Source organism: Thamnophis sirtalis, unplaced genomic scaffold (assembly GCF_051295495.1).
Source record: "Thamnophis sirtalis isolate CommonGarterSnake01/CBP01778 unplaced genomic scaffold, rThaSir2_p1.2 scaffold_4, whole genome shotgun sequence".
NCBI lineage: Eukaryota > Metazoa > Chordata > Lepidosauria > Squamata > Natricidae > Thamnophis > Thamnophis sirtalis.
Window position 1 is genome coordinate 110,812,253 of NW_028261384.1, and position 72,089 is coordinate 110,884,341.

Here is a 72,089-nt window from a genome sequence, read left to right on the forward strand (position 1 = left end):
CTACCAATAGCCAATATGGTACCATGAGAACTCTGAGGTAGGAAGTTGATAACAGATCATCCTCAGGGTGCCTTGGGTAACAGGTTGGAACTGGCTGGAGGGAATGCATCCTGATGGATCGGTCCTCGACCCTAATTCCCATGCAGTTACAACAAATGTGAAGGCATTCAAAACATTCAACTCCAAGAAGCATACCCACAAGAAGCATCCCTCCTCATTTTCAATATGGCAGCATTCCAGCAGAAACCAGATATTGATCTTGGCTAGGTATGTCCACATATCTAGAAGTGGATAATAATATTGCCAATTACATGGAGAAAAGAAATATCATAAAACCTACAGAAACCAAGTGGAATGCCTGTAGTTACACAAAAAATATTGTACTTTTGGAGTATAAGACACACCGTTTTTCCTCAAAAAAGAGGCTGAAAACCTTGGTGTGTCTTAGACACTGGGAAGCCACCCAATGCCTTCACCAAAATGGCCATGCATACCCTTATGGAGGCTTTAAGAGAGCTCCTGGGATTGGGGAGGGCAGAAATGAGCAAAAAGTGGGCCATTCCCCCCCCCACAACCTCCAACAGCACTCTATGAGCCTTCATAAGACTATGCATGTATTTTATTTGACAAAAACAGTGCTGTTTCATAAAAACAGGCCATTTTTTCTCGTTTTTACCCCCCCCCCCAATGATTTTATCAACCCAAATAGGCACTGGTGAGTTTCAAAAATTTTTGGAACTTACTCTGTGGGTGTGGCCTCCTTTGTGGGAGTGGCTTTTGGCCATGTGACCAGGTGGGAGTGGCTTGCCAGCCATGTGGTCAGGCGGATGTGGCTTGCTGGTCATGTGATTGGGTGGGAGTGGCCAAGATGATGTCACTAAATTCTTTGCCCCAATGGATGAACTCCTATAAGATTAAAATAAGTACAAAAACAATAAAAGAGCTACTTACAGAAGGAAGATGACTGTTCTTTCCAGTCGTCAGTATCACTGACTCCAATGAATGGGCTGCACAAAGAAGAGACACATAAATGACTCTTTCATTGCATACACTGCATTGTGATGAAACCAGCACACAAAATAATAGTAAAGGAAAATTACTGTCCCTTTTGTGTCTTCTGCACCACCACCACCACCACCACCACCACCACCACCACCACCACCACCACCACCACCACCACCTTGCTCCAATAACCTGCACAAAGGAGAGACACAGAAAGCAAGACTTTAATTGCTTGCACTTCACTATCTCAAGGATGAACACGGCACAGAGCATACCCAGCAATAAAGACAGCTACTTACAGAGGAAGGATCACTGGCTTGCCGGTCTTCTGCACACCACCTTATCACTTTGCTCAAACAACCTGCACAAAGGACAGACACAGAAATCAAGACTTTAATTGCTTGCACTTGCACCTTACATAAGAATAACACAATGAAAGAGATACACTCAAGTTTTTACTTGTGTTATTGCTTTCCTGGATGTTGATATTTCCACACTGTTCTTACGCTTCCAGATTCCTCTATTGCAGCTTTCCTGGTCTTTACTCATGGATCATCAGCAGTGTGATGCTTTGTTCTGATCCAAACTTTCACTGCAGTAATTGGGTCCCATCTCTCAACTGGTATGCCAACAACACTAATCACCATCAGATTACTTATGTTTGGAACAATTAGGTGTGTTCTTTGCACTGAACATATGAGGTTCATTTTTGAGAACCCCTTTTCTGCCTCTGCTGAACTAAGAGCAATTGTCCTGACAATATCTCTACTTTTTCTGATACTGTCAGGAATTTTGTACTTCTCTGGTTTTTCAGCACATTTCCCCCAAAAAATCTCTGTAGTTGTTCAAATTAATTGCATAATTAAAAATACTGCCAAATGCAACCAATGCTTCCTCTGCCTCAGTCCATGGAATGACTATATCTTCAATGTTCCAGTAATCTGGCTCCAAATATGTGATGAAGTGTAACTTGTTTGTGGCTGGCAATAGGCCACTGCCCACCTGCTTTTGGCCATGTGGCGGTTGCCAGCCCACAGCTTTGGTGAAACTAGGCCACCACTGCCCTCCTGCTTTCGGCTGCGTGGCATACGCCAGCCCATGGTTTTCGCTAGGGAAGGCCTAAAGGCCTTCCATCACAAAAGCTAGGCCACCACCACTGCCGCTGCCCCGCTTTCGCCCGTGTGGCATAAACCAGCCTGTGGCTTTTGCTATAGAAGGCCTGAAGGCCTTCTCTCACAAAAGCTAGGCCGCCACTGCCACCTCCACCACCGCCCACCCACTTTTGGCCACACTGTGTATGCCAGCTAGTAGCTTTTGCAAGCTGGCATAAGCTAGCCTCCTGAGTCCCTCTGCCCCCCCCTCCTCATGCTTAGTTGCTTACCGGAGGGAAGCAGCAAGTTCCTGGAAGGCGAAGGGAGTTGAAATGGAGGACCCAGTCAGCAAGCGAGATGCGACAGCTGCTCCAGAATGAAAGACTCTTTTGAAACGAGAAGTCTTCAAAAGAGAAAGACTCTTTTCAAAAGAGGAATGTTGTCCATGGTCACTACACTTTTAAACAGGCTGCCTCCAGCCCGCTCAATGATCTTCTGTACTCAAGGCAATCAGTGAGCGGTGGGCTAGGCTAGCCTAGTTTAGTGTGGACAGGCAGGGTAACGAGTGAGCTGCGATGGGACAGCAAAGGCAATCGAGTGACAGGGCCGGTGCATGCGTTCCCGGAAGTTACTTCTGGGTCCACCGGTTGAACCTCCTCTCACCGGCTTGCTGAATTTCACAACCCGGTTCGCCCGAACTGGTGCGAGCTGGCAGAAACCCACCACTGCTATCAACCTACCTACTCTCTCTCTCTCTCTCCCTACCTATCTACTGTATTTCTCCCCCCCTCTCTCTCTCCCCTACCTACCCACTGTATTTCTTTATCTATCTGTTTCTCTTTCTAGCTCTCTCTCTCTCTCTCTCTCTCCCTTTATCGATCTACCTTTTTTCACACTTATGACCATTGCAGCATCCCTACAGTCATGAGGGGCCATGGGAGGCAAAATGCCCCTTGAAGTGAGTGACATCAAGTTAGCCATTCCCACCCAGTCACATGCCCACACAGCCATGCCTACCCAGTCAGACATTAGGTCACAGAACCAGTTGTTAAATTATTTGAATATTATCACAGTCTGAATCCATGTTTCAATGTTTCATTTATAATAAAAAGAAATGTTACACTAGTAAGTAGCAGAAGTGGGAAATCAAATTAAATACAATTTGGGACACTGTAATTTTAGACTTAGTGAAAGCAGAAAGCAAAAGAGAGAGGGAAGTGCAGACAGAGACAGAAAGAGAGGAAAAGAGAGAATTATGGTAAAACATCATACCTTGTCTTTTGGTATGAAATGTGATAAATAATCCTAAAGCTAAATAATTTGGCACGCTAGTGGGAGATCTCAGATATGCAAACAAGCCATTTTAAGTAGTAGGCAAATTACTATAAGGTAGGGAACTGACTCCCATGTAAGATGGATTATTGTAATATTTGCAATATGGATTTTATAGTACTGTTGCACTGGGTAACTAACATGGGTTTTGTTGTATATTCAATTTGCCTTTTAAAATTTATCTTTAATAGAATGCTGACTTTTGATTTGATCTTGGGATTAGTATTCTGTTGTGAATGTAGTTAATAACTTTTATAATTGTGATTCATGACTTTGTTTTGAAATTCCAACTGATTATAGATATTTTCCACAGTAAAACCATTGATCCTTATTTAATGTGATATGGGAACTGTGTCTAATAATAAAACATCCCAAGCAATTTCTCCTATTATCTCTTCATGACTTCGACAATCTGGTGAAGACATAGGGAAAATTGTTCATAAACAGATTTGCAGAAATCTAATATCTGCTTTATCTTTACCCTTGATACAATGCTGGCTTTTTTACAAAACCAAGGCTTACACAGACAAACATCCTCAGATGCAAGTGGCATTACAAATTAGGAAGATACTTAAAGAGATATGGAATCATTCCTTTTCTCCACACAAAAGAAAAATAGGAGGTTCATGGATTAGAATGAAATAATCACATCCTCCTAAAAAGTTGAGTTCATTTAGCAAAGCAGTGCAAAATCATAACTAGAACAGTTGTATAATGTAGAGGAGAAATATCCACAGATAAAGCAAGAGAACAAGACTGCAAAATCCAATAGAGCACTATCAATGTATAAGAAATTTTTACATCCCTTTAGCTGAAAGCCCCTCATTTTCCTCTAAGTAAGTTACATATGTCACCTAGGATTCAAAAAGTACCTACAAATGCATTTATAATGAGCCCCAAAGTACATGGTGAATAGTATATTGTAAGTGTAGTGGCAGAGATGTTTGGATGAAATTCAGTATTTCTCAAGGACATTTCAATAAGATATCATCCTTGGTTTCCTTGTTCCCTTCCACAACTATTGAACCAGAGAACATGCCCTATCTTTTCCATTTTGTATTAAACTGTAAAACTCTTGAAAGCTTTTTTGATATTCTAGTAGAATCATGCGTCTTCTTAATGGCAGTCCCTTTCTGCCAGACTTTGAAATGAGTCAATGGCAAACCCCTTCTGAAAAAAAAATGTTGCCAGGAAAAATATAGTGATTTATCCAAGCAGTTGCCAGACTTGAGGCTGGCAGAAAGGAACAAAATATCAAAATTTCTGAGGAAATGACCATTCCAGGAGGGAAGTCTTATAGAGGACTATCTATTTTAGAAACCCTGAAATTTTAGCTAGCCATATTAAGGACAAATCAATCAATCAGAATAGAGTTGGCAGGGACCTTGAAGGTCTTCTAGTTCAACCCCCTGTTCAAGCAGGAGTCCAGTCTCTTCTTAAAGCATTAGAGGGACCAGCATTAGAGGGGAGCCATTTCATACAGGAAATCACATGAAAAATATAACCTATTTAAACCTCCTCGGCATTTTGCTTCTGCATTTTACTATGAGCTGCAGTTGCACAGTGAATAGAATGCATTACTGCAGGCTACTTCTGCTGATGACTGGCTGCCAGCATTTTGGCAGTTCGGATCTCACTGGCTCAAGGTTGACTCAGCCTTCCATATTTCTGAGGTGGGTAAAATGAAGATTCAGTTTGTTAGCGTCAATATGCTGACTGTCTAAAAACCTTAGAGAGGACTGTAAAGCACTGAAAAGGCAGTATATAAATATTAGTGATATTGCTATTGTTACCTGTTTCCCTCAGTCACATTACACTTTGATATTCACTTCACTAAACATAAAGAATGATTAATGTGTAGGATGCCAGAGCTGCCAAACATCCATATTTAGCATCTGTAAAGTACATTAGCAGTAATTATATAAGCAGGACATTGGCTAAATGTTGCCTCCATTCCAAGTAGCACATTATATCATATTTTCACATGAGTAAATGAAAAGAGAGGAAAAAATAAAAAAAATATAATGAATAGAATATAAAAAATATCAAAATAAATTGTCAGAATCTCCACAGTTTAGAAAGGACATGCTTGATATTCTTATTTCTCATGCTATAGATGATTGGATTGAACAGGGGTGGAAGAAGGGCATACAGAACAGTCAATCCAATATCTAAGTAAGATGGAGTGTTAGAAGAAGGTCTCAGATAGGCAATGCATCCACTACATACTAACATAAACACTACAGTAAGATGGGGAATACAAGTAGATAAAGCTTTTTGCCTTCCTTTTTCAGAAGGGATTCTTAACACTGTCTTGAATACCACAGCATAAGATACAACTATAAAAGTAAAACAGCCTAGTGAAGCAATGACATTGGCCACAAGAATTCCAAACTCAAGTCGATTTATGCCAGAGCAGGATAGATTCAGCAATTGTGGAATTTCACAGAAGAATTGGTTGACCACATTAGAACAAAAAAGGATGGAAAAAGTGCCAGTGGTATGCAGCATTCCACAGAGGAGACCTGAAACCCACACTAGAATTATTATTTCAGTACAGTATTTCCAATTCATCACCAACTCATAGTGCAGAGGATGGCAAATGGCAACATACCGATCATATGCCATAACTGTCAGTAGAAAGAAATCACAAATTTCAAAGAAGAGAAAGAGAAAGTATTGAGTAACACAACCAAAGTATGTGATGTGTCTTGTGTTCATGAGAGAATTGATCATGGATTTGGGGACAATGACAGAAACAATACCCAGATCCTGCAGACTCAAATTCATGAGAAAGAAGTACATGGGGCTATGTAGTCGATGGTCAATGGCAACTGCTGAGATGATGAGAAGATTTGCTATAACAGTTGCCACATATAACAGAAAGAAGAAGAAAAAATGCAAAATCTGCAGATGTCGATTGTTTGAGAATTCCAGAAGCAGAAAATAAGGCACTGTGGTTTGGTTCTCCATGCTTTATTTATGACCAGCTGGCATAACTGCAAAGAAAGGAGGGGAATTCCGTTAGATAAAATTTTGGAGGTGGCATTTTGATATTTGTTGAGATATGAAAACATTAGGAAACATAAACCATGGAGAGAATGAAAAGAGAATCAGAACTCAGAAAACAGGGATATAAAATGAGGATAAAAATAATTTTTCAATTTTTGCCCACCTGAGCTATAGGACCAACTACCAACCTCACATTTTTCCTTCCATCCTCTTTTCAGTTGTATTATCTCATGTAGTTATCAAAAGCATTGGCTAGGAAGTAGAACAACACTGGTTCAAGTCTATTTTCATAAATGAAAGTTTACTCAGAATAATTTGGCCCATTGTAATGTCTCTGCACACCAGGACTGTGGTAGTGTTGGAAAATGGGAAAAATATCTATGGCGCTTCGTGCTTCTAGAAGAAAGGCAATGTAAATTTTACCAATAAATGTAAACATAATTTGCTATGTATGTTACTTGGAAAGAGCAGACATTGCTCCTTGTAAAATTATAATTTCACAAATGAGCATTTATGTAAGTGGTGGTGGTGGGCTTTTTTGGGGGGCGGGGGGTATTCTCTCTAACACATATTGGGCTAAAATAACAGAATAAAAACGAGGGGTGAAATCCAGCAGGTTCTGGCAGGTCCTGGAGAACCAATAGTGGAAATTTTGAGTAGAGAACTGGCAAATGCCACCTCTGGCTAGCCCCAGAGTGGGGTTGGAATGGTGATTTTGCAGTATCCTCCCCCTGCCATGCTCACCAAGGAAACCCACAGAACCAGTAATAAAAAAATAATTTCACCACTTGATAAAAACCCTTGAAAGTAATATATAAAATTAATACACATTTGTTTAATGACATATTGCTAAATAAAAATGTTGGTATTCACTTGGTGATAAAGAGACAATTGTACTATTTTGAAATATAATCAAAAGCATCAAATATTGGTACAATAAATTAATAATTCCCCATATCCAGCAATCAGAAGGAAATGAACATTCCACTTGAAAAGGCAGTATCGCACTCAATACAAAACAATGAAGTCCATAGTGGAGTTTTGACAGAAAATGAGACACAACCTATTATACCTTTGAACTTTGACATCTCAGCATTTTTTTTTCAAATGTCAAATGCCAAACACATTTTCAGTGATAATATTTAACTTGTTTAAAACCAGAGAAATAAAAAGAGATATAGGAATCTTACCATGCATTTTTTTTACTGATATACAGATAGATGATGAGATAACTTTGTCAACACTGATACTTTTATTAGTGATCAGTTCATGCCTGAAGGTTTTCTCCAAATTTCTGCTGATTATAACAATTTTTTATTCCTCATAATTATCATAGAGAAATGGTACCAATGTTAAATATGTAGTTAACTCATTTTTTAAAGTCTACACAGAAATCTCTACAAATTTCTCTCGACCACTGTCAATGCTGTCCTACTTATTTTCATGTAGTGAAACATCTCTCTGTAGTCATAGATATTTCTCTTTGAATGTTTATTAATTTTGTTTTATTTCTCTCAAGAGACTTGTGCACCAAAATAAAAATGACTTCTGTGTGTTTATTTACACAATTAGCAAATATAAATAAAACAGACATGTATGCTCATTAATATAATTGGCCATTAAGAACCCAATAGCTTCCTCCAGGACCAGTTATCATATCACATGCAATAATATTTCAGATTATTAACAGAATGAGGGCAGCAGTGTAAATTGTGAGAGGTGAAAGACTGTCAAATGAGAAGAAATCTCTGACACATATTTAATCCTTTGTGATTCTCTATCTTTTAAAATATCTAACCTTCTATTCTGCATGCCACAACCAGGGGAAGAGCCTGACCTTGTCTAGGTCTCTCTTTCTCTCTCTCTCTCTCTCTCTCTCTCTCTTTCTCTGTCTCTCTCTCTCTCCGCTATGTGCATGCCCAAGATGGTGTCCTGTCATGTTTGAGGAGAGCTTCGGGGAGATGATTATCCTTCTCGGGGGCTTGCAGGGGTACCCTATTCCATCGTTGGTTCCAGGTCTAGCTATGAGAACTTCCTGGGACCTCGGGGATACCCTTGAGCTGAGATTTGCTGCTTCATAGCCGGAACATTGTGAGTGAAAGGGGGCAGCTGGCGGTGAGAGGAGAAGGAAGAGCGTCAGTGGCTGCCGATGTGGGTGTGTTCACTGGTGGCGGAGGGACGCCAAGCTTGGGATCTCTGCAGCCGGCGTGGATGGGCTTAGCACCAGCTTCCCCACTACCCCCCTTGAACACAGCTGGCATATGTGTGGTCATCGGAACGCCCAGCGTGGGGTCTCTGAAGCTGGTGTGGTATGCTCAGTGGCAGCGGCGGCAGATCGCCCAGCTTGGGATCTCTGCAGCCGGCGTGGGTGTGCCCAGCAGCAGTTTCCCGCTACCCCCCTTGAACACTGTTGGCTGCCCCCCATGGACATGTCATCTCCTTGTTCCATCTCCCTGTGATGTCATCCCATTTGGTTGATGCCACACTCTCCTCTATGCTATACTGCGACAGAACTTTATTCCCTTCGGGAACTCCCCCTTTCCCGGGGATGGCCTTCTTGCCTATCAAGACGCTTCCTTGATGACGGATTTTGGAATCCTAAGAGGTGGCATGCGAAGAAGAGATTCCTTAGGGGTTTTTCACAGGGGGTTTTAAATCAAATTTTAAGGGGAGGGTGTGGGGGTTGATACAGATTGCTCAGACAGGCTTGGGGGAGAGTCTGCCAGGGCACAGGCCAGAGCTAACTAATGGGCATGGTTCGGGAGTGCTGGGAAGGGTTGGGATTCCGGGGGAGACATTAAGCCATTCCATTGGGGGATTCACCATCTCCACTGTTTGTGGGAGAGGCAGATATGGTGGGGGCCAAGGGCCAAATTATGTTCAGGGGACGCGGGTCTGCTGTTTAAGAGCGGTCACACGTTCCGACCCTCATCATCCTTCTCACACCCCTGGGTGCCCGGGATTACAGGACCCTGGTCTCTGGCTGGTGTTGCTTAATGCCATGTCTGTGGTACATAAGACTCCCCTCTTTGATGACCTCATACAAGAGGGTAGAGCAGACCTGGCATGCATTACGGAGACCTGGTTGGGCCATGAGGGGGGTGTTCCCCTTAGTGAATTATGCCCACCAGGCTTCCGGGCATTTCACCAGCTGAGAGCCCAGGGCAGGGGCGGGGGTGGCAGCTGTGGTTATTAGGGAAAGTCTTAGACCACAGGAGGTCACTGTGCCTCAGATAGGCGGGTGTGAGTCCCTTTTTGTGAAATGGGGCCTTGGAGTTCAGGTGGGCCTTTTTGTTACATACCTGTCTCCCTGCTACTTTTCATCAGCCCTGCCGGAGCTGCTGGATATGTTAGCTGGATTGGCGGTTGATTTCCCCAGGCTTATGATCCTGGGAGATTTCAATCTGCCTTCCATTTGCGAGGCATCTGAGTCAGCTTGGGAGTTCATGGCTTCCATGACAGCTATGGACCTAACTCAGTTAATTCAAGACCCCACCCATAATGGGGGACGCAAGCTCAACCTGATTTTTGTCTCTGGGCAGTGGATGAATGATCTAGATTTAGGGGATATTTCTATCCAACCCTTGTCATGGTCGGATCATTTCCTCATCTGGCTTGACTTCCATACTGCTACCCCTCACTGCAGGGAGGCGGAACTGACTAGATGGTTCTGCCCCAGGTGCCTGATGGACCCTGAAAGGTTCCTGATGGAGCTTGAGACTTTTCCTGAATCCCTTGCTCACAACTTGACCGAAGCCCTAGTGGAAACCTGGGATAGGGCGGCCACTGGGGCTTTGGATCGGGTTGTGCCTTTGTAGCCTGTGACCCGATGTCGATCCCGGGTAGCCCCCTGGTTTACCAAGGAGCTCCGGGAGATGAAACGCCGGAAAAGATGCCTAGAGAGTGGTTAGAGGGCCAGCCGGTCCAAATCTGATTGAACACTAGTAAGAATTCATATTAAATCCTACTTAGTGACGATAGAAGCGGCAAAACAGCAACATTTTTCCGCTCTTATCATGCCCACAGATAACTGCCCAGCCGCCCTGTTTAGGGTGACCCCCTCCTTACTTAACTAAGGAGCTGGGAAAGACCCCTTGTAGGGTAGGGCTGAAGAATTTGTTCAGTATCTGCAGGATAAAATTGCTCAGATCTGGACAGGCTTAGACTCTGACCAGGTAGATTCAGGCGAGTCAACAGGGATGAATCTTGTGGAGACCATCTGGGATGAGTTTGATCCTGTGACCCCCGAGGGCATGGGCAGGACTATAGGGAGACTCAGTGCTGCCACTTGTGTGCTGGACCTGTGTCCCTCTTGGTTAATCTCGGCTGCCCAGGAGGTGACATGAGGCTGGTTCCAGGTGATTACCAATGCTTCATTGAGAGAGGGATTCTTTCCCACCACCTTGAAGGAGGCGGTGGTGAGGCCCCTCCTTAAGAAGCCTTCCCTGGACCCAGCTTCTTTAGCCAACTATCGTCCGGTCTCCAACCTTCGCTTTGTAGCAAAGGTTGTTGAGAGTGCGGTAGCACGTCAGCTTCCCCAGTCCCTGGATGAAGCTGCCTACCTGGATCCGTTTCAGTCGGGTTTCAGGGCCGGATACACCATGGAGACGGCATTGGTCACATTGGTCAATGATCTCTGGCGGGCCAGGGACAGGGGCTGCTCCTCTGTCCTGGTCCTATTAGCCCTCTCAGGGGCTTTCGATACCATCGACCATGGTATCCTACTGCAACGACTCGGGGGGGGTGGGAGTGGGGGGGCAACGTTTTATGGTGGTTTTCCTCCTACCTGTCAGATCAGTTGCAGTTTGTGTTGACTGGAGGGCAAGGATCGACCCTGAGGCACGTCACTTGTGGGGTGCCCCAGGGGTCGGTTCTCTCACGCTCCTGTTCAACATATATATGAAACCACTGGGTGAGATCATTCATGGTTTTGGGGTATGGTATCATCAATATGCTGATGATACCCAACTTTTCATCTCCAACCCAGACCACCCAAACGAGACCCTCGACATGATGTCCTGATGCCTGGAGGCTGTGCAGATCTGGATGGGGGGGAACAGGCTCAAGCTCAATCCCTCCAAGGCAGAGTGGCTGTGGTTTCCATCATCCCAATTTGTGCATCTTGTTCCATCTTTGATGATAGGGGGAGAAAGTTTAGCCCCCTCAGAAAGGGCCCGCAATCTGGGCGTCCTCCTGGATACGTGGCATAGTTTAGAAGAACACCTGACGGCCGTGACTAGGGGGGGCTTTTACCAGGTTCGCCTGGTACATCAGTTGCGCCCCTTCCTGGATCGGGATGCTCTGTGCACAGTCACTCATGCCCTCGTCCTTTCTCGCCTGGACTACTCTAATGCTCTTTACATGGGGCTGCCCTTGAAGAGCACCCAGAAGCTTCAACTGGTCCAGAATGTGGCTGCGCAGGTTATCATGGGGGCACCTAGGTGCTCCCATGTTACACCCCTTTTAGGTGACCTGCACTGGTTGCCGGTTGTCTTCCGCGTGCGATTCAAGATACTAACCTTTAAAGCGCTCCATGGCTTAGGCCCAGGGTACCTGCGAGATCACCTACTGCCACCAGTAGCCTCCCATCCTCCAGTGTGATCCCACAGAGTTGGCCTCCTCAGGGTGCCGTCAGCCAGACAGTGTCGGCTAGTGACCCCCAGGGGGAGACCCTTCTCTGTGGGAGCGCCTTCCCTCTGGAATGAGCTGCCCCTGGAGCTTCGTATAATCCCCTACCTCCGGTTCTTCTGATGCGCCCTAAAAAGTTGGCTTTTCCAGCAAGCCAGCCTGGCCTGAACAAAACAAAATACAGTATTGATCACTGTTAATTTTAATTCGAATTTTTTTAATGTATTGTCAATTTTAATTGGGTTTGGGATATTCCATTTAATTTTTTTTAACTTTTATATCATGTGTTTCTTTTAATTGTTGTACGCCGCCCTGAGTCCTTGGGAGAAGGGTGTCATATAAATCTAATAAATTTCTATCTCTCTCTCTCTCTCTCTCTCCCTCCCTCCCTCCCTCTCTCTCTCTCTCTCTCTCTCTCTCTCTCATTTATTTATTTATTATTAAAATTTATATGCCGCCCAATCCCGAAGGATTCCAGGTGGCTTACAAAAGAAGAAGAAAAGAAAGAGAAAAAAAAGAAAAAAAAAGAAAAAAAGGCAATTTAAAATCATAAATCTACAGGCATTCATTCTAATCGGGGCTGGACCTCAACAATGATGTCAACAGCCCCAGGCCTGCCAGAACAGCCAGGTTTTAACAGCTTTCCTGAAGGCCATGAGAGTGGGTACGGTCCCAATCTCTGGGGGTAGTTGATTCCAAAGAGTCGGAGCAGACACAGAGAAGGCTCTCCTCCGGGGGCAAGCCCGCCAACACTGTCTGGCAACCAGCACCTGAAGGAGGCCCAATCTGTGGGATCTTACTGGCCGCTGGGAGGTATGTGGCAGTAGATGGTCTCGGAGGTACGCTGGCCCTAAGCCATGTATGGCTTTAAAGGTAATAATCAACACCTTGAATTGCGTCCGGAGAGCAATTGGTAGCCAGTGCAGCTTGCAGAGGACAGGTGTAATGTGGGTGTACGTCGGTACACCCAATATTGCTCGCGCAGCTGCATTCTGGACTAGCTGCAGTCTCCGAATGCTTTTCAAGGATAGCCCCATGTAGAGCGCGTCATGATGTCTAGGTTTTTTTTTTCCAATTTTTTATTTGTTTTCAGCACACCAAAATACATGGAAATTAGATGAAAATAATCAAACAGCTTTTTAGTCGCAGACTTGTGTAATAAATATAAATAGATTGGGGTGCTAATGGTAAACTACTATAAGATATTAAACTGAGGGCTATTTAGGGTGAACTCTGCACTACTTTCAATATGGGTTTTGTAGAACTGTTGCTTTGGCTAACTAACTTGTCTTTTCTTATATTGTATATATGCCTTTATCAAATGTGTTACTAATAAATTGCCATTAGCGTTAACTATGGAAATCCCCGCCCCTTCCAAAAGAAAGAAATACTTTGGAAAATGGTAGATTGGGTGAATGAAGGCACTCCAGGCTTCAGAGTAACAAACAACTCTTTATTAGCACAAGTCAACTATGTACAATCCAGCGAAGGTTCAGTCTGACAGCAGCCCTTTTATAGGAAGCTGTCAGACCCTTCAAACTATCAGATTAAATCTCTGTTTCACCAGAACAGAGGACCTTGGTGTAAACCATTACCAATGTTTCTGGTATCTAACACCCCTCCCCTCTTAGATGGGCTCAACTGACTTGTGATGTAGTCACACAGGTAGGCGGGCTTTCTGGTGGCTCACCCAGACCTGCGCAGTTCAGTTGGTGGGACCTGTTTTTTTCCTGGTGGAAGCTCCTGGAACTTCTCACAGGCTGCAGTTGCAGTGTCTGGAGCTGGGTTACTCTGAACTTGCTGTAGGCCTTCAACAATTACAGGTAAATGCCCCTGTACTTTCGGGGCTGAGTTATCTGTGGAAGGAGTTACTTCGTGCTTCTTTTGGGTAGGGCTTTGGCTAACTCTTGCAGGGGTTACCTCTTGTTGCCCAAGACTGGAGTTGGAGATGCAGCCACGGAGTTGGTCAAAGTGCCATCTCCAATTTCGACCATCCTCGAGCTCCAAAAGGTTAGAGCAAGGTACAGTGATGCCTATTACTGTAGCAGGAATCCAAAGAGTTCCCCCAGCATAGTTGTGGGCATAAACTTGATCCCCTATGCTAAAGTTTCTTATTTTGCTGGTCATATCTGGGGGTGATGCGGCAGAGTTGTTTGGGTATAGGTGGCCTAAGTGGGACATTATCTGGCGACCCATTAGAAACTCATAAGACTTCTGGGGGAGGAGCCTGTCACCGACGGGAGCTCAACGGAGCTCCTCTCAGAGTTCTGATCTGTATATCTTATAAGATCTATAGATATCTCCCCTTTCTGGCAGAAAGGGGCAGGGAGAAGTTCAGTCGTTAGGATCTCTTTGTAATTCACAGCTTTTTTCTTCGCTGTGAACGGAGAAGAGGTTCAACAATAGCTGAGCTTTTACTCCAGCCAGTTCTTCTCAGCTGCTTTTTTTTGCAGCTCTAGGCAGGTTGCCCCCCCCCCTCAGGACAAATCTAAGCTATTTAAAATCAATCCGAGCGGGGACCATTCCTGAGAAATCTCTTCTATTATTATTCAAAATACCAGCTTCAATTTTGTAAAAGGCTTCTTTGTTTAGCTGCGTCACAAGATGGCGATTTTATAGCTTTTGCGTTTGATGTGACGTACTCAATCAGCCCTACTCTCCTGAAGACTTCTCCATATCAACTGTTAAAAGATTACAAATAGTATTCCATCTAAAACTGAGGGGAGCAGAGACTTTGTTTGTTGGCTTGTTTGATTGCTCGTTTTTTATTTTTTTTATTTTTTTAGAATGGCTCCCAAATCGAAACAGAAGCGCTTCCTTAATAACACATCTCAAGAAATTGCTATAAAGTCGCTGCCCTTGCCTCCTACGCCCTCTACTGGAGATTTGTTAATGCAAGAATTTCTTTTTGAAACCCTTAACAATTTCAGACAGGAAATCAATAACTTATATCGGATTTATATGATAAATTTGATGCTAAAATTGCTCAAACAAAGGAGGATATGATCGGAATTATGACAGTTATGACAGACTATATTGCCGGAATGGAGGATAAATTGGAACTTTTGGAAGAAACCAACTCTAATTTGACATCCAAAATTCAAACGTTACAACAGGAAATTGAAAATGCTCAAAAACAACTTGTCATGATAAATTATAATAAGACTGTGTTTGCAATAAGAGTTAGAGGACTGCGTGAAAAGGAACAGGAGAATTTGAAACAGACCTTTTTTGAGGCTCTTAGTCGTTCGGTGGGAAGTCCGGGACTTAACTTTGATTGGCAGATTCAAAAAATTTACCGCCAGAACTCGTGTGTAGCAAAACAGCGACAGCTTCCGAGGGATATAATTATATATTTCACCACAAGGGAATCCAGAAATGTGATAATACAGAAGCTTTACAATAAGAGGCTGAGAATTGATGGACAGGACTTGATTGTTTTTAAAGAAATACCATCTCAAATATTAAGAGCAAGGAGAGACTACACTTTCTTAACTGAAGAACTCAGAAATTCTCAGATACAATATAAATGGGAAGTCCCAGCTGGCATTACAGTCACATTTGAGAATCAAAAACATCATCTTAATTCTGTTTGTGAAGCCCGAGATTTTTATTACAAGATTTTGAAGGCAGGACTTCCTGATTCATCCGGACTTGGAGAGAGACAAGGAGAAGGAGAAGATAAGCAGCGGGACACGTGGCTACAAAGTGGAGGGCATTGCTTTCCTCTTCCGGAAGGGCAGAAGAGTAAAGAATAAAGATCCAGCGATGCTTTTAAAATACTTTTCAAATTTTTAGTTCGAATAAAATTTCATGATTCCTGTCTGGTATAAAATGGCAAAGCTGTATATCGATGATGAGATATGGAGACTGAAAGAAGCGCTGCTGATTTTGGACATATATTGTATATAAGATTTGTTTGAACTCTAACTTAAATTGCGCATGAATTATCTTTCCAGGCGAGGAGAGCGGAGATTGTGATTTTCTTGAGTTGTGGTTTGGGACGAACGGAGTTGGGAGGTGCGGGGGAAATGGAAGGGTAGCGAAAGTTCAATTAGATTACTCTGAGTCAGAATGTAAGCTGATTTTTGTATGAATTGCTATTTGAATATAAGGTTAAGAAAGATTAGTCGGAGAGTCTCCAGGAAGGTGGAGTAAATATGAGAGGAGCAATGGATGAGGATAAAATATATATGTGGACACAGGTAAAGGCAGGGTGGAGGGTATAAAATTTATATGTGGATGTGGGTAAGGGCAGGATGGGAGGTGTTGGAAATGAAAAATGAAAGAAGTACTTGAGTCTAATGGCTTTATAGAAAGGTTTGGATATTTGGATAAAAAAGAGATAAATTAAAGGTTTGGATATATAAAGTAATAAGGCCCTTAGTTGGAGAATTCCATTTGACTAACTTACTTGGTTCCAATATAGTTTGAAATCCTGCAAGTAATAAAATAACTGAAATTAGGAATGAGGTACATTGTTTAAGATTTAAAGATGATGGGAAGCTGTGTTAATGTAGTGGGTTTATTGATTTTTCCTGTTTTTCCTTTTGTGTGTGTGTGTCTTGTTTTTCTTTTTAATTTTTTTTTACTATTTCTCTTTTTTTGTTTTTCCTTTATCTTTTATCTTTTAACTTTAAAGTTAGTTGGTTTTAATATACCCCAGTGCTTGATAAAGAATTATGCCGGGTATGGGACCTGGGAAGTCGTAAGGGGGTTAGGGAGGGGGGTCTATCGGGGGGAGGGGGGAGGGTGGAAATACAGTTTCAATTCTCAGAACAATAAGAATGCACTTGTATACTGTTGCTCTCTTTTCTTTTTTTCTTTTTCTTTTTTATTTTCTCTTTTTTATTTTTCTTAATTTTAGTGCAAAATATAAAATGAATAGATTAATGAATTGTAGAGATACACCAAAGTGAGGAGTAGAGGGAAAGAAGAGGGAGAAGTAAAGAGGGAGTGAGAGGGGAATGTAAGGAGGGTGAGATGGAGGGAAGGGGAGATGTCTGAGGGGGAAGGGAAGTAGAAGAGGGGAATGTTGGAGGGGAGAAATGAAAGTTGGAGGGGGAGAAGAAAGGGTGTATGGGGGATTGAAGTGTTATGTTGGTTTTTTATGGTGGATTTTTTTTATGCACAGTATATAAGTGATTGTATAAAATGAAAATGAAAATGAAATAAAACAGTTTTAAAAGAGAAACTCATAAGAGGCTTCTACCAGTGGTAGCACTTGGGGTGATGTGCTGTATGAAGAGGAATTGATCAACCCATGTTTGCCAATCTCCTGGGCCCATCCTGGATAGCGCTTATTTTGCAGATCTAACCATTCTCTCCGCCTGACCATTGAAATCCGGATGGAATGGATCAACCAGGGCATGTCTGATTTCCTGTGCTGCTAAATAGGTCTCGAATTGCATGGCCGTAAATTGGGGCCGGTTGTCAGAGATAAAAACTTTGGGAAGGCCATGAGTGTTGAAAAGTCTCTGTAGTGCCTTGATGACCACTTCTGCCATGGTAGAGGTCATGAGGACTACTTCTATACATTTTGAGTAGGCGTCCACAACTACCGTAGGAGCCAAGGTGGCGCAGTGGTTAAATGCAGCACTGCAGGCTACTGCTAGATCAGCAGTTCAGCGGTTCAAATCTCACTGGCTCAGGGTTGACTCAGCCTTCCATCCTTCCGAGGTGGGTAAATTGAGGACCCAGATTGTTGGGGGCAATATGCTGACTCTCTGTAAACCGCTTAGAGAGGCCTGAAAGGCCTATGAAGCGGTATATAAGTCTACTGCTATTGCTATTGCTACCGTAAAGATGTGGACATGAACAGGGCCAGCAAAATCTATGTGCACCCTAGACCATGGTCCTTGAGGTCACTCTCACTCCTTAGCGGGTGCTTCTGGGGAGCAGGCATTCCTGGCATGGTGTACAGTTAGCCACCCGTTCTTCTATCTAACTGCCCATGTTAGGCCACCACACACAACTTTTGGCCAAATATTTCATCCTGACAATTCCAGGATCCTCTATGTGCAAGGCCTCTAATACTGCAATGCACAATTTGGGTGGAACAAGGACCCAGGCCCCCACAGTAAACAACCATTTATTACTGACAGTCCATCACATTTGCAATAAACATTTTAAATTCAGACCCCACAGGCCCCTTGGGCTACCCCCTCCACACCCAGTTCAAAACCTGTCCAAATGTAAAGTATTTTGCTGAGTGGTGGGTAATGTCACAAAACGAGATAGGACCAGCGTCAAGATATCCAATGAGAAGGATTGGCATCTCGGGGGTAGTATTTGCAAGCAGTTCAGGCAATGGCCATCGACTCAAGGTGTTGACATGTCCCAAGGTAGAACCAGCTCGATGGACAAGGCTATAACTGTAGGCCACCAAGAAAATTGTCCATCTGGTCATTTGCAGGGACAAAGAAGCAGGGGTAGGCCAGTCCCCAGACAGCAATCCCAGCAATGGTTTGTGGTCTGTGATAAGTTCAAAGTCACGGCCATAGATATACTCGTGGAACCGTTTCACACTGGTGACTGCAGCCAGAGCCTCATGGCTCAGTTGACTGTAGTTCCGCTCGGCAGCAGACAATGTTCGTGAGTAGTAGGCAATGGGTACCTCAGTTCCATTGGGCATGTATTGGCTGAGGATGGCTTGTGTGCCAAATGGTGCCATCTACAGGCAACTGCTGGTATGCCTGCACCATATCTAATTTTGCAAAAACTTTTTCGGGGCCTAATGAGTGCAGTAAATGCTGTACAATGGGTATAAAATAAGCACTTTGCTGCAAAGCTTTGTTTATCGTGCACTTGTAATCCATGCAGATGCGGACAAATCCATCAGGCTTGACAGGTGTCAAGTATAGAGGTCTCCCAATGTGTGTGATCTACCAGCTCTAGAATTCCCTGACCAATCAATTTGTCTAGTTCCAAATTAATTTTAGGACAGAGAGAGAAAGGTACTCTCCTGGGTTTTAGCTTGATGGGGGCTACATTGCGGTCCAAGTTAAAAGATATTGGAGTCCCCTCATACTTACTTAGACCGGTGCCAAAGACATCCTCAAACTCCTCAAGGAATTCCTCAGTGCTTTCATCTCATATGGCATTGATTCTGGTCACTTTGAACCAGTCTAGCCCAGGTAGCTCTATAGTCTCTGTTGTCAATCATCACTGGTACCTGGCCACAAAAGATCTTGAATATTATCCAGAAGGTCCCCTGGCCCACAATGGGGACTTTGTTCCCCTGGTAGATGTGAAAGCGGATGTCTGGAACCCGCAATTCAGGTACACAACAAGCAAAAGGTTGACAAAACTACCTCAGACAAACACTTAGGATTTGCATTTCCCTTTTCACCTATAGAACAGACCCCTACATGACTCCACAGGAATCCAGAAGGCAATAAATGGACCTCCTTTCCAATCAACTTCTAGACTCCATTTTTAGTTCCAGTTTAGAACTGAACCAGATGAAATTTTCCTTTCAACATAATTTTCTAGAATAATGTAGACAGCCTCCCTTTTAGATACCAGGACTGTGAAGAGTGAAATAAAACTGATTTCTGTGTGCCTTTTAAACATTATTTTATTGCTATTTCCAAAAGCTACAGTAGCAGTTATCCCATAATATAACAATATCTCAGAATAATGTTATCAGAGTTGAGGCTGCAGTGATTCCAGCACTCCAAATTGTGGGAGGTGAAACATTATCGTAATTAAGTGAGAAGATATCCCCAAATTATGTTTCATTACTTGGAAGTCTCCTTCACCTCTAACTTTTAAGAAATCCCACCCTGTATTCTGCCTACCATGGCTAGGAGAACAGCTGAGGACTGTGTTAGTTAAGTCCATTTAAGCTCTGATCATTAACACAAGAGTTGAAAAGTCAAACTTTCTGGAAAAAATAAAAAGGGAAGAGGAAGAAAAAGAGTTCAAATAAACCCATATAAACCTAATGATTTGCAATAATATCATAGAAACTCATGGTAGCAATCAAGTGGTAGCAATCAACAAACAAGATGAAAGCTTATTGTTATATTCCAAGCCACACCCCTTTCTCGGGTGCATTTGCCTGCTTGAGTACATTTTAAATGCAGACCTAAAACATAGCTCATAAAATGAGATATAATGATATAGAAGCGTATAAAATACTTATAATAGACTAAGTAATACAGGAAATCCATAGAAACAATAAGAACACTGACAGAAGAAACATAAATTTTCTAAGTAAAATTTAGAAAGACTCCAATGGAGGTATATGTTTTAGAAAATCAGTATATGCAGACTCAGTTTGTTGTTAATTTTTGTTTTCAGCAATACATTGTTCCCTTTAATCAGGAGAGATTGTTCCTCTGTGTTGTCTGCACTTCTCCAGAGGAAACTTTTGCAACCCATATGGCCAAGAAAGAGATTTCAGCCTTTTTCATATTTCAGTGTTTTTATTCTAATTTATAAAAAATTGCAAAGATTAAAAAGTAGTCAAAACATTTTAAGGAATGTACAGAGTAAGATACAAGCATAAGAAGAAACCTAGAGGCAGATTCTATTTGGGTTGCCTCTCTATATCCAACAGTTCTGCAGCTTTTACTGGAATGAATGAAAAAATAGCTGGAAAATGGAAAAAAAAACCTGAGCATACCATTGGAAGGTTTGAGGGTGTATTGGAAAACACAAGGTACATACACTCTGTTAATGTAGGCAGGAAACTGGCTGAGTCAGGGGGAGTAGTCAAATGGGGAATTAGTCTGGAATCCCTATGTGGTATCAGAGGGCAAAGTCTGACATCCTCACCCCCTTTGAATGCTGTTGGACTTTATTGTTGAAGCCTGAACCCAAGGACGAGGCATCAGACTTGCTGAGGTAAACAAAACAGCTTTTATTTTAAATAGAAAAACCTCAAAACTACAGAACAGTTCAGTACCTTGCTCGGCTTGACAGCTATTCATATGGAGCTGTCAAGCAGAGCAGCCAATAGTAACACAGCAAAAAGCCTGCTTCCAGCCAGGCGTGTCTTAGCCAATAGGCGCAAACCTTTGGTTGCAGGCTGTCAGTCGTATGTTGAGGACTTGCAGCCAGTCAAACATCCATGAGGACTAAGGACCGGTCACAAGCCAAGGACATTACACTTACCTACTCTCAGCCAGGTGCCAACTGTCAATTTGAGATGATTCCTTTGTATAGACTTGACAAAGAAAACAGCTAATTGACCTCTTTTTTAAAATATTTTTTTAATTTTTAATTTAAAACAAATACTACATCCTTCTTTACATGCTATAGAAAGTGTATCAGTTGGTTACAAAAAGACTTTCGTGCATCTCTTCAACAGTCAACAAACATAATTCATATTAACTTAGCTATTTTAACTCAAATATTCATACATATCACTATCATCATATCTCCATTTTCATTTGACTATAATTGTTTAAGGGTCCTTCATCATAAAATATATCAATATCTAATACAATAAATCTAATTACTATTTCTAAAATCCTCCACTAACTACCAAATATCCATATTTAGCATTGGTAAACTAAATTGACAATAATTAGGGATGCAGGATTTTTGCAAATAACATCTTGAATTCTATGGTTCTCCTGTTTGATAAGTTGGATTTGCCTCCATTCCAAATATCCATTCCTACTTTTATTACTTTATTAAGAGAAAGAAAGAATGAAAAAATATAAATATAAATAAAATTAAAATAATTTATCAAAACTTCCACAGTTGAGACAGGACACACTTGATATTCTTATTCCTCATGCTATAGATGATTGGATTGAACAGGGGTGGAAGGAGGGCATACAGAACCGTCAATCCAATATCTAAGTAAGATGAAGTGTTAGAAGAAGGTCTCAGATAGGCGATGCTTCCACTTAATACTAACATAAACACTACCGTAAGATGGGGAATGCAAGTGGATAAGGCTTTTTGCCTTCCCTTTTCAGAAGGGATTCTTAACACTGCCTTGAAGATCACTGCATAAGATATAATTATAAAAGTAAAACAACATAGTACAGCAATGATACTGGCCACAAGAATTCCAACCTCAAGTCGATTTATGCCAGAGCAAGATAGTTTTAGCATCTCTGGAATTTCACAGAAGAATTGGTTGACCACATTAGAACAAAAAAGGATGGAAAAAGTGCCAGTGGTATGCAACATTCCATAGAGAATACCTGTAACCCACACTAGAATTACTATCTTAGTACAGTATTTCCAACTCATCACCATCTCATAATGCAATGGATGGCAAATGGCAACATACCGATCATATGCCATGACTGTCAGGAGTGAGAAATCAGAGGCTTCAAAAGAGAGAAAGAGAAAGTATTGAGTAACACAACCAAAGTATGAAATATGTCTGGTGTTCATGAGAGAATTGACCATGGATTTGGGGACAATGATTGAAACAATGCCCAGATCCTGTAGAGCCAAATTCATGAGAAAGAAGTACATGGGGCTGTGCAGTCGATGGTCGATAATGACTGCAGAGATGATCAGAAGATTTGTTGTTACAGTTGTCAGATATAACACAAAGAAAAAGAAGAAATGCAAAAGCTGCAGATGTCGATTTTTAGAGAATTCCAGAAGCAGAAAATAAGTAGTTTGATTCTCCATGTTTTATTTATGACAAAGCTGGCATAACTGCAAGAAAATAAAGGAAAGAGTTTCAGTTAGATAAACATTTTGGAGGTGGCATTTTACTATGTGGTGAGAATAGAAAAGATCAAAAAACGGAAAACATGGATGGATGGAACAGAGGATCACAATACAGAAAAAAGAGATGTAGGATGGTCATATCAGAGTACACTGTTTCCCATTTTTATCCATCTCAGCTAAAGGACCAACCACTAACCATTTTTCCTTCTTTCGTCTTTTAAGTTGTGTTATCATGTAGTAATCAAAACCATTGTCTAAGGGTAGAACAAAATTGGTTTAAGTCCATTTTCATCAATGAAAAATAAAAATAACTCAGAAGAACTGGATCCATCATAATTTGGCTGAACTCTTGTTTGTTTGTGGTAGTGTTGGAAAATTGGAGAATTCCCATGTGTTTCTAGAAGAAAGGGAATGTAAATCTACCCAATAAATTTAAAAATAATTTGCTATATCTCTTACTTGGAAATCTTGAGGACACACATTTCCTCCCTGCATATTCTCTGAGTATGTACGTGTTTATGTAAATGATGGCACTGTTTTATCTCAATTTCCCTACCATATATTAGACTTAAATAGTAGCACAAAAAGGTTTTAAACTAATACAGAAACACAAGTTTATTAAACATTTGTTTAATAACATAGTATTAAAAAGAAAATGATAGAACTTAAGTTACAACATAACTGCTATTTTGATATTCACTTGCTGATAAACACACAATTATATCAGAGTTAAATACATTTAAACAAAAGAACTCAAATATCAGCAGAATAAATTAATAAATCCTGTTATCCAACAATCAGAAAAATAAACTCAGTTGGAAAAAATAGTATCCTATCAAATACAAACAATGTTTGTAGTAGAGTTTAGACAGAAATGAGACAAGTTATTGCACCTTTGAACTTTGACAGCATTTTTTGAACAATGTTGAAAGCCATGTTAGCACACATTCAACAATAATAATTCACTTGTTTAAAAACAGAGAAATAAAAACATATTTTACCATGCATTTCTTTTGTCCATATAAAGATAGATTATTAGAGGTCTTTGCCATTGCTAATTAAGCTATTAGGGTTCAGTTCCTCCATGAAGATTTGGTCCAAATTTCTGCAAATTATAACTGCTTTTTATTCTTCATAATTATTATTATCACAATTATCAGTAACAAAAGTACTAATTGTTAATTCATTATTTAAAGTCTATGTAGAAATCTCTCCAAATCTGTCTATACCATTAGCTCCCACTAATTTTCTTATAGTGAAACTTCTATATGCAGTCATAGGTATTTATATTCTGAATGTTGATTAATTTTATTTCCCTCAAGAGATTTGTACACCAAAATGAAACTGACTTATATGTGCTTGTTAACATAGTTAGCAAATTTTGAATTAAACTGACTTCTGTGCGCTCATTAATTTAATTGACCATTAAGAACACAACAGGTTCCTCCAGGATTAGTTAGCATATTCAAAGCTCAGATAGAAAGATGATAGGGAGAATTGCTATTATAAAGAACAGGAAGTTCCTGTTCATCTTATATTATATAAATGTGGTGTATATTATGTGTTTGTTTGTGTGTGTGTGTGTTTTATGTGTTTGTTAATAAAAATCTTTTTTAAAAAAGAATCCCCCCCCCCAATAAACTGCAAATGAAACCAGTTTTTTTTCCCTAACCCTAAGGACAGGAAAGATAAAGCCACTGGAATAAAAACCATCAAGGCATTATGGGAAATTATAAAGTACAATGCCAAGAAGCTCACAGAACCATTAACCACCTCAGAATTACCTAAACAACAAGGGTGAAACACATGAAATCTGGCAAAGCTGCCTTGTACCAACCTGGCCTGCCCATAGAAAAGCAGCCATTTTGAGACACATAAACCTGCTCTGAACATTTAAAAGCAACATATTGCATCACAAAGAAAACATTTGCAAAAAGGAATAACATTTCTTGTAGTAAATATATTTTATAAACAATTAAAAAATAAAAATTCCCTAAAAATATTTTTTAAAGATATTCTATAAATAAAAAAAATCCTTAAAAACCATTGTTAAGTATTCCACCAGCAATAATTTATACTGTAACCATTTCAAACTATTCCACAGACAATAATTTAAACTGAAACCATTAAAAAGATTCCATAAACAATAAATTACAATAAAAAAATTAAAACAATTTTATGCACAATACATTTTAAAATATCAAATATATAATTTTTTAAAATTATTTCAATTTAGTTTGGATAGAATCTTTATTTAAATAGCCTAAGACAATTTTTAAAAAAATCCACAAACAATAAGTTGAAGTAAACCATTTTAAAATATTCTATACTCAATACTTTTAAATAAAACTATTTTAAAAAATTCTATGCACAATACATTTTAAAGTATTGAGTATAGAATTTTTAAAAATGGTTTATTTTAGTTTATTTTGGATAGAATCTTTTTTAAATAGTCTAAGACAATTCTATACTCAATACTTTTAAGTGAAACTGTTTTAAAAAATTCTATGCACAATAAATAAAATATTACTAAAAAATACATTAAAAAAGAAAAGAAAAAAAATGGGACACTTACCAGCAGGCAGAATCAGCAGCTCTCCCATAGCAGGAAGGCAAGGAGCAAGGCAGCAGGACAAGTAAGAGTGGACTGGTTACTGGAGGGACAAGGGTTGTCGCTAAGCATTCCGCCTGGCAGCAAGGCTGGAGATGGGGGGTGGGAGGCTTTCAGCCGCATGGCGTATGCCAGGCTGCAGCTTGTGCGAAAGCTAGGCCACCACCGCCCACCTGCTTTCAGCTGCATGGTGTATGCTAGCCCGCGGCTTTAGCTAGGGAAGGTCTGAAGGTCTTCCTTTGTGAAATCTAGGCCGCCACCGCCCACCCACTTTTGTCCGTGTGGTATACGCCAGCCCACAGCTTTCACTACAGAAGGCCTGAAGGCCTTCCCCCTGTGAAAGCTAGGCTGCCACTGCCACCTATCCGCTTTCGGCTGCGTGGTATATTCCAGCCTGCGGATTTGGTGAAAGCTAGGCAACCGCCGCTGCCCACCCACTTTCAGCCGCATGGAGTACACCAACCTGCAGTTTTCACAAGGGAAGGCCTGAACGACTTCCCTCATGAAAGCTAGGCAGCCACTGTCACCCACCCACTTTTGGCCACGTGGCATATGCCAGCCTGCAGCTTTTGTGAAAGCTAGGCTGCTACCGCCGCCCACCCATGGCATACGCCAGCCCACGGCTTTCACAAGGGAAGGCCTGGAGGCCTTCCCTCACAAAAGCTAGGCTGCCGCATTCATCCACCCACTTTGGCTGCATGGCGTACACCAGCCCATGGCTTTTGCTAGGGAAGGCCTGAAGGCCTTTCCTCACGAAAGCTAGGCCACCGCCGCCACTGCCCACCTGCTTTTAGCCACGTGGCATACCCCAGCCCACAGCTTTCACTACAGAAGGCCTGAAGGCCTTCCATTGCGAAAGCTAGGCCATTGCCTCCACCGCCACCCACCCGCTTTCGGCCACACAGCATACGCCAGCTTGCCACTTTTGCTAGCCTCCCTAGGCCCACTGCCCTGCCTCATGCTTAGTTCCTTACCTGAGGAAAACAGCAAGCTCCTGGAAGGCAAAGTTAGTTGAAATGGAGGACCCGGTCAGCAAGCACGATGTGACAGCTTCTCCGGAACGAAAGACTCTTTTTAAAAGAGAAGTCTCCAAAAGAGAAAAAGGAATGTTGGTGGTGCTACGCTTTTAAATGGGCCACCTCCAGCCCGCTCACTGATTGGCTGGACTCCAATCGGCAGGCAATAAAATGCAGAGCCTAAGATGAAAGGGGTACTGCTGCCGCGCTGCTGTTCCTACAAGTAGCCATTAAACAGTCAACTTTTTTTCTCTTGCCTCTGCTTGTTCCATAACCGAGCCTCCGAAGCACGTGCCTATATATATACTTTATATCAGCAACTTCCTGTCAATTGAAGAATATTTGCTTTGATTATAAAGAAAGCATTCGATCTGTAAGAAGCACACATATTAAGACTGACCTCACTATGTATTTTTCAATTTCACAGTTTTAACTGGGTTGAAAGGATAAAAGTCATAGCCATAAAATGAAAAAAAAAAAACTGAACACCTCATTGGGAGGGCAGAGCATATACAGCAGTGGTTCTCAACCTTCCCAATGCAGCAACCGTTTAATAAAGGTTTTATTATTGTGGTAACCCCCAACCACAGAGGAAAGGTGTCTCGGTTCCTAAGACCATCTAATATATGTGTTTTCTGATGGTCTTAGGTGACCCCTGTGAAAGGGTTGTTTGACCCCCAAAGGGGTCCCGACCCACAGGTTGAGAACCACTGATATACAGGAAAGCATAAAAATCATATATTCTGCTAAGCAAATAAAAATAAAGAATGATTATTTTAATTGGCAGTAAAGGAAATACATTGACAAAGTCATTATAGCACTACTGTGATGCTAGCATAACTCCTGTTATATATGCACCAAAACCTCACATTTATATGTGACATGTGATTTTTTTTGTTCCCCCAGAACTCTTCACCTCAAAAGTGTTTCAGATCCAGTAGACCTTATTGGCTGTAATCAATCTCATTTCTTCCTTGTTGCCATTTTGGATTGGATTTTTATCTTATTCTTATTTTACAAATCATGCTTAAACAAAACATGCAAGTGGGAAATTACATAGCAATGACAAAAACAGATCTTATAAACTGTTCCAGGAAATGAGGAAAGCATAACAAAAAACAAACTATCTCCAAGTTAACTCACCTCCCTTTTTATACAAAGGAGAGAAAGGAAAATACAATCAGTCTTTCATGACTATAAAATATAATCCCAGTTAAACTTGTAGAGTTGGTTTCCTGAGTGATCTTCCTTAAAAAGCTGACATCTCCTCAAATAAAAATAAAATTTTGTCTATGGGTAATCATGTGGAATAATTCTGAGACAGAGTAATGGCAATGCAGATGAGCACTACATTTTGAGGAATTTATTGACATATTTTGATTTTCCATATTTAAATAAAATTCTTCCTCATATATGGAAGGCCATTCTTCCTCATATATGGTGAATAAAGAGGGTTGTGAATCTTTACAGAACTGCAAAGTTCTAGTTCTCTGTTTATTCCCTTCCCAGCATCCTGGACATCTCCAGATGGAAATTGCACTAAAAGTACTCTTGAAAAGTGTGGGTTGGACAGGCCACATAAAAATCTGAACATGATGTTCATAAATTAGAAAGTAATACCCACACAAATTAGTTAAATGTCCAAAGACTTTATTGAGGAAAGTTACTTGAGTAAATATAATGTAGACGAGAAATTTCACAAATAAGGAAATAAATAACAAGGAAATATTCAATATAGGAGTATAAATATAGGAGCAATTTTTTATTAGTACATTTACATGGAATAAATTTTAAAAGGCATTGGACAAATGGTGGCATAGATAATGTTTGTAGAATTTTAGAAGAATTCTAGAGACGAGGTTCGGAGTAGAAGAATAAAGTTCCTTTTATTATCAAAAATCAAATTTAGTAGAGAAAAAAAACGGTTTGCAAAGCGTGGTGGAACTCAACCATGCTCTCACAAGAGTCACAAGGAAGAGCCACACCCTTTACAGAAGCGTAATAGCAATTATACCCTCCCTAACTCCTCCTATACCTACATCAGCTATACCTGACGTGGCAGGTTACAAATCTAATTAAACGACACAATTACCCTAACTTTACCATGTAAACTTCCAATCCTTAATTAATGTTTGAGAGTTAAACAGTTGTAACTCCTGATTTAATCAACGCTTAGTTACAAGTCTGTGGTTGCTGATCTTATTTAGTGTTAAGGGTACTGATTTAATCAACGCTTGGAGTTGGACAGTTTGTCTTACTGATCTAATCATAAGGCCAATCATTGCTTTTAGTTTACTGATTTAATCATATGGTTAATTATTGCTTCTATACGTGTTTCAGCATAGCTAACGTATGCCTGCTGTTGAATAAGAAAATTTTTAAACTTTTCTGGAACTTCCCCATTCAATCCCCCATTTCTTATTTGGTCATTTGTTTAATATTTTCTCTTATTTCATTCAACCTTTTCTTTTCATCTTCTGTATTTTCCATGGGGTGCAAAGTTTCCATGCGTTCTAATAACTGAATTTGATCTCCAATCTCCTTCAATACCATTACAGATTTTGCATTTTGTTGTGCTTGGAGTATTCCATTTACTGAGCTTGTTACAATATTTCGTATTACTGGGATTAAGCAAGGTAGCATCATAAGTCCAATAAAAATTATACCAACCATGAACAATGCTTGTTTCTAATTTCTAAAAATGCCCCCTAAAAAGCCCCCTTCATCTAACAGACCAGTCCAGGTTTGTGAACCACATTTTCAGAAGGCTATCATATCCATTGCTCTACATACATCTAATGAAAGCTCCCATTTTTCTTCTTTGGTGACCACCGTATGATTAAGATATTTTAGTAATGCTGCCCCAGGTTGTCCACTAATAATTCCCAGTCCAACCCACAGGGTCACATTATACCTTGTGAGTAGGCCTGGGTTATGGCAAGTAATGCTCTGTTCTTTCTTTTTCCATGGGGGTTTAAGGGATAGGCTGGTTGATGACTCCGAGCAGGTTCCCACAATACTTTACACAACCCCTTCCATCCTGGTTGTAAATACTGACTCCTAGTATTATCACATAGAAAGTGGAGATTCTCAGTGCCTTCCCCTTCCGTGCCACAACCACTGAACCACAAGGCCTTCCCTATCCAATAGCACCTTGAGTCTCCCCTGGTTGCATTTTCACACATCTGGGTGATTCCACTCATCCACTCTCTACTTTGATTTTTACAAGTCCAAGCTGGATCTCTCTGAGTTTGCCTTGGTGTTACCTCCAGAGTCAGATTACATCCATATTGGGCAGTTTTCCAGTATTGGAACTCTCCCTTTTGTTGTCCCCCACTTTTCAAACAGATAACCATACTAACGGCTCTATTCTTTCTCTGCAGGGAGCGTCTCCTAATAGCCGAAGCAGTCAGCATCCACGAGGGGATAGGAGGAAATTCGAAAGAACTTGGGGAGACCACTAAAGAGCTTGTGTTTAAATAGTCTTTCTCCTCCCACATTGTACAAGTATATCTTCCTATAGTCTCTCGGTTTATTTGCAAATATAGAGTGGTTTGACACTTACCCCCTCTCTTTTGTGTTACCACTATCCAACTTTCCTCCTGACCTACTTGTTGCCAGTTTGGTTGTAACTTAGATTCATACCACCAAATTTTGGGTTCAAAGATCCAATTCATGGGACAACACTCACTCTCCTTGTCATTATAACACCGAATTTGTGTCCAAGTTCCATCAGGTTCAAAGATTCTAGGCGGTTCAATCCATAATTCTCCCCCAACCGCCACCAAATTTTTTTTTTTTAACACCAGTTTCAATGGTTCCTTTTGAAAGGCTTTCCATGTTTCTGACTCCTCCAAGTTGGCTCTCTTCGCTCTGGTGTAGTGGGTCCAGCCTTTTTCTTTCGTCTGGATGGCAGTGTCTGTGGTCAGCAACACCAGGAATGGTCCATCCCACTTTGGCTTTAGGGAATCGTCCTTCCAAGTCTTTATCCACACCTGGTCTCCCACTTCAATGGAATGTACTTTGAAGCTCAATGGAGGAGTCTGTATTAAATAGCCCGCTTTCCTGAAAGAATCAAAAGTCTGGGACAGTATTTGCAAGTATTGTATCAACCCTTTGTCTTTACTAGGTAAATTCCCCATTCGTATCCCAGCATTCCTTAGTGGCATTCCAAATAATATTTCATAAGGTGAGACTCCCACATCCCTCCTGGGTTGTGTTCTTATCCTAAACAGGGCTATTGGCAAAGTTTTCATCCAATTCATTCCTGTTTCTAAATACAATTTCGTTAACATAGTTTTAATCTTTCCATTCATATTTTCCACCTTCCCACTAGAGGGTGGATGCCATGGACTATGTAGGTCCCATTTTATTCCCAACACATTAGCCATCCCTTGGGTAATTCTTCCCGTGAAATGTCTCCCTTGGTCACTATCAATTCTCTGAACTATCCCATACCTTGGTATAATATGTTCTAATAATAATCTAACAACAGTTCTACCAGTTTCATCAAAACAAGGGTAGGCTTCTACCCATCCTGTCAGATGATCTATAATAACTAACAAATATTTATATCTTCCCACTTGTGGCATTTCAGTGAAGTCTATTTGTATATTTTGGAAAGGATAGAGCGCTAAAGGCCTCCCTCCCTTTTGTTTTTCCCTTAATTGATTTCTATTTACCCTTTGACAAATTATACATTTTTGAGTTACTTGTTGTGCTGCAGTATAGACTTTTACTCCTGCATATTTTTTTTTAATACTTCATCAATCAAAGCCTGAGTTCCCCAATGACTCCCCTCATGTAGTCTTTCAAAGATTTGTCTCATGAGGGAGTAATTGAGAATTTGTCTCCCATCTGGTAACCACCATTTTCCATCCTCATCTTTTGTTCCCCCTATCTGTTTAATTTTGTTTTCCTCTCTCTCATTAAAAATTGGTATCTCCTTCCTTTCAAATACATGGGGAATCATAATTTTGATTTGTTCAACAACTTCATTCATACCAGCTTCTTTAGCTTCCTGGTCTGCCAACCTGTTTCCCTTCTTCTCAACCTCATCTCCCTTTTGGTGTGCTTTTTTTACTGCAATCGCCATCATCCTGCTTGTCCTTTGGCCATCTCTTTTCACTTTCTCTTCCTCTCTACTGTCCAACCTGTCCCCATACTTATCTTTGATTAATCATGTTTGCAATAATTCACCTACTTCCCTAAATAGGCGCAATTCCCTCACCGGAGCCTTCGTTCACTCAAACACATACATACACTCTCTCCCCACCTCTCCTGTTTTCCTCCAAAGAATGACTCAGGGGGAAAAGAGGGGGGGGGATTCACGCAGGCGATCACAGGTCTTTGGATCTCTTCAGTTATCACTTTCGGGGACATATACATTCATACTGCAATCATGCTTGCTCATGCCAACCAATCATTATAATTATTTCAGGAAGCTTTTTCACAAGCCACCAAGCTTCATTTTATTTATTAGAGGATCTCACCCTCCTTTCAGGTTTGGAAATGATAACACACAAGCATACATGCACATACCATTAAACAATCTTGCAGCTTACTGTTTCTTTATAGTACATTCATACCAACTTTTACCATGACATACATTTGCACTGCAATCAGACTGCTTGTTTAGATTAATTTCACATACAAAAATATCCCATTTCATTCTTCTTTCATACAAAGCAATTATTATAATTATTTCAGGGAGCTGTACATAAGCCAATGAGCTCCTTTTTCTATTATTAAGAGATCTCAACTTCCCACCAGGTCTGAAAATGATTACACACACACATGCACACATACCATGAAACAACACTTTCAGGCCTGGGGGAGGTTCTGTCACTTTAAATCTTCAAATGTCTTTCCTTGGAGAACTTATGGCTCATTCTCCAAGCAGTGGGGAAACTCAGAGAGCAGCTTAAATCCTAACTATGCTCCCGTTTCCCACAGCTTCAAGCCCAAGCTGATAAGCTTATTTATTCTGCTAGCTTGGTTAAACATATCACAATCAATTCAACGCCATTCAATTCTACATGTTATTAGTATAGATGCACGCCTAATAATTTTTTTAACAGACATTACATCAAATTAATCAAGTCCAATTACCTAGGTCTTCCCATTCAGTCAGGCTTTACCTTATTACCTGCTAAATTTCTTACTTTTGCTCGAAGTTACGCCCATTCTATCTCCTTAAGCACTAGATTGTTAATACCTGTCTCTGCCCTGTGATGTTCCATTTCTATCTTGATCTCCCAGCAGCGCTGGCATAATTTTAAAGGTCAAGATTTATAGAGACAATGTATAGGGATGTTTGTCCACACATTGCTTGGCCAGGTTCTAGATTGGACCTCCCAGCTGAGCGCTGGCGTAGTTTTAAAGGTCCAAACTTTTACACTGTTTTTGTTTCACGTAATCATACAGATTACGGCATTGAAAGTAATTTACAGCGCCATCTCGTGGCCACTCAACATTATCGTCTTGCCACCAGATAAAACAGCATAAATTTACCATATTTTCTTTAGTCAATCCTAATCTCAAAATCTCCCAATTATAAGGTGGGGACCCCCATCCAGCCAGCATTTGGCCCAATGGGGAGTTCGGGTCAATTTTAAGCTTAGGATTCTTTCTAATTTTCTTTACACACTGTGTTCCTTTCTCAGCTGAACTTGTATTTCCCCCCATCTCTTATATGGGTAGGTAGCCTTCCCTTGAGTATGTGCTCCTGTGTCCCTCCCAGCAACTCTTTTCAATTCCACACGTCACCGTCTCCGGATATTCACAATATCCCTATCACTCACTCCGTCCTGCGAATCTCCCCTGAGATTCCTCAAAAGGACTTCCACCCGGCCCCGTTGCTAGTTCTCACATCCACACACTCCCTGACCGCCCTGGGTCTTGTGTTCTGGTGTTTTCAAAACCAGTACTCACCAGGGTTTGCACGCAGAAGTTACCCGGTCTGTCTTCAGGCTGCTCCGCACTTTATTCACTCTCCTCCTACTGCTCGTCTATCGCACAATTTTTACGGGGTTTCCAAGAGCTACGCAGTCCTCTGGGTGATTCTTCTCCTTTCAAAAAGGAAAGGGGTGCACCTGAGGAGAATCCCTCAGAGTCCCAACGCAGATTGGATCCCGGACGAGCCCCCAATTTGTTTGTAGAATTTTAGAAGAATTCTAGAGACGAGGTTCGGAGTAGAAGAATAAAGTTCCTTTTATTATCAAAAATCAAATTTAGTAGAGAAAAAAACGGTTTGCAAAGCGTGGTGGAACTCAACCATGCTCTCACAAGAGTCACAAGGAAGAGCCACACCCTTTACAGAAGCGTAATAGCAATTATACCCTCCCTAACTCCTCCTATACCTACGTCAGCTATACCTGACGTGGCAGGTTACAAATCTAATTAAACGACACAATTACCCTAACTTTACCATGTAAACTTCCAATCCTTAATTAATGTTAATGTCCTTAAAAAGAGCCAAGGTGGCGCAGTGGTTAAATGCAGCACTGCAGGCTACTGCTAGATCAGCAGGTCAGCGGTTCAAATCTCACCGGCTCAGGGTTGACTCAGCCTTCCATCCTTCAGAGGTGGGTAAAATGAGGACCCAGATTGTTGGGGGCAATATGCTGACTCTCTGTAAACCGCTTAGAGAGGCCTGAAAGGCCTATGAAGCGGTATATAAGTCTACTGCTATTGCTATAAAAAAATGTTTGAGAGTTAAACAGTTGTAACTCCTGATTTAATCAACGCTTAGTTACAAGTCTGTGGTTGCTGATCTTATTTAGTGTTAAGGGTACTGATTTAATCAACGCTTGGAGTTGGACAGTTTGTCTTACTGATCTAATCATAAGGCCAATCATTGCTTTTAGTTTACTGATTTAATCATATGGTTAATTATTGCTTCTATACGTGTTTCAGCATAGCTAACGTATGCCTGCTGTTGAATAAGAAAATTTTTAAACTTTTCTGGAACTTCCCCATTCAATAACACAAAACCTGAATTAATTTTTAGAAACCTTATCAGCAGCTTGGATGAAACAATTCTCAAGCTTATTTTAATAAAATATTATTCTGGTGTACATCTATTTACATCTATTATAGATTCTTCAGTTATTAGACAATGGAGTATTTATTTATTTCAATTGACATATTGTTGCACATTACTGTAAGGTTATATAAGTTTCTATTACAATTATGACATAGATTTCTTGATTTTTCATATTGTTGTGGTTATAAGCACCTGGTTTTGTCAAAACATTTCTAAGAGAAAAAAAATAATACTCCCAAATTAAAAAATACAGCAGAAACTTTTTTGTGTGCTGCTTTAGGCACTACACTGGAAACCATGAGACAGTGATGTGTAGTCCTCTGTAGGAATGAAACCAGATGGTTGACTTTGGATCAGTCACTCACTTTCTTAGTCCTAGGAAGGGGGCAAAGGAAAATCCCTTTCTGAAAAACCTTATCAAAAAAAATGCAGTGATTTTTCCAGGTGGATATAAGGAGTTAAGACTGACATAAAGGAACAAATGGAGTGTTAGAGGAAGGTCTCAGATAGGCAATGCATCCACTTAATACTAACATAAACACTATCGTAAGATGGGGAATACGAGTAGATAAGGCTCACACAGACATCCTCAGATGCAAGTGGCATTACAAATTAGAAAGATACTTAAAGAGGTATGGTATCATTTCTTTTCTCCACACAAAATAAAAATAGGAGTTTCATGGATTAGAATGAAATAATCACCCCCTCCTAAAAGTTCAGTTCATTCAGCAAAGCAGGGCAAAATCAGAACTATAACAGTCATCCTTGGTTTCCTTGTTCCCTTCCCCAAATATTGAGCCAGAGAACATGCACTATTTTTTCCATAGAAAAAACATTATGTGTCATCTTAATTTAATTTCTTGATTTTTTTATTTATCATGGTTATTAAAAGAATATATGAAATAGTATCAGTTCACACAGAGCTTTCACACCCTGCCACATGTTTGCTCCTGCAAAAGCATTTCTAAAGAAAAGAAATATTCTGAGCTAAATAATCTGAAAACCCACTGGATGTAGAAATTAAGGCATCAAGCTAAAACCCAGAAGACTGAAACTTCTATTTCAACTTAGGAATTTAGCCAATTGTATGCCTTTGGGCAGTCCCTTTCTGTCAGACCTTGAAATGAGGCAATGGCAAACCCCTTCTGAAAAAAAAATATTGCCAGGTAAAATATATTGACTTGTCCAGGCAGTTGCCAGATTTGAGGCTGACTGAAAGGAGCAAAATATAAAAGTTTGTGAAGATATGACCATTTCAGGTGGGAAGTGTTATATTTTAGAAACTCAGAAGTTTTAGCTAGCCATATTATGGACCAATCAATCAATCAGAATAGAGTTGGCAGGGACCTTGGAGGTCTTCAGGCAGGAGTCCAGTCTCTTCTTAAAGCATTAGTGGGACCAGCATTAGAGGAGAGCCATTTCATACAGGAAAACACATGAAAAATATAACATTTTAAAACCTCCTCGGCATTTTGCTTCTGCATTTTACTATGAGCTGCAGTTGCACAGTGAATAGAATGCATTACTGCAGGCTACTTCTGCTGATGACTGGCTGCCAGCATTTTGGCAGTTCGGATCTCACTGGCTCAAGGTTGACTCAGCCTTCCATATTTCTGAGGTGGGTAAAATGAGGATCCAGTTTGTGAGCGGCAATATGCTGACTGTCTAAAAACCTTAGAGAGGACTGTAAAGCAGTATATAAATCTTAGTGCTATTGCTATTGTTACCTGTTTCCCCCAGTCACATTACACTTTGATATTCACTTCACTAAACATAAGGAATGATTAGTGTGTAGGATGCCAGAGCTGCCAAACATCCACATTTAGCATCTGTAAAGTACATTAGCAGGAATTATATGGGCAGGACATTGGCTAAACTTTGCCTCCATTATATCATATTTTCACATGAGTAAATAAAAAGAGAGGAATTTTTTTAAAAAAATTGAATAGAATATAAACAATGTCAAAAAGAATTTGTCAGAATCTCCACAGTTTAGAAAGGACACACTTGATATTCTTATTTCTCATACTATAGATGATTGGATTGAACAGGGGTGGAAGAAGGGCATACAGAACAGTCAATCCAATATCTAAGTAAGATGGAGTGTTAGAAGAAGGTCTCAGATAGGCAATGCATCCACTACATACTAACATAAACACTACAGTAAGATGGGGAATACAAGTAGATAAAGCTTTTTGCCTTCCTTTTTCAGAAGGGATTCTTAACACTGTCTTGAATACCACAGCATAAGATACAACTATAAAAGTAAAACAGCCTAGTGAAGCAATGACATTGGCCACAAGAATTCCAAACTCAAGTCGATTTATGCCAGAGCAGGATAGATTCAGCAATTGTGGAATTTCACAGAAGAATTGGTTGACCACATTAGAACAAAAAAGGATGGAAAAAGTGCCAGTGGTATGCAGCATTCCACAGAGGAGACCTGAAACCCACACTAGAATTATTATTTCAGTACAGTATTTCCAATTCATCACCAACTCATAGTGCAGAGGATGGCAAATGGCAACATACCGATCATATGCCATAACTGTCAGTAGAAAGAAATCACAAATTTCAAAGAAGAGAAAGAGAAAGTATTGAGTAACACAACCAAAGTATGTGATGTGTCTTGTGTTCATGAGAGAATTGATCATGGATTTGGGGACAATGACAGAAACAATACCCAGATCCTGCAGACTCAAATTCATGAGAAAGAAGTACATGGGGCTATGTAGTCGATGGTCAATGGCAACTGCTGAGATGATGAGAAGATTTGCTATAACAGTTGCCACATATAACAGAAAGAAGAAGAAAAAATGCAAAATCTGCAGATGTCGATTGTTTGAGAATTCCAGAAGCAGAAAATAAGGCACTGTGGTTTGGTTCTCCATGCTTTATTTATGACCAGCTGGCATAACTGCAAAGAAAGGAGGGGAATTCCGTTAGATAAAATTTTGGAGGTGGCATTTTGATATTTGTTGAGATATGAAAACATTAGGAAACATAAACCATGGAGAGAATGAAAAGAGAATCAGAACTCAGAAAACAGGGATATAAAATGAGGATAAAAATAATTTTTCAATTTTTGCCCACCTGAACTGAAGGACCAACTACCAACCTCACATTTTTGCTTCTACCCTCTTTTTAGTTGTATTATCTCATGTAGTTATCAAAAGCATTGGCTAGGAAGTAGAACAACACTTGTTCAAGTCTATTTTCATAAATGAAAGTTTACTCAGAATAATTTGGCCCATTGTAATGTGTCTGCACACCAGGATTGTGGTAGTGTTGGAAAATGGGAAAAAAAATATCTATACTGCTTTGTGCTTCTAGAAGAAAGGCAATGTAAATTTTACCAATAAATATAAACACAATTTGCTATGTCTGTTACTTGGAAAGAGCAGACATTGCTCCTTGTATAATTATAATTTCATAAATGAGAATTTATGTAAGTGATGGTGATGGGATTTTTTTGGGGGGGTATTCTCTCTAACACATATTGGGCTAAAATAACAGAATATAAACCAGGGGTGAAATCCAGCAGGTTCTGGCAGGTCCTGGAGAACCAATAGTGGAAATTTTGAGTAGAGAAGTGGCAAATGCCACCTCTGGCTAGCCCCAGAGTGGGGTTGGAATGGTGATTTTGCAGTATCCTCCCCCTGCCATGCTCACCAAGCCATACCATGCCCATCAAGCGAAACCCACAGACCCGGTAATAAAAAAAATAATTTCATTAAAAACCCTCGAAAGGAATACATAAAATTAATAAGCATTTGTTTAATGACATATTGTTAAATAAAAATTTTCGTATTCATTTGGTGATAAAGACACAATTATACTATTTTGAAATATAGTTAATCAAAAGCATCAAATATTGGTACAATAAATTAATAATTCCCCATATCCAGCAATCAGAAGGAAATGAACATTCCACTTGAAAAGGCAGTATCGCACTCAATACAAAACAATGAAGTCCATAGTGGAGTTTTGACAGAAAATGAGACACAACCTATTATACCTTTGAACTTTGACATCTCAGCATTTTTTTTTCAAGTGTCAAATGCCAAACACATTTTCAGCGATAATATTTAACTTGTTTAAAACCAGAGAAATAAAAAGAGATATAGGAATCTTACCATGCATTTTTTTTACTGATATACAGATAGATGATGAGATAACTTTGTCAACACTGATACTTTTATTAGTGATCAGTTCATGCCTGAAGGTTTTCTCCAAATTTCTGCTGATTATAACAATTTTTTATTCTTCATAATTATCATATAGAAATGGTACCAATGTTAAATATTTAGTTAACTCATTTTTTAAAGTCTACACAGAAATCTCTCCAAATCTCTCTCGACTACTGTCAATGCTGTCCTACTAATTTTCATGTAGTGAAACATCTCTCTGTAGTCATAGATATTTCTCTTGGAATGTTTATTAATTTTGTTTTATTTCTCTCAAGAGACTTGTGCACCAAAATAAAAATGACTTCTGTGTGCTTATTGACACATTTAGCAAATATAAATAAAACAGACATGTATGCTCATTAATATAATTGGCCATTAAGAACCCAATAGCTTCCTCCAGGACCAGTTATCATATCACATGCATTAATAATAATATCTCAGATTATTAACAGAATGAGGGCAGCAGTGTAAATTGTGAGAGGTGAAAGACATTCAAGTGAGAAGAAATCTCTCTCCCTCTCTCTCTCTCTCTCTGTGTGTGTGTCTCTCTCTCTGTCTCTCCTCTCTCTCTCTGTCTCTGTCTCTGTCTCTGTCTCTCTCTGTCTCTCTGTCTCTCTGTCTCTCTGTCTCTCTCTCTCTCTGTGTGTGTGTGTCCCAAAGCCAAACTGGAAGCTTCTTTCTCAGAGTTTTTGGCTGACACGGCGAAGGGCTATAGTGATAGAGGAGTTTTCTGGATAAAACAAAATAGCTCTTTGGTGAGTCAGAGACATTCCAACAGCTGGCATATACTATACACACACACACGCACACACATACACAGACACACAGAAACACAGATATGCACACTGGAATATAGGAGAGATAATAACACAGGTCTGCAAAAAAATATTTCGAGAGCTGTTTTGGTTATCCCATATAATCTTTGTTTTTTGGTGTGCTGAATCCGAAAATGACCTCCATTTTGTCATAGGACATCACATTTCCTGACAATACCTCAAAATAAATGAAAATAGACTTATAAAATTAAAGTTTTATTACAATATTTTCATGGAAATCCTTTTTTGAACTGAAATGATCTCACCTACACACACTAAACTCGATTCTTCTTCCTTGTGAGTCTCCTCTTGGTGCATTTACGCTTATGAGTAGCATCTGGAATGTCTCTCTGAAGCATCCAACAGTAGTCTGCCATCATTGTAATGCTCCATTTCCCCTAGTATCTTCTTTCCATCTCTTTAATATCTTGGTGGGATTGTTCACCTTGTTACACCCTCACAGCTCCCAAATTTTCAAGAAAGTAGTCAAGGTGGGACTGGAGGAAATGCACATTCAAACTCATCAGGCACCCTAAAGCTTGACATGCTTTCAGCATTCTTTCGATGATCTTTTTGTAGTGAGGATCTTTGTTATTGCCTAAAAATTTCTGTAGAACTTCTTCAAATGCAATCCATCCTTCTTTTTGAGGATCCGTCATGGTATTGACAAACTCTTGATCAACTATAAGCTTTCTAATGTCTGGTCCGACGAACACACCTTCCTTCAATTTTGCCTCTGACAGGCATGGAAACTTGGTGACCAAGTATTTAAAGCATTCTCCATCTCTTAGAAGTAATTTTATGAATTGCTTCATCAATCCCAATTTTATGTGGAGAGCTGGTAGAAGAACTTTATGGGAAGGTACCAAAGTTTCTCGGAGGACATTTTTTTTCATTGACTGTTAGCACCCTTGGCTGCCAACTCTTCTTGGTTCAGTGATTTTGTCGGTCTTGACTTTCCCATAGACACAGAAAACAAGGTTATGTGGTATACCCAGCTTCTTGCCCAAGCAGCATGCACAAGACATTCAAGTCCCCACACACTTGCCAACCATGGTCTTCATATTTAAGTTTATGAAGAACTAATTCCAAGTTCTTGTAAGTTTCCTTCAAGTGTACAGAATGACCTACAGGTATGGAAGCGTAAAAACCGTTGTGGAGTAAAACTGCTTTGAGACTTCTTTTTGAAGAATCTATAAAAAGACACCATTGCTCTGAATCATATTGGATTTTAAATTGACCCATCAGACCTTCGACATCGATGCAATAAATCAACTTCTCTTCCTGGGCGAAGTAAGGAACAAAATCCTTTTCACGATGTCTGAACCATTAAGGTGACACTCCTGGCAACAATAAATTCCTGCTTTTCAGCCTTGATCCGAGTAACTCACTGGCATCTTTGGGAAGATTCAAGTCTCTTACCAATCATTTATCTCCTCCTGAAAAATCAATTTTGGTCTTGTATCATCTTCAAAGTCAGAACTTGATTTGTCATCTGGTTCTGGTATGACTTCACCTTCATCGGAGCTTGGTATCTCTTTCAAGATAGTGGGGGGCTTGGATACTGGTATATCTGTGCCATGGGGGATGGTACAAATTGCTGAGTGAAGATTGGGGTATGAAATGGAATGCTTCCATTTGGAATTAAACCCTTTCAAATCACATGAACAAAAGTCATCACTATGATTTTTTTGCTCTCGCCATATCATAGGAATCCATAATGGAAAGATTGTTTATTACCCTTGAACCAGTTTCAGAGATCCTCAACACAAGATCCTTTTGAACACTTTATGAGGCACCCAAACTTTATCTTGATCTCCAATTTTTAGTCCAAATAATGCAAGGTATACGTTTTTCACAAAGTCTGTAATATTCTGCTGTTGCTTCAACACTGTATATTCACCACAGATGAAACAGAAACTGTCTGGTGAATTTATACACTTTTGTGGAGCCATAACATAATGGTTGAAGAATGACAAGCTAACATGAATTGTGATGAAAAAGTGCAAACAGCCTAGAACCAAGAACCTGATGATGATTCATGCACAAGTGTGGCATGCAGGAGAGAGTAGTTCTGTGTCTGTATATGAGACGTCACAGTGCTTCCCAGCCCCCTGCACTGACCGGAGATGCTGCTATCTGCCCTGTGTCTCCCTCCCACTGGATTCTTCAGGAAAGATTAACGCCTTCCACCATTAGAAGCACAGACTTAAAATTGTTTAGCTTATGTATACATTGCTTATCATCAGATTTACAGTGCTGTATCATTTTTATATAACTCGGGCAAACCCTTTAAGGTTTTTTTGGCATTTTATATCCAAAATACACTTATGTGAATTAATTAATAATAATATGGATTTTAAATTTTGTTAAAAACCCATAATATAAAAAATACCCAAAATTTAAAAAAATATGATAAATTTGTAAACAATTTTGCATGTTGTGGAAAATCTATTTATTTATTTATTTATTTATTTATTTATTTATTTATTTATTTATTTATTTATTTATTTATTTATTTATTTATTTATTTATTTATTATTAAAATTTACATGCCGACCAATCCCGAAGGACTCCAGGCGGCTTACAAAAGAAGAAAAAAAGAAAGAGAAAAAAAAAGACAATTTAAAATCATAAATCCACAGGCATTCATTCTAATCAGGGCTGGACCTCAGCAATGATGTCAACAGCCCTAGGTCTGCCAGAACAGCCAGGTTTTAACAGCTTTCCTGAAGGCCATGAGAGTGGGTACGTTCCCGATCTCTGGGGGTAGTTGATTCCAAAGAGTCAGAGCAGCCACAGAGAAGGCTCTCCACCGGGGGCCAGCCAGCCGACACTGTCTGGCTGATGGCACCTGAAGGAGGCCCAATCTGTGGGATCTTATTGGCCGCTGGGAGGTATATGGCAGTAGGCGGTCTCAGAGGTACACTGGCCCTAAGCCATGTATGGCTTTAAAGGTAATAATCAACACCTTAAATTGCGTCCGGAGAGCAATTGGTAGCCAGTGCAGCTTGCAGAGGACAGGTGTAATGTGGGTGTACCTCAGTACACCCAATATTGCTTGCGCAGCTGCATTCTGGACTAGCTGCAGTCTCCGAATGCTTTTCAAGGATAGCCCCATGGAGAGCGCGTCATGACGTCTAGGGGTTTTTTCAATTTTTTATTTGTTTTCAGCACACCAAACTACATGGAAATTAGATGAAAATAATCAAACAGCTTTTTAGTCGCAGACCTGTGTAATAAATTTAAATAGATTGGGGTGCTAGTGGTAAACTACTATAAGATATTAAACTGAGGGCTATTTAGGGTGAACTCTGTGCTACTTTCAATATGGGTTTTGTAGAACTGTTGCTTTGGCTAACTAACTTGTCTTTTCTTATACTGTATATATGCCTTTATCAAATGTGTTACTAAAAAATTGTCATTAGTGTTAACTATGGGAATCCCTGCCGCCTCCAAAAGAAAGAAATACTTTGGAAAATGGTAGATTGGGTGAATGAAGGCACTCCAGGCTTCAGAGTAACAAACAACTCTTTATTAGCACAAGTCAACTATGTACAATCCAGCGAAGGTTCAGTCTGACAGCAGCCCTTTTAAAGGAAGCTGTCAGACCCTTCAACCAATCAGATTAAATCTCTGTTTCGCCAGAACAGAGGATCTTGGTGTAAACCATTACCAATGTTTCTGGTATCTAACACTCCTCCCCTCTTAGATGGGCTCAACCGACTTGTGATGTAGACATGCAGGTAGGCGGGCTTTCTGGTGGCTCACCCAGACCTGCGCAGTTCAGTTGGTGGGACCTGTTTTTTCCTCGGCTTCACTTGCTGGAACTCCTGGAACTTCTCACAGTCTGCAGTTGCAGTGTCTGGAGCTGAGTTACTCTGAACTTGCTGTAGGCCTTCAACAATTACAGGTAAATGCCCCTGTACCTTCGTGGCTGAGTTATCTGTGGAAGGAGTGACTTCGTGCTTCTTTTGTGTAGGGCTTTGGCTAACTCTTGCAGGGGTTACCTCTTGTTGCCTAAGAGTTGGAGATGCGGCAACGGAGTTGGTCAATGTGCCATCTCCAATTTCGACCGTCCTCGAGCTCTAATAGGTTAGAGCAAGGTACGGTGATGCCTATTACTATAGCAGGAATCCAAAGTGTTCGCCCAGCATAGTTGTGGGCATAAACCTGTTCCCCTATGCTAAAGTCTCTTATTTTTCTGGACAAATCTGAGGGTGATGCGTCAGAGTTGTTTGGGTATAGCTGGTCTAAGTGGGACATTAGCTAGTCTAAGTGGGACATTAGCTAGTTTAAATGGGACATTAGCCGGTGACCCATTTGAAACTCATAAGGGCTTCTACCAGTGGTAGCACTTGGCGTGATGTGCTGTATGAGGAGGAATTGATCAACCCATGCTTGCCAATATCCCAGGCCCATCCTGGATAGGGCTTCTTTTGCAGATCTCACCATTCTCTCCGCCTGACCAATGGAAGCCAGATGGAATGGAGTGACCAGGGCATGTCTGATTCCTTTTGCTGCTAAATAGGTCTTGAATTGCATGGCCGTAAATTGAGGCCGGTTGTCAGAGACAAAAACATTGGGCAGGCTGTGAGTGGAAAAAAGTCTCTGTAGTGCCTTGATGACCGCTTCTGCCATGGTAGAGGTCATGAGGACTACTTCTAGGCATTTTGAGTAGGTGTCTGCAATTACCATAAAGGTCTGGAACCCGCAAATCAGGTATGCAACAAGCAAAAGGTTGACAAAACTACCTCAGACAAACAGTTAGGATTTGCATTTCCCTTTTCACCTATAGAACAGACCTCTACATGACTCCATAGGAATCCAGAAGGCAATAAAAACCCATTCACTCTAAACTCCATTTTGTAAGCTGCTGAGAACTATAAATCCTGATGGTTCTGTTCACCAATAAATGGACCTCCTTTCCAATCAACTTCTAGACTCCATTTTTAATTCAACGTCTTTCTCCAGCTTGCAACTGAAGCAGATGAAATTTTCCTTCTAACATAATTTTCTAGAATAATGTAGACAGCCTCCCTTTTAGATACCAGGACTGTGAAGAGTGAAATAAAACTGATTTCTGTGTGCCTTTTTAACATTATTTTATTGCTATCTCCAAAAGCTTCAGTAGCACTTATCCCATAAAATAACAATATCTCAGAATAATGTTATCAGAGTTGAGGCTGCAGTGATTCCAGCACTAACAATTGTGAGAAGTGAAACATTACAATAATTAAGTGAGAAGATATTCCCGAATTATGTTTCATTACTTGGAAGTCTCTTTCACCTCTAGCTTTTAAGAAATCCCACCCTGTATTCTGCCTACCACAGCTAGGAGAACAGCTGAGCACTATGTTAGTTGTCTATTTAAGCCCTAATCATTAAAGCAGGAGTTGAAAAGTCAAACTTTCTGGAAAAAATAAAAAGGGAAGAGGAAGAAAAAGAGTTCAAATAAACCCATATAAACCTAATGATTTGCAATAATATCATAGAAACTCATGGTAGCAATCAAGTGGTAGCAATCAACAAACAAGATGAAAGCTTATTGTTATATTCCAAGCCACACCCCTTTCTCGGGTGCATTTGCCTGCTTGAGTACATTTTAAATGCAGACCTAAAACATAGCTCACAAAATGAGATATAATGATATAGAAGCGTATAAAATACTTAGAATAGACTAAGTAATACAGGAAATCCATAGAAACAATAAGAACACTGACAGAAGAAACATAAATTTTCTAAGTAAAATTTAGAAAGACTCCAATGGAGGTATATGTTTTAGAAAATCAGTATATGCAGACTCAGTTTGTTGTAATTTTTTGTTTTCAGCAATACATTGTTCCCTTTAATCAGGAGAGATTGTTCCTCTGTGTTGTCTGCCACTTCTCCAGAGGAAACTTTTGCAACCCATATGGCCAAGAAAGAGATTTCAGCCTTTTTCATATTTCAGTGTTTTTATTCTAATTTATAAAAAATTGCAAAGATTAAAAAGTAGTCGAAACAATTTAAGGAATGTACAGAATAAGATACAAGCATAAGAAGATACCTAGAGGCAGATTCTATTTGGGTTGGCTCTCTGTATCCGACAATTCTGCAGCTTTTACTGGAATGAATGGTAAAATAGCTAGAAAATGGAAAAAAAACTGAGCATACCATTGGAAGGTTTGAGGATGTATTGGAAAACACAAGGTATATACACTGATAATTTAGGCAAGAGACTGGCTGAGTCAGGGGGAGTAGTCAAAAGGGGAATTAGTCTGGAATCCCTATGTAGTATCAAAGGGCAAAGTCTGACATCCTTACCAGCCAATGGTAACACAGCAAAAAGCCCGCTTCCAGCCAGGCACGTCTTAGCCAATAGGTGCAAGCCTTTGGTTGCCAAGATGTCAGTCGTATGTTGAGGACTTGCAGCCGGTCATAAGTCAAGGACTAAAGACCAGTTGCAAGCCGAGGACATTACACTTATCTACTCTCAGCCAAGTGCCAATTGTCAATTTGAGATGATTCCTTTGTATAGACTTGACACAGAAACCAGTTAATTGACCTCTTTTTTAAAATATTTTTTTTAATTTTTAATTTTAAACAATTACAACATCCTTTTTACATGCTATAGAAAGTGTATCAGTTGGTTACAAAAAGACTTTTGTGCATCTCTTCCACAGTCAACAAACATAATTCATAATAACTTAAGCATTTTAACTCAAATATTCATACGTGTCACTATCATCATATCTCCATTTTCATTTGATTATACTTTTTTAAGGATCCATCATAAAATATACCAAAATTTAATACATAACCACATACTGGCCTTTCAATTACTATTTCTAAAATCCTCCAATAACACTAACTACCAAATAGCCATATTTAGCATTGGTAAACAAAATTGACAATAATTAGGGATGCAGGATTTTTGCAAATAACGTCTTGAGTTGTATGGTTCTCCTGTTTGATAAGTTGGATTTGCCTCCATTCCAAATATCCATTCCTATCTTTACTACTTTATTAAGATAAGGAAAGAATGAAAAAATGTATAAATATAAATAAAATTAAAATAATTTATCAAAACTTCCACAGTTGAGAAAGGACACACTTGATATTCTGATTTCTCATGCTATAGATGATTGGATTGAACAGGGGTGGAAGGAGGGCATACAGAACAGTCAATCCAATATCTAAGTAAGATGGAGTGTTAAGAGGAAGGTCTCAGATAGGCAATGTATGCAGTAAATAATAACATAGACACTACCGTAAAATGGGGGATACAAGTGGATAAAGCTTTTTGCCTTCCCTTTTCAGAAGAGATTCTTAACACTGCCTTGAAGATCACTGCATAAGATAGAACTATAAAAATAAATCAACCTAGTCCAACAATGATACTGGCCACAAGAAATCCAGCCTCAAGTCGATTTTTGCCAGAGCAAGATAGTTTTAGCAACTGTGGAATTTCACAGAAAATTGGTTGACCACATTAGAACAAAAAAGGATGAAAAAAGTGCCACTGGTATGCAACATTCCATAGAGAATACCTGTAACCCACACTACAATTACTATCTTAGTACAGTATTTCCAATTCATCACCATCTCATAATGCAATGGATGGCAAATGGCAACATAGCTATCATATGCCATGACTGTCAGGAGTGAGAAATCAGAGGCTTCAAAAGAGGGAAAGAGAAAGTATTGAATAACACAACCAAAGTATGAGCCAAATTCATGAGTAAGAAGTACATTGGGCTGTGCATTCGATGGTCAATAATGACGGCAGAGATGATCAGAAGATTTGTTGTTACAGTTGTCAGATATAACACAAAGAAAAAGAAGAAATTCAAAATCTGCAGATTCTCATTTTTTGAGAATTCCAGAAGCAAAAAATACGGCACTGTGGTTTGATTCTCCATGTTTTATTTAAAACAAAGCTGGCATAACTGCAAGAAAATAAAGGAGAGAGATTCAGTTAGATAAAATTTTTAGAGGTAGCATTTTGATATGTGGTGAGAATACAAAACAAAAAAGAAACATAAAACATGGGTAGAATGAAAAAAGGATCACAATATGGAAAAAAGAGATGTAGGATGGTCATATCAGAGTACACTGTTTCCAATTTTTACCCATCTCTACTAAAGGACCAACCACCAACCATTTTTTCCTTCTTTCCTCTTTTAAGTTGTGTTATCATGTAGTAATTAAAACCATTGGCTAAGGATAAAAAATAGTTGGGGAAGAAGGCAGGGCTTAGCAGTGAGAAGACAGAGTTTCAGGCTATTCCTGAAATTCCTCTATTCCGAAGGATTTTTGGACGGGTTTTTTGGACCCTAGCTGTCCCGGAGACGACAGTGAAAGGTGAGGGGAGACCCAGGACCTCAGAGACATTCGCAAAGTCTCTGGGGGGGGGGTATTAACCCCTCGTGCCAATTCCTTTCTGGATTAGCTGCGTGCTAACTGAAACTGCAGGTTGCCCCTAAGAATGGCAGAAGTGATGTCATCTGGTAAGCTGATTTTATTATTCAAGAGAGACTGTCCGCACTAAAAGCTTAAGCTAATTGAAACCAAAGAATAGAAGAATCTAGCGGCGAATTGGTCTTTTTTTAATGGATTTATGGCTGGTGGCTACTTTATTTCTTAAACGCTTCAAGGAACCCTTCGGCAGCCCTCCCCACTGACTCTTTCTAAGTGGATCGTAAAATCAACTTTCTACTAATTAGCTCTTCACGATCTGACATTTTTATTACTTGGCTGTGTTTACGATCAGATAAGATTGCACAGTTTCCAGCGTGTTTTTACTTGCAATTTCTAACTACCACATATCATGGCATCTGAAAATACTTCTAAGGTCTCACTCCAGATTCTTTTTTCCGCATGTCGAGAGCTTTTTGACTCTTTTCAGAGATTGGAAAGAAAATTGGATCATCTGATTTTAAAATATGAAGGAAAAACTGAGATCGTTGAATGTTTGAATGTTCCTGAAATACAAATGGAAAATGTGAGAAATGGCGTCTGGTCTATCTCAGAGGAAGAAAGGAGGGGGGGAGCTATAAAGAAGATTCATTTAAAGAGACAGAGTGCAGGAGAAATGGAAACTCCACCCTGGAGAATTAAAGTCAATTTGAAAAGTTTTACAAGCCCGGGACAACATTATTATTTCATCACTGACATTCAGAGCCAAAAGGTGCGAAGATATCTTTGTTTGGACTTGCTTATAAAAACATTTGGTAAATTTATCCAACGAATGGCAATTGGTTTGAGAAAATTTTGCTATTGGAGGGACACAGGCTGACAGATGGAAGAATACAACCTAAAATTAGCTAAATCTGATTACTTTAATTTGTAATAGATATAGCTGAATAATAATTGATATTGATGGTAATGTATATAATGTGGAATTGGCTGATAGATTGAAGAATACAATTTAAAACTAGCTAAACCTAATTGCTCTTTTCTGTAACCGATATAGCTGAATAATAATTGATATTGATAGTAATGTATATAATGTGGAGTCGATATGATAAATAACAATTGGATATGAGAAAACATTTTTGGATTATACATAAAGAGTATTAATTACAATAATTATCACTATTATAAAAATTAAATAAAATACATACAATCAAATGTTAATCAATACTGGGAAAATGTTATGATATATGATATAATTAAATATTATGGATGTTCAGCTAAAATAGGATATGAGGATTTGATGTTAATAGAGGATTTTACAAGTAAGTAAATGAAATGTCAACATGTGTTATGGATTAATTCTTTGGCATAGCTAAGGATGAAGGATGTTTAAATAACTATAGGTAATTAAAACTGGAGGTATAATGATGTTAACATGGTAAACATTTGAGTTAAGATATTTGAATTAATATGAGTTAATGGAAGAGAAGCACCAAAGCATGTTGTAACCAGTTGATATACTTCTTCTTTTTTATAATAGATACCTGTGTTTTGTTTTTTTTCCTGCCTTGTCCTTTGTCGTTTTTGTCTTTTTTTTTTTGCCTTTTCTTTTTGATTTTTCCCCCCACTGGTGTGGGCAGGTATTGTTCAAGATTATTACTTTTATTAATATCTTTAAATAATAATTATAGTCAAATGAAAATGGATATATAATAATGCTTGAGTTAATATGAGTTATGTTTGTTGACCGTGGAGGAGATGTTCCAAAGTCTATCTGTAATCGATTGATACATTTTCTACAGATGTAAAGAAAGATGCTGTACTTGTTTCAATTAAAATTAAAAAAACATTTATTAAAAAAAAATAGTTGGTTTAGGTCCATTTTCATCAAGATAACTCAGGAGTACTGGATCCATCATAATTTGTCTGAACTCTTGTTGTTTTGTGGTAGTGTTGTTAAATTGGAGAATTTCCATGTGTTTCTAGAGGAAAGGGAAGGTAAATCTACCCAATAAATATAAAAATAATTTGCTATATCTCTTACTTGGAAATCTTGAGAACACACATTTCCTCCCTGTATAATCTCTGAGTATGTATGTGTTTATGTAAATGATGGCATTGTTTTTATCTCAATTTCCCTACCAAATTAGGCTTAAATAGTAGCACAAAAAGTTTTTAAACTAATATATAAACAGAAATTTATTAAACATGTGTTTAATAACATAGTATTAAATAGAAAATGATAGAACTTAAGTTACAACACAACTGCTATTTTGATATTCACTTGCTGATAAACACACAATTATATCAGTGTTAAATACATTTAATCAAAAAACCTAAAATGCCCACAGAATAAATTAATAAATCTGTTATCCACCAATCAGAAAGAAAACTCCATTGCTAAAGATAGTATTCTACAAAATACAAACAATGTTTGTAGTAGAGTTTGGACACACAATGAGACATAAGCTATTGCACATTTGAACTTTGACAGCATTTATTTAACAATGTTGAAAGCCATATTAGCACATATTCAATAATAATAATTAACGTGTTTAAAAACAGAAATAAAAAGATATTTACCATGCATTTCTTTTTTACATATAAAGATAGATTATGAGATATCTTTGCCATTGCTAATTAAGCTATTAGTATTCAGTTACTGCATGAAGATTTGGCCCAAATTTCTGCAAATTATAACTGCTTTTTATTCTTCATAATTATCATTATCACAATTATCAGTATCAAATATACTAATTGTTAATTCATTATTTAAAGTCTATGTAGAAATATCTCCAAATCTGTCTTTACCTCTTGGTCAATGCTGTCCCATTAATTTTCATGTAGTGAAACATCTATATGCAGTCATAAGTATTTCTATTCTCAATGTTGATTCATTTCATTTCTCAAGAGATTTGTACACCAAAATGAAATTGACTTATATCTGCTTGTTAAGATAGTTAGCAAATGTGAATAAAACTACTTCTGTGTGCTCATTAATTTAATTGACCATTAAGAACACAACAGCTTCCTACAGGATTAGTTAGCATATTACATAGAATAATAATACCTCAAATTATTAACAGAATGAGGGCTGCAGAGTAAATTGTGAGAATTGAAAAATAAAAGTGCCAAGACTTCCCTGGCAAATATTTCATCCTGTGTGATTCTTTTTGATCTCCAGTTTTTAAAAATCTCACCCTCTGTCCTGCATACCACATGTAGGGGAAGAGCTTCAGCTATCTTCAGCTATCTTCTCTCAGCTATCTTCTTAGGAAAGCATGACTCTTGAAACAAATCATAGTTCAAAAGGTACTTTTACTGAGAGAAGTGGCAGCAGAGAAGTCATGTGGAGTCTGGAGATTCTTGTGCAAAATGTTAAGCTAATTTCCCCTGGTCAACCCTCACCCAGTGCTCCATACTCACCAATAGCCAATATGATGCTACCAATAGCCAATATGGTACCACGAGAACTCTGAGGTAGGAAGTTGATAACAGATCATCCTCAGGGTGCCTTGGTAACAGGGTAGAACTAGCTGGAGGAAATGCATCCTAATGGATCGGTCCTTGACCCTAATTCACATGCAGTTACAGCAAAAGTGAAAGCATTCAAAGCATTCAAATCCAAGAAGCATACCCACAAAAAGCATTCCTCCTCCTTTTCAGAATGGCAGCATTCCAGCAGGAACCAGATATTGACCTTGGCAAGGTATGTCCACATATCTTGGATAATAATTCTGTCCATTTCAAGGGGAAAAAGCCAGAAAGAAATATCACAAAAACCAATATCTACAGAAACCAAGTGGAATGCCAGTAGTTACACAACAAAATACTGTAATTTTGGAATATAAGACATACCTTTTTTCCTCAAAAAAGAGGCTGAAAATCTGTGTGTTACTTATACACTGAATACAGCATTTTTTCCCCGCCCAAAGCCTTCATCAAAATGGCCATGCATACCCTTATGGAGGGTTTCAGAGAGCTCCTGGGGCTGCGGAAGGCAGAAATGAGCACAAAGTGGGTCCTGCAGCCTCCAACAGCACTCACTAAGCCTCCAAAAGGCTATGCATGCAATTTATTTGACAAAAAACAGGGCCGTTTTCATAAATCGGGCCATTTTTTTTCTCGTTTTTGCCCCCCAACCCCCAGGAGCACTTTGTAAGCAAGGAGAGACACAGAAAGCAAGACTTTAATTGCACGCACTGCATTAGGATGAAACAAGCACACAAAATAATAGAAAATAAAAATTACTGATCTATTTGCGTCTTCTACACTACCACCTCACCATCTTGCTCCAATAAACTGCACAAAGGAGAGACAAAGAAAGCAAGATTTTAATTGCATGCACTGCATTGGGATGAAACAAGCACACAAAATAATAGAAAAGGAAAATTACTGTCCTTTTTTGCTTCTTCTGCACTACCACCTCACCACCTTGCTCCAGCAACCTGCATAAAGGAGAGACACAGAAAGCAAGACATTAATTGCTTGAACTTCACTATTTCAAGGATGAACACGGCACAGAGCACATCCAGCAATAAAGACAGCTACTTACAGAGGAAGGATCACTGGTTTTCCGGTCTTCTGCACACCACTTTATCACTTTGCTCAAACAACCTGCACAAAGGACAGACACAAGACTTTAATTGCTTGCACTTATACCTTACATAAGAATAACACAATGAAAGAGATACACTCAAGTTCTTACTTTTGTTATTGCTTTCCTTGTTGTTGATATTTCCATACTGTTCTTAGGGTTCCAGATTCCTCTGTTGCAGCTTTCCTGGTCTTTACTGGTGGATCATCAGCCATGTGGTGGTGCGCTCTGATCCAAACTTTCACTGTAGGAATTGGGTCCCATCTCTCAACAGGTATTCCAACAACACTTATCACCATCAGATTACTTGTGTTTGGAACAATTAAGTGTGTCCTTTGGTGAGGTGAGGTTCGTTTTTGAGAACCCCCTTTCCTCCTCTGCTAAACTAACAGCAATTGTCCTGGCAATATCTCTAGCTTTTCTGATACTGTTAGGAAATTTGTACTTTTCTCGATTTTTCAGCACATTTTCCAAAAAATCTCTGTAGTCGTTCAAATTAATTTCATAATTTAAAATATTGCCAAATGTAGCCAATGCTTCCTCTCCATCAGCCCATGGAATGACTACATCTTCAATGCTCCAGTAATCTGGCTCCAAATATGGGATAAAGTGTAACTTGTTTGTGGCAGGCAATAGGCTACCTGTTCTTAGATGGTTGCAAATCCACTATGTGAAAATCCCAAATTGGCTATCACCGACAGAAAGGACGACTCACCCAAATTTTACAGATTGGAAAAAATTCTAAAATACAGAGACTTAATTAATAGACAGGGAAATTTAAAAACAATTGAAGAATTGGCATATCAGAACATGAAAGTTGACTGACTAACTTACCTCCAAATCAAAACTAAATACAATAAAGATACTAAATTGCATGACATCGAAACAGAACCACCTGAATTGGATAAAATTATTCAAAGCTCAGAAAGAAAGATGATAGGGAGAATATCTAAATTCCTCCTGAAGTATAAGATGGAAGAGGAAATTGTGAAAGAACAAATGATAAAAGGGGCACAGAACTTTGGCTATAATATTGAATTAGACAAATGGGAAAAATTTTGGGGAATAAATTTAAAAATGACACTATCAGTTGCATATAAGGAAAACCAGTACAAAATGTTTTACAGATGGCACATGGCATTAACAAGATTAGCCAAAATCTTGACAAATACATCCCCAAAATGTGGAAATTCGAATCAATACACAGAACATATTACCATTTTTGGTGGACCTGTGAGGAGGCTAAACTTTTTTGGAAAAGGATCCAAAAATTGGCTGGAGGCAATAATAAGGGTTAAAATAGAATGGAAACCTGAAGTTATATATATAATTATGGCGGCAAGGATTGCCTTTGCCCAGAAATGGAAAAACAAATTAATTCCAAGCGAAGATGAAATAATAAGAAAGGTTATGGACTGTGCCGAAATGTACAAACTAACTAAAGAAATCCAGGGAAAAGAAGAATCAGAATTCTACCAGATGTGGGGTAAATGAAGGAATATAACAAAACTGGAAAAATAATAGTTATGAGTAAAATAAGAGGGTTAAGAATGGTGAAATCCAAATGAAATACAATAGAAGGGAAAATAATATAAGGTGAGCAGTATCGATTGATGATTGCTATTATAAAGAACAGGAAGTTCCTGTTCATATTATATTGTATAAATGTGGTGTACATCTAATTGTGTGTATTTTACATGTTTGTTAATAAAAATCTTTTTTAAAAAAAGAATCCCCCCCTCAAATAAACTGCAAATGACAGGAAAACCCTAAGGACGGGAAAGATAAAGCCACTGGAATAAAATCCATCAAGGCATTGTGGAAAATTATAAAGGACAGTAACAAGAAGCTCACAGAACTATTAACCACCTATTAAACAACGAGGGTGAAACACATGAAATCTGGCAAAGCTGCCTTGCACCAACCTGGCCTGCCCATAGAAAAGCAGCCACTTTGTGATACATAAACCTGATCTGAACATTTAAAAGCAACATATTGCATCACAAATAAAACATTTGCAAAAAGGAATAACATTTCTTGTAGTAAATATATTTTAAAAACAATTAAAAAATAAAATTTCCCTAAAAATAATTTTTTAAAAGGATATTCTATAAATAAAAAAATCCTTAAAAACCATGGTTAAGTATTCCACCAGCAATAATGTATACTGTAACCATTTTAAGGTATTGTAGTTGTGCCAGCAATAGTATACTGTAACCATTATTCCACCAGCAATAATTTATACTGTAACCATTTCAAACTATTCCACACACAATAGTTTAAAAGGAAACCATTAAAAATATTCCATACATAATAAATTACAATAAAACAATTTAAAACAATTTTATGCACAATACATTTTAAAGTATCGAATATAGAATTTTTTAAAAATGGTTTATTTTAATTTATTTTTGATAGATCTTTTAATAGTGTAAGACGTTTTTTTTAAAAAAATCCACAGACAATAAATTGAAGTAAACCATTTTAAAATAGTCTATACTCAATACTTTTAAATAAAATTATTTTAAAAAATTCTATGCACAATACATTTTAAAGTATTGACTATAGAATTTTAAAAAATAGTTTATTTTAATTTATTTTTGATAGATCTTTTTTTAATAGTCTAAGACAATTTAAAAAAAAGAATCCACAAAAAATAAATTGAAGGAAACCATTTTAAAATATTCTATACTCAATACTTTTAAGTGAAAATATTTTTAAAAATTCTATGCACAATAAATAAAATATTACTAAAAATACATTAAAAAATAAAAGAAAAAAAATGGGACACTTACCAGCAGGCAGAATCAGCAGCTCTCCCATGTGATCAATGAATGAATGCAACAGGTAGCAGGCAGGTAGGCAGCGAGGCTACAGGACAGGTAAGACTAGACTGGTCACTGGAGGGACAAAGGTTGCCACTAAGCATGCTGCCTGGCAGCGAGGCTGGAGGGGGGGTGAGAGGCTTTCAGCTACGTGGCGTATGCCAGCCTGCAGCTTGTGCAAAAGCTAGGCCGCCGCCATCCACCTGCTTTCAGCCACATGGTTTACGCCAGCCCATGGCTTTCGCTAGGAAAGGTCTGAAGGCCTTCCTCCATGAAAGCTAGGCTGCCGCTGCTGCCAATCTGTTTTTGGCTGTGTGGCGCATACCAGCCCATGGCTTGCACTATAGAAGGCCTCAAGGCCTGCCCCCATGAAAGCTAGGCTGCCACTGCTGCGCACCCACTTTGGGCCACGTGGTGTATGCCAGCCACCGGCTTTGGCGAAAGTTAGGTCACCACTGCTGCCCACCTGCTTTTTGCCGCATGGCATACGTCAGCTCGTGGCTTTTGCTAAAGCTAGGCAGCCACCACCGCCCACCTATTTTCGGCCACATAGCATACGCCAGCCTGCAGCTTTGGTGAAAGCTAGGTCACCGCCGTGGCCCACCCACTTTCAGCCGCATGGCATACACCAGCCTGCGGCTTTGGCGAAAGCTAGGCTGCTGCCACAACCTACCCGTCTTTGGCTGCATGGCATACGCCAGCCTGTGCCTTTCGCAAGAGAAGGCCTGAAGGCCTTCCTTCGCAAAAGCGAGGCTGCTGCAGTCTAGCTTTTGCGAATGAAGCTTTTGGCTGTGTGGCATACACCAGCCCATGGCTTTCGTGAGGGAAGGCCTGAAGGCCTTTCCTTGTGAAAGCTAGGCCTCCACCGCCACTGCCCACCTGCTTTTAGCCACGTTGCGTATGCCAGCCTGCGGTTTTCTCTATGGAAGACCTGAAGGCCTTCCGTTGTGAAAGCTAGTCCATTGCCTCCACTGCCACCCACCTGCTTTCAGCCGTGTGGTGTACTGCAGCCCACGGCTTTCACTAGAGAAGGCCTAAAGGCCTTCCCTCGCGAAAGCTAGGCCACCACCTCCCCCACCACCCACCCTCTTTAGGCCACAAAGCGTATGCCAGCTCGCCGCTTTTGCCAGCTGTCATAAGCTAGCCTTCCTAGGCCCACTGCCCCACCTCGTGCTTAGTTCCTTACCTGAGGAAAACAGCAAGCTCCTGAAAGGTGAAGTGAGTTGAAATGGAGGACCTGGTCAGGAAGCATGATGCAAGAGCTTCTCCGTAACGAAAGACTCTTTTTAAAAGAGAAGTCTTCAAAAGAGAAAGAGGAATGTTGGTGGTGCCATGCTTTTAAACAGGCCGCCTCCAGCCCTCTCACTAATTGGCTGGACTCCAATCGGCAGGCAATAAAATACAGAGCCTAAGATGAAAGGCGTACTGCTGCCGGGCTGCTGTTCCTACAAGCGGCCTTTAAACAGTCAACTCTTTTTTCTCTTGCCTCTGCTTGTTCCATAACCGAGCGCCCGAAGCAGGCACCTATACATTTACTGTTTATATCAGTAACTTCCTGTCAGGTGAAAAATATTTGCTTTGGTTTTAGCGTTCGATGTGTAAGAAGCACACATATTAAGACAGATTGATTGGATGAGAAACCTCAGTATGTATTTTTCAATTTCACAGCTTTATCTGGGTTGAAAGGATAAAAATCATACCCATAAAATGAAGAAAAACTGAACACCCCATTGGGAGATCAGAGCATGTACAGCAGAGGTTCTCAACCTTCCCAATGCCGCAACCCTTTAATACAGATCCTCTTGTTGTGGTGATCCCCAACCAGAGAGGAACGGTGTCTCGGTTCCTAAGAGCATCAAATATATGTGTTTTCTGAGGTCTTAGGCGATCCTTTTGAAAGGGTTGTTCGACCCGCAAAGGGGTCCTGACCCACAGGTTGAGAACTGCTAATATGCAGGGAAGCATAAAAATCATATATTCTGCTAAGCAAATAAAAATAAAGAATGAAGTGTATTTCATTGGCAGTAAAGGAAGTACATTGACAAAGTCATTATAGCACAACTATGATGCTAGCATAACTCCTGTTATATATGCACCAAAACTTCACATTTATATATAACATACTTCTTTTATTGGATCAGTGGATTTTTTTTGTTCCTCCAGAACTCTTCATCTCAAAAGTGTTTCAGATCCAGTAGGCCTTATTGGCTGTAATCAATCTCATTTCTTCCTTGTTGCCATTTTGGATTGAATTTTTATCTTATTCTTATTTTACAAATCATGCTTAAACAAAACATGTCTTAACATCATGCCTGCAAGTGGGAAATTACATAGCAATGACAAAAACAATTCTGACAATCTGCTCCAGGAAATGAGGAAAGCATAACAAAAAACAAACTCTCTCCAAGTTAACTCACCTCCCTTTTTATACAAAGGAGAGAAAGGAAAATACAATCAGTCTTTCATGACTATAAAATATAATCCCAGTTAAACTTGTAGAGTTGGTTTCCTGAGTGACTTTCCTTAAAAAGCTGACATCTCCTCAAATAAAAAATGAAATTTTGTGTTACAGCATGGGTAATCATGTGGCATAATTCTGAGGCAGAGTAATGGCAATGCAGATGAGCACTACATTTTGAGGAATTTATTGACATATTTTGATTTTCCATATTTTAAAAATAAAATTCTTAGAGACCATTCTTCCTCATATATGTTGAATAAAGAGGGTTGTGAATCTTTACAGAACTTTAAAGTTCTAGTTCTCTTTTTATTTCCTTCCCAGCATCCTGGACATCTCCAGATGAAAATTGCACTAAAAGGACTCTTGAAAAGCGTAAGTTGGACAAGCCACATAAAAATCTGAACATGATGCTGGAGGAGGGGCCGATGCCGTGATGTGACAGCGCGCGATCTCAAAGCTCTGAGATCTGTGACCCGTCAAAACCGTGCTCGACTAAGCCGCGCCTGATTAAACCGCGTCACTGACGTCATCAACAGGGCGACAAAAGCCAGCATGGAGAAAGAAGGGTGCTTTAAATAGCGCTTTGAAAGCAAGCCGATTCAACTTAAGGTAAGGGTTAGCTTTAGGGTTAGCTTTAGGGTTAGGTTAAGGGTTAGGTTAAGGGTTAGGGTTAGGGTTAGGGTTAGGGTTAGGGTTAGGGTTAGGGTTAGGGTTAGGGTTAGGGTTAGGGTTAGGGTTAGGGTTAGGGTTAGGGTTAGGGTTAGGGTTAGGTTAAGGGTTAGGTTTAGGGTTAGGTTTAGGATTAGGTTTAGGGGGGTTAGGTTTAGGGGTTAATTTTAGGTTTAGCGTTTACAGCGTGCTTCTGTCTCCGTGCTGTTGTCGCCCTGTTGATGACGTCAGCTACGCGGTTTCGTTGAGCGCGGTTTAGTCAAATGCAGTTTTGTGGTGGAACCCTGAGATCGCACTCGACACTTTTATTGCTGGGGGGTTCCAATGGACCTAAATCATCCTGAAGAGATGGTGAACAGGAAGATTACATCTTGCTGATCTCGGGGATATCACAAAATCTCCAAGGAAAGCAAGGCAAAAGTCTTCTGCTGGCAAAAAAAATTCCAGTCTGTCAAGACTGACAAAGTCAGGGCGACCTCAAAAGAAATATGGAGGAGAAGTGTTAAGCTGGTGAGAAACTTTTATTGCTTTAAAAAAACGGACTGCCTATAAAATCTAAAAACTAATTTAAATCAAAGAATAGAAGAACTTAGCGGTGAATTTGATTTTTGTAATGGTTTGGGACAGTTGTTATCTTACTTTTTAAATGTTATTTACATTGATTCTAAGTAAACCTTATCAAATGGATGGATTATCCTAACATTTTTTTAACTCTCTTTAAGCTACAAATGGACTGTTTGCATTTTGACACTTTTATTGCTTGGCTGTTCTGGCTTAAGATCTGATAAGATTTTACAGCTGTTCCTCTGAAGTTTGTTTTCGCTTGCAGAGAGTTTGCGATTGGGTTTCAATCTTGCTGAGCTTCTAAGAAAAAATACAACTGTGTATAAACATGGCGTCTCTTCAAGCGGTGCTTTTAGCTTTGAAGAGGGCATTTGATAAGTTGGAAAGAATTGAGAGAAAATTGGACTATTTGGTGCATTTGGCAACAAAATGTGATGAAAAAAATGAGGATGTTCTTCAAATACAAAATAAGAAGATGGAAATTCAAAAAATTGAAATGGAAGACAAATATAAAGAGATTGAGCCTATTGGTATTCGTGGCAATTTGTTTATTTCTGAGGGAGGAAAGAGTGGAATATTCGAAGAGGAATTAAATGGAGAAAAAATTTATTTCAAAAGACAGGACATAGAAGGAGAAGAAAGTATTAAAGAACTTATGGATTATGAAGTACTATTTGCAAAATATTTGATAACACTGCTGAGAATTAAAGATAAGCTGAAAAAGGAAATAGAAGGAGGGGGTCAACATTCTTTGAGATATACTACAAACAAGGAGTTGCAAAGAGGAGTCCGTACAGATTTGTTTAAGAAGGTGTTTGGAGAATTGGATCCACAAATGGCAGTAGATATAGGATTGTTTTGCTATTGGAGAGATACAGTTGATAGATGGAAGAGTATAATTCAAAATTAGCTAAACTTAATTAAATTCAGTGATAATAGGTATAGTTAAATAAAAATTGATAATGATAGTAATGTATACAATGTTGAGCTGTTATGATAAGTAATAATTGGATATGAATAATGAGTGTTACCTGAGAAGGGAAGGTTAGAAATATTTTTGGACTATATATAAATATTATTAATAACAATAATAATAAAAAGAACAAAATTAGACACAATTAAGTTTTAACTAATAGGGGGAAATGTTATGATATAGGATACAGCTAAATAAAGAAAGGATAATGATAATAAATTATATACATGGAGGATTAGAAATTTTTGGTTTTAAATATTATGGACAGGATATGAGGATTTAATGTTAATGGACGATTTTATAAATAAGTAAATGAAATGCCAGCATTTGGTTATGTATTAAATCTTGGTATATTTTAGGATGAAGGGTGTTTAAATAACTATAGTCAAATAAAAGTGGAGGTATGATGATGATAATATAATAAATATTTGAGTTAAGATATTTGAATTAATAGGAATTATATTTGATGACAGTGGAAGAGATGCACAAAAGCGTTTTGTAACCAGCTGATATGCTTTCTACAGTATGTAAAGAAGGAGGATTTGTATGTTTGTTTTAAAAAAAAAATATTTACAAAAAAAAAATCTGAACATGATGTTCATAAATTAGAAAGAAATACCCACACAAATTAGTTAAATGTCCAAAGATTTTATTGAGGAAAGTTACTTGAGTAAATATAATGTAGAGAAGAAATTTCACAAATAAGGAAATAAATAACAAGGAAATATTCAATATAGGAGTATAAATATAGGAGCAATTTTTTATTAGTACATTTACATGGAATAAATTTTAAAAGGCATTGGACAAATGGTGCCATAGATAACACAAAACCTGAATTAAATTTTAGAAACCTTATCAGCAGCTTGGATGAAACAATTCTCAAGCTTATTTTAATAAAATATTATTCTGGTGTACATCTATTTACATCTATTATAGATTCCAATTATTAGACAATGGAGCATTTATCTCTTACAATTGACATATTGTTGTACATTACTGTAAGGTTACATGATGTTCTATTACAATTATGACATAGACCTCTTGATTTTTCATATTGTCGTGGTTATAAAAAAGTAATGGTAAGTAGTACCAGCTCACTATCATGCCCACCCTACCAAGTGCCTCGTTTTGTCAAAACATGTCTAAGAGAAAAAAATAATACTCCTAAATTAAAAAATACACGAGACAGTGGAAACCATGAGACAGTGATGTACAGTCCTCTGTAGGAATGAAACCAGATGGTTGACTTTGGATCAGTCACTCACTTTCTCAGTCCTAGGAATGGGGCAAAGAAAAATCCCTTCTGAAAAACCTTATCAAGAAAAATGCAGTGGTTTTTCCAGGTGGATATAAGGAGTTAATAAGATTGACTTAAAGGAACAAAATGTCAAAGTGTGTGAACATTTAAGGAGAGAACAGCATAAAGTCCTATGAACTCTTGGAAAACTTGTAGCTTTAACTAATCATATTGTGTGAACGCACTGTAGGAAAATTATTTTCTACAGAAAGCACAGAGAAAAATAGTGAGTAGAAGGATGCAATAGTATTGTGGAAAACAAGTTTAATTCTTTAAACTTGTTTAAGTGAAAGTTGTTTAAATTAACAACTTTCACTTAAACAAGTTTAAAGAATTAAACTTGTTTTCCATAATACTATTGCATCCTTCTACTCACCACCAAAAATCAAGAGTGGTTATTCTATGGCAGGGGTCCGCAAACTTTTAAAATGGAGCCAATTCATGGTCCCTCAGACTAATAGGGGGCTGGATCAGCTGGGTGGACATGGCTCGGTGTATCTCCATGGCTCCAATGAGCTTGAGTAATGTCTCTCTCATTTTTTTTCTCTCTCTTTCTCTTTCTCTCTCTCTTTCTCTCTCTCTCAATATCTATATCTATATCTATATCTATATCTCAATCTATCTATCTATCTATCTATCTATCTATCTATCTATCTATCTATCTATCTATCATCTATCTATCTATCTATCTATCTATCTATCTATCTATCTATCTATCTATCTATCATCTATCTATCTAAATCACTATCTCTATCTCTCTATCTCCATATCTCTATCTCTCTCTCTCCCCTCTCTCTCTTTCTCTATCTCTCCCCTCTGTCTCTGTCTTTCTTTGTGTACCTATCATTATCTATCTTTCAGAGGCAGGGGAGATGGAAAACCAGCTGTTTTTGCCACATTTTGGCCTTCTGGGGTATCTTGTGCCCTGTTTTTCATTCTGTAGGCCAAAAACAGGGATTTTTTTATTTTCTTTCAAAAATGGACCATTATCACCCATTGTTTTTGCTTCCTGGGGCATCTGTGCACCGCTCTTCACCTCCCCCACTTCCAAAACATTTATGCAGGAAAAAATTGGGGCTCATAAAGATAATTCCTGCACTCGGATGGAGAGTGTATGGGGCAATGTGGGCAAGGCCGCCTTGCGGTCCTGTGTGGGCCGGATTAATGGCTTCAGAGGGCCACATGCAGCCTCTGGGACATAGTTTGAGGACAATTATAAGGCAACACAGAAGCTGCCAATCACCCACATTTAGCATCTTTAGAGTAAAGAAGAATGTTTGCTGAGAAACTTCTTGAGTTCTACAATTCTTTTGGATTAAAAGGTTGGATGTCCCTGCATCCCAATTACTGCATGTCTCCCTTTTTAACTTAGTCCTGTATTCAAAGAATAGCCAGGAAAATGCAAAATTGGGATAACCAGATTAGAAACAATGTTATTTTTTTCAGAATTTCCATAGTTTAGACAAGGCATATTTGATATTCTTATTTCTCATGCTATAAATGATTGGATTGAAGAGAGGTGGAAGAAGTGAATACAGAACAGTCAACCCCAAATCTAAGTAAGTTGGAGTGTTAGAGGGAGGTTTCACGTAAGCAATGCCTGCACTTAATACTAACATAGATACTACAATAAGATGGGGAAGACAAGTGGATAAGGTTTTTTGCCTACCTTGTTCAGAAGGGATTCTTAACACTGCCTTGAAGATCATAGCATAAGATATAATAATGAAAGTAAAACAACCTATTCCAATAATGATACTGGCCATTATAATTCCAAGTTCAAATATATTGAAACCAAAACAGGATAGTTTTAGTAATTGTGGAATTTCACAGAAAAATTGGTTGACAACATTAGAACAAAAAAGCGTTGAAAAGGTTCCACTGCTATGCATTATTCCATAAAGAAGACTTATAATCCACACTAGAAGTATCATTCTGGTGCAAGCTTTCAAATTCATCACCATCTCATAGTGCAGTGGATTGCAAATAGCAACATACCGATCATATGCCATGACTGTGAGAATAAATAAATCAGACGCTATAAAAAATATTAAGAGAAATATTTGAGCAACACAACCAAAGTAAGAGATGCATCTGTTGTCCATCAGAAAATTTATCATGGATTTGGGGACAGTGACTGAAACAATGCCCAGGTCCTGCAGAGCCAAATTCATAAGAAAGAAGTACATGGGACTGTGCAGTTGATGATCAAAAGCTATTGCAGAGATAATGAGAAGATTTGTTGCTACAGTTGCCAGATACAATGTAAAGAACAAGAAAAATTGTAAAAGCTGTATATGGTGATTTTTTGAGAATTCCTGCAGCAAAAAGTAAGAAATAGTTTGATTCCTCATATTTCATTTAGGATAAAGATGCAGGAATAACTGCAAAGAAACAGAGAAGGGAGATGCAGTTACATAAAATTAGGGAAATGGCATTTTGATATGTGTTTAGAACAGTAAATGAAAAAGGTATCTGAACAGAATGAAGAGGAAAAATCATGGAAAAAATAAACTTAGCATGTGTATATTAAAGTATTAGTGTACTTTCTTATTCATTTCTATCTATTTGTAATCTACCTGTACTAAATAACTAACCACCAACCTCATATTTTCCATTTTCCATATTTCCAGTTTGATAATTTCATGTCTTGATCAAAAGGATTGCCTAAGATTAGGAAAATTGTGTTGAAGTCTACTTTCAGCCCTGGAGGTGTACTTGGACTATTTGGATTAGTCAAAATCTCTCACCATTTGTACAAGATGGTGATTATATTGAAAATTGTAGAATGTGTTATGTATGGTGCTATGTGCTTCTAGAAGAAAAAAATGTAAATCTGACAAATAAATATAACAATAAATTGTTCTCACTTTTATTTGGTAATCTTGACGTAGAAATTGCCCTCTGATACAATGTCTTCGTGTGTTCTCTCTCTCTCTCTCTCTCTCTCTCTCTCTCTCTCTCTCTCTCTCTCTCTCTCTCTCTCTCTCTCTCTCTCTCTCTCTCTCTCTCTCTCTCTCTCTCTCTCTTTTATGTGACAGACAGATAGTTCTATTTTTCTCAGTTCTCTTAGCATCTATTTGGGGGAAAAAGCAAATAGTAAACTCTAAATTTAATACATAAATGCTAGATTCTTGAACATGCATTTAATGATATATCCTTAAACAGAACATTTTTTTTTTATCTACAACATAACTCTAATCTTGATTTTAACTAGCTGGTATTATACATAATAAACATATTGGAAAATATTTTTTAAAAGAAATCAGATAGTATGGGCAAAATGAATTAATTATTCCTTTTGTCAAGAGAAGGAAAGTCATAGCTCAATTTGAAAAACCAGTCTCCTATCAAATACAAACCTCTATTCCCTCAAGAGAGTTTGGCCACAATATGAGACACAGACTATTACAACTATGAACTCTGACATCTCAGTACTTCTTTCAACAATGTGGTACAAGATTTTCAACAATTATAGTTTAATTTTCAAAAATAAAAAAACACTTAGAAATATTAAAAGTATTTCTTTTATTCATATCCTAAAACATTTGAAATTACTTTGCTGATGCTATTTTTTCCACAATTCGTCCAATTTTCATATAGTGAAACAGCTATCTGCAATTTAAGAGAATCTGCATTTTTTTTACTCAAGAATCCTGCAGACCAAAATAAAACTGACTTTTGTATGCTTATTAAGATAATTAGCTATTAATAACTTTAACTATTCCAAATGCTCCAGTATGAGTTATTGAATAACACAAAAATATCTCAGACTGATGTTAACAGATTTGGGACTTCATTGATTCCAGAAGTCCAAACTATGAGAGATAAAACAGATAACCCTAACCCATAAAAACATAATAGATTTCAATAACACCATAGAACCTGATGGAATTGGCATTGAGAGCGCAAACAAGCAAGATGATAGCTCATTGTTGTATTCCTTGCCACACCGCTTTCTAGAATCCATTTTACTACTTGGGTACACTGAAAATATAGACCTAAATGATGGCTCAAAGAATGTGGTGTAATGTAATCTCATGGAGACCTATAAAATATCTATAATAGACTAAATAACACAGTATAATCAAAAAAATCAATAAGAAAACTCACAGAAGAAAAGCAGTAAATAAATTTAAAAAGGCAGTTTCTAAAGAGAGATACATGTTGGAGAGATGCAAATCAGTGTATGCATCCTTAATTTTGTAGTGAATTATTGTTTTCAGCAATACATTGTACCCTGCAATAAAGTAACCAACAGAAATTTTCCTCTTTTTCCCCTACAATTTCAAGAATATGAATAAATAAATCCCCGTGTCAATCAGAAGGAAAGTCATACCTCAATTTGAAAAAAAAAAAACACTCTTCCATCTGCAGTTAAGAGGATCTTCTTCTGAATGTTTATTATGGTATTTTTTTTCCTCAAGAGTCTTGAAGACCAAAATAAAACTGACTTCTCTGCGCTCCTTAAGATAATTAGCAAATAAAATGACTTAACTGTGGTTATTAACTTATTTAGCTATTAATTACTCTATAGCAATCACCAAAGCTCCTATGCCAGTTATCTCGTAACATAAAAATATCTCAGAATGATGTTAAAAAGAATTGGGGTTGCAGTGATTCCAGCAATCCAAACAGATGAAATATGAATCAGGTGAGAAGCTCTCCCTGAACCATGTCTCATCACTTGGGATTCTCTTTCATCTCTAGGTTTTAAGAAATCCCAACCTCACTGTCCTCTCTAGGAGAACAGCTAATTAATCAGTTAGTTAAGCCGAGTTAAGCACAGATCATTAATAAAATAATGGAAAATAAAAAGGGAAGAGGAAGAAAAGAACTTCATGAAATCCATAGACATTTGATAGATTACAATAAAATCATAGAAACCATGGAATTTGTGTTGGGAGTACTAACACACAAGATGATAGCTCATTGTTGTATTGCAAGCCACAATCCTGTCTGTCCATTTCAATACTTGAGTACACTGCAGTGGTGGGTTTCAAAAAAAATTAGAACCTATTCTGTTGGTTTGACCTATTTTGTGGGCATGGCTTGCTAATGATAACAATGTATACATATGTATTGATTTGATAAGAGGAAATTTGGTATAAATTTTAAATGGTGAAAAATGGAAAAAATAAGTTAAAGTAAAGTAAATTAAACTTAGTCAAACTATTGTTAAATAAGTGACTGATAATGATAATGTAATAATTTGTATTGACATGATGAAACAGAAATTGGATATAAATTGTAAGCAATGATTAAGAAAAGAGGTCTAAAAGTTTTGTTATTAAACACAATTTTTATTTTTAATGTGTTATTAAAAGTGTTATATAGGTATAATGTGGGATATATATATAATTTCTTTTATATATATATAAAAGAAATCCCAACCTCTCTAGGAGAACAGCTGATTAGCTGGTAAATTAAGCCCAGTTAAGCACAGATCATTAACACAAGAATGGAAATAAAAAGGGAAGAGGAAGAAAAGAACTTCAGGAAATCTATAGACATCTGATAGATTACAATAAAACCATAGAAACCATGGACACACAAGATGATAGCTCATTGTTGTATTGCAAGCCACAATCCTGTCTAGGGTCCATTTGGCTGTTTGCGTATACTACAAAAAAAGACTTAAAACATGGCTGATATAATGTAAGCCCATGGAGAGCTATAAAATAGTTATAATAGAATAAGTAATACAATAAATCCCTAGAGGTCAATAGGAAAATACTGGTCACTGAATTTCTCTACATGCTAATATTTCCTCATTTATGCAACTTTCTAAGTCATATTATTTCCTGATTTGAGAGTTAATTATGATACAGTTAAGGTAGTTAATACCTTTTAAAATTGTGATTTATGACTTTGTTTTGAGATTCCAGCAAATTATAGTTTATTCCATACTAAAACCACTATTCTCATTTAGTGTGATATAGAAAACCATCTCTGATAATAAAACATCTTAAACCATTTCTCCTGTTACCTCTTTCATCACTTCAAGAATCTGGTGAAGGCATGGGGAAAATAGTTCATAAACTGATTTGCAGAAATCTAATGTCTGTTTTATCTTTATTCTTGATAAAAACTCTTTCTTCAAACCAAAGGCTCATAAAGAACTCTCCAGATTGATCTGAAATTAGAAAGACTCTTAAAGAGATTTGTGCTCATTACTTCCCCTCCCCCAACAAACAAAATGGGAATGAGAGGTTTCTGGATTAGAATTAACACCCCCCCTTAAGAAAATCTAAAAATTGAAAGAGTTTTTTTGAGCCAAACAGAGAAAAATAATAACTTTTAACAGTGAAGCATAAAATAGACAAAATAAAATTATAGATAAGGCAAGAAAGCAAGATTGAAAAATGCAATATTTCATTATAAATGGAGGGGAAATGTTCATAATCCTTTAGTTCAAAATAGTGCTATGTCTTTTCATGTAGATTAAAAGTAAATTGTTTGAAACTCATTATTTTTACAATACATTACAATAAAATATTATCCTGTGCAAATCTATCTATCTTCCCCTCTCCAAATATTTGACCAGACAACATATCTTATCTCTTTTAGTTTGTATCAAGTTGTAAAGTTTCTGAAAGCGTATTTAATTTTCTAGTGGAATTATGCATCATCATAACTTAATTTCTTGTTTCTTTTATTTCTTGTAGTTGTCAAGTAATTAAGCGAGATAATATCAATTTAAGTCACCAGGTGTCTGGCCTTGCCACAGCACTTCTAAAGGAAAGAAATAATATTCTGAGAATAAGAATTTGATATGCTAAACTGTCAAAAACCTTAGAGAGGATGATAAAGCAGTATATAAATCTAAGTGCTATTGCTACCTGTTTCCCCCAGTCATATTACACTTTGATATTCACTTTGCTAAACATAAAGAATGATTAGTGTGTAGGATGCCAGAGCTGCCAAACATCCATATTTAGCATCTGTAAAGTACATTAGCAGTAATTATATGGGCAGGACATTGGCTAAACTTTGCCTCCATTATATCCTATTTTCACATAAGTAAATAAAAAGAGGAAAAATTAAAAAAAATTGAATAGAATATCAACAATGTCAAAAGAATTTGTCAGAATCTCCACAGTTTAGAAAATACACGCTTGATATTCTTATTTCTCATGCTATAGATGATTGGTTTGAACAGGGGTGGAAGGAGGGCATACATAGGGTGACCAGACGTACCGATTTCAGCGTGACAAGCATGCTTTATAACAATTTTTCCCGTGTCCTTCCGCCTTTTAAAAAAGTCCAGATTTTCTGGCTTCATGTTGAAAGCCCAGTGGATTTGCTTAAGAAATCCTAACTGGGGAAGACAAAAGACACCCTGTCTAATTCCTCTCTCTCTCTGTCTCAGTACTTTCATTGAAGATATTAAAATGTTAAAACAACAAAACGGACCTCCACCCACCCACCCCGCACCACATTTATCTCATTTTATAAGAAAAAAATGATCTAGTACCATAGAGCTGCAGGAAATGGCTAGAGAGGTCACCAGTGTTACTTCCTGGATTTTCTGGAGGGGAGGGGCACAGAGGTTGGAGGGCTGCTCCAAAATGGTGGCAAATTGTAGTCAATTAGCTTACAGCCAGCTTACAGAAAGTCAGAAGAAATGTTGGAGTAATCTATCTGTTTCTTTGAAAAATATTGACTTGGAGTTTCTGCCTGCTGGTAAGTGTGCTGGATTTTTTTCTTTTATTTTTTAATGCATTTTAAAATAATGTAGGTTTTTAAAAATGTGCAGCTGCTGTTTTTTTATTCAAAACAATATGTGTAACACTATGATGTGTCATGGAAAAATCATTTAAAAAAAAACCCTGAAAGAACAAAAGGTTTTTTTAGGGTATTTTCCTGATCAAAACTACAATTGTTTCTGCATGACACCCTTAATCACAAATAGCCAACTACACTTCATTCTAAATAGTTTTATTTCCTTTATTGTATGTGATTACTCAAGTCCAAAAACGGAGTTAATTGGATAAACTCAGCTCCACAATTTATTAAATATACAGTTACAGGAATTTCATGTATAATATGCTGTCTCAGGGTTTATTGAACATAGGAGAATAATATGAGAGGGATTTGATGTAAAATAAGCTCTTTTAATGAATTCAAAATCAATGCAGCAGACAAGACATGGGAGTGAACATAATACACACTTTAACAATATTTTTTTTCTTTTAGCCATCAAATACTGCAGCAAGTGTGTCAGTAATAATAGGAAGACAGGCATAGGATTTTCCAGCCAGGTTAATTTTACTTTTTTATGGTTTTGATGTTGTATTTAATTTTATCTGTATTAGAAACTTATGAAGGCTGTGCAACATTTTGAGGTGATATAGAGTATGTAAAGGCATGAATACAGTAGAATCTCTGGTCACAACCATAATTTGTTCCATAACATTGGTCGCAAACTGATTTGGTCATGAATCAAACCTAATTTTGGAAAGTTGGCGCTTACAAAAAAAAAATGGCGCAGAAGGGGAAATCAGCAGCGGGGGGGGGGGAGAGAGAATGTGAATATTTTGGTCAGAAGCGTTCGTGACCAGAGGTTCTACTGTATAACATCTTCACTTAAGACTTAAGATTCACTTAAGATATAACATCTTCACTTAAGATTCACTTAAGAACTGTGGCAAGAAAGGTGGTATAGTGACCAAAGTTACAATGGCATTGAAAAAAGTGACTGATGACCATTTTTCACACTTAGCGACCATTTTCACACTTAGCGACCATTGCAGAATCCTCATGGTCACGCGATCAAAATTTTGATGTTTGGCAACAGATTCGTATTTATGATGGTTTCAGTGTCCTGGGGTCATATAATCACCTTTTGACAAAGTCAAATGGGGAAACCAGATTCACTTATGTTACTAACTTATCAGCTGCATTTATTCACTTAAGAACTGTGGCAAGAAAGGTGATATAGTGACCAAAGTTACAATGGCATTGAAAAAAGTGACTGATGACCATTTTTCACATTTAGCGACTATTTTCACACTTAGTGACCGTTGCAGCATCCTCATGGTCATGTGATCAAAATTTGGATGTTTGGCAACAGTTACAATTTATATTTGTAAATTGTAGTTATGTTGAAATAAAAAACCCATTACAATACTATTTTTGCGTTGTATAAAATTTTTTGTTGCTCCGTATAAAATTTTTAATCAAACCCCGCCACCCGGGTCAAAGGTGTCCCTCTTTACCAATCTGAAAATCTGGTCACCTTAGGCATACAGAACAGTCAATCCAATATCTAAGTAAGATGGAGTGTTAGAGGAAGGTCTCAGATAGGCAATGCTTCCACTTAGTATTAACACAAACACTGCCGTAAATGGGGAATACAAGTAGATAAGGCTTTTTGCCTTCCTTTTTCAGCAGGGATTCTTAACACTGTCTTGAATATCAGTGCATAAGATACAACTATAAAAATAGAACAGCCTAGTGAAACAATGACATTGGCCACAAGAATTCCAATCTCAAGTAGATTTAAGCCATTACAGGATAGATTCAGCAATTGTGGAATTTCATAGAAGAATTGGTTGACCACATTTGAACAAAAAAGGATGGAAAAAGTACCAGTGGTATGCAGCATTCCACAGAGGAGACCTGAAACCCACACTAGAATTATTATTTCAGTACAGTATTTCCAATTCATCACCAACTCATAGCGCAGTGGATGGCAAATGGCAATATAGCGATCATATGCCATAACTGTCAGGAGGGCAAAATCAGAACCTCCAAAGAAGAAAAGGAGAAATACCTGAGCAGCACAACCAAGATAAGAGATTTGTCTGGTGCCCATAAGAGAATTTATCATGGATTTGGGGACAATGACTGAAATCATACCCAGATCCTGCAGACCCAAATTCATGAGAAAGAAATACATGGGGCTATGTAGTCAATGGTCAAAAGTGACTGCAGAGATGATGAGAAGATTTGCTATAACAGTTGCCACATGTAACAGAAAGAAGAAGAAAAAATGCAAAATCTGCAGATGTCGAATTTTTGACAATTCCAGAAGCAGAAAGTAAGGCACTGTGATTTGGTTCTCCATGTTTTATTTATGACCAGCTGGCATAACTGCAAAGAAAGAAAGGAGGGAAATTCAGTTAGATAAAATTTTGGAGGTGGCATTTTGAAATGTGGTGAGATATGAAAACATTAGGAAACATGAAGCATGGAGAGAATGAAAAGAGAATCAAAACACAGAAAACAGGGATGTAGAATGAGGATAAAAATACTTTTTTTCAATTTTTGCCCATCTGAACTAGAGGACCAACTACCAACCTCACATTTTTCCTTCTACCCTCTTTTCAGTTGTATTATCTCATGTAGTTATCAAAAGCATTGAGTAGGGAGTAGAACAACACTGGTTAAAGTCTATTTTCGTAAATGAAAGTTTATTCAGAATAATTAGGCCCACTGTAATGTGTCTGCACACCAGGATTGTGATAGTGTTGGAAAATTGGGAAAAAAATCTATTTTTGGTGCTTTGTGTTTCTAGAAGAAAGGCAATGTAAATTTTAACAATAAATATAAACATAATTTGCTATGTCTGTTACTTGGAAAGAGTAGACATTGCTCCTTGTATAATTTCTCTATGGGAATTTATGTAAGTGATGGTGGTCGGCTTTTTTTTTGGGGGGGGGTATTCTCTTTAACACATAGTGGGATAAAATAATAGACTAAAAACCAGGAGTGAAATCCTGCAAGTTCTGGAGAACCAGTAGTGGAAATTTTGAGTAGTTTGGAGAACTGGGAAATGCCACCTCTCGCTGGCCCCAGAGTGGGGTTGGAATGGAGATTTTGCAATATCCTTCCCCTGCCATGCTCACCAAGTGAAACCCACAGAAACGGTAATAAAAAATTAATTTCACCACTGATAAAA

At 38.5% G+C, this 72,089-nt stretch overlaps 4 protein-coding genes across 4 annotated transcripts; all 4 read right to left on the bottom strand.

The window, feature by feature from the left end:
* Window positions 1–5,483: 5,483 nt before the first annotated feature.
* LOC148046188 (olfactory receptor 14A16-like) lies at window positions 5,484–6,398 on the bottom strand. Its single transcript, XM_087711927.1, has one exon. It carries the CDS (start codon window positions 6,396–6,398, stop codon window positions 5,484–5,486), a length of 915 nt encoding a protein of 304 aa, XP_087568053.1.
* Window positions 6,399–21,767: 15,369 nt separating this feature from the next.
* Window positions 21,768–22,676, bottom strand: LOC148046189 (olfactory receptor 14A16-like). Its single transcript, XM_087711928.1, has one exon. The coding sequence runs from the start codon at window positions 22,674–22,676 to the stop codon at window positions 21,768–21,770; it is 909 nt and encodes a 302-aa protein (XP_087568054.1).
* Window positions 22,677–36,368: 13,692 nt separating this feature from the next.
* LOC106554328 (olfactory receptor 14A16-like) lies at window positions 36,369–37,283 on the bottom strand. The gene has a single exon (XM_014072977.2). It carries the CDS (start codon window positions 37,281–37,283, stop codon window positions 36,369–36,371), a length of 915 nt encoding a protein of 304 aa, XP_013928452.2.
* Window positions 37,284–62,625: 25,342 nt separating this feature from the next.
* On the bottom strand, window positions 62,626–63,537 carry LOC148046190 (olfactory receptor 14A16-like). The gene has a single exon (XM_087711930.1). The coding sequence runs from the start codon at window positions 63,535–63,537 to the stop codon at window positions 62,626–62,628; it is 912 nt and encodes a 303-aa protein (XP_087568056.1).
* Between the last annotated feature and the right edge of the window lie 8,552 nt (window positions 63,538–72,089).

What these genes read in the sequence shown, in the direction of transcription:
- LOC148046190 (XM_087711930.1), bottom strand. Translation starts at nt 63,537, where the DNA reads ATGAGGAATCAAACTATTTCTTACTTTTTGCTGCAGGAATTCTCAAAA.
- LOC106554328 (XM_014072977.2), bottom strand. Translation starts at nt 37,283, where the DNA reads ATGGAGAACCAAACCACAGTGCCTTATTTTCTGCTTCTGGAATTCTCA.
- LOC148046188 (XM_087711927.1), bottom strand. Translation starts at nt 6,398, where the DNA reads ATGGAGAACCAAACCACAGTGCCTTATTTTCTGCTTCTGGAATTCTCA.
- LOC148046189 (XM_087711928.1), bottom strand. Translation starts at nt 22,676, where the DNA reads ATGGAGAATCAAACTACTTATTTTCTGCTTCTGGAATTCTCTAAAAAT.